The sequence below is a fragment of the Mchenga conophoros genome, linkage group LG8 (genome assembly GCF_057382185.1).
Source record: "Mchenga conophoros isolate Kocher_MC1m ecotype Shallow Benthic linkage group LG8, M_conophoros_male_GT1.1, whole genome shotgun sequence".
NCBI lineage: Eukaryota > Metazoa > Chordata > Actinopteri > Cichliformes > Cichlidae > Mchenga > Mchenga conophoros.
In genome coordinates, this window is record NC_140533.1 from 5,393,292 (window position 1) to 5,465,380 (window position 72,089).

The window sequence follows — 72,089 nt, forward strand, 5'->3', positions numbered from 1 at the left end:
TGCTACCATGTTCATTTGTTTGTTCATTCTTGTGTGAACATGTTAATATTTTTTTTTTTTTTTTTTTTTTTTTTTTTTTTTCAAAGTCAAAGTCAACTTTATTTGTCGATTCTTCCACATGTACAGGACATACGGAGAATAGAAATTGCGTTACTCTTCAATCCCTAGATAAATAGCAAATGAACATTTAAATATATTTAAATATAAAAGTGATTTAAAAAATGCAAGTAAAATAATTAAAAAGTAAAAATTTAAATAAATACAATTTTACATATAACAAGAAAGCTATACAATATACAATATAATGGGTAAGTGACGTTGAGTGTAAACCAGGCAGAGTAGTGCAAATAGGCAAATAGTGCAAATGGAGATTTAGTAGTGTACGGTAAGAGAAAGTGTAACAACAAAGTCTTATGAGGTAATGGCAGTCCAATGCTCCACAAAGTGACTGGTAACTGGTGCAGGCCAGTGAGTGAGTCAGAGAGTGTGTGTGTGTGACAGAGTTCAGTGAGACCGTGGAGGAGAGAGGGGAGAGGGGGCAGAATCGGGAGGGAGTTAAGCTTCCTGACAGCCTGATGGATGAAGCTGTCCTTCAGCCTGCTGGTCCTGGCCTGGAGACTCCGCAGTCTCCTCCCCGACGGCAGCAGCTTGAAGAAGCTTTGCATTGGGTGTGTGGGATCAGCCGCTATGCAAAGGGCTTTTTTAGTGAGACGGGTGCTGTAAATGTCCTGGAGGGAGGGGAGAGAGACACCAATGATCCTCTCTGCAGCTCTCACTATGCGTTGGAGGGTTCTATGACAGGACGCATTGCAGGCACCAAACCACACAGTGATGCAGCTCGACAGGATGCTCTCGATGGTGCCTCTGTAGAAAGTGTACATGATGGGGGCTGGTGCTCCTGCTCTTCTTAGTTTGCGGAGAAAGAAGAGACGCTGCTGTGATTTCTTGGCCAGTGCTGTGGTGTTGTACGTCCAGGAGAGATCCTCTGTGATGTGCACACCCAAGAACTTGGTGCTGCTCACTCTCTCCACAGACGCTCCGTCAATGGTCAGAGGAGCATGTTGGGTGTGCATTCTCCTGAAGTCCACAACAATCTCCTTCGTCTTCTCCACATTCAGAGAGAGATTGTTGTCAGCACACCACGTGGCCAGGCGTCTCACCTCACTTCTGTAGTCGGTCTCATCCCTGTTGCTAATGAGACCCACCACCGTTGTGTCGTCCGCAAACTTGATGAAGAGGTTGGAGCTGTATGATGGAGTGCAGTCATGGGTCAGCAGAGTGAAGAGGAGGGGGCTCAGCACACATCCCTGCGGGGCCCCCGTGTTTAAAATGATGGTGCTGGATGTATTACTGCCAACCCGTACTGCTTGAGGTCTTCCGGTGAGGAAATCCAACAGCCAGTTGCACAGTGAGGTGTTGAGCCCCAGCTGGACCAGTTTTTGAATGAGCTGTTGGGGGATTATGGTGTTGAATGCTGAACTGAAATCTATGAACAGCATTCGAACATATGAGTCATTTTTGTCCAGGTGTGTGAGTGCCGAGTGGAGTGCAGTGGAGATGGCATCATCGGTTGAGCGGTTGGGCCGATAGGCAAACTGGAAGGGATCCAGGGAGGGGGGCAGGACAGTCTTGATGTGTTGCATGACTAGTCATTCGAAGCACTTCATCAGGATGGGAGTAAGTGCAACAGGACGGTAGTCATTAAAGCAGGAGGGAGATGACTTTTTTGGAACCGGAATGATTGTGGTGGCTTTAAAACATGTGGGGACGACAGCCTGGATGAGTGATATGTTGAAGATGTCTGTGAAGACATCAGTGAGTTCCACTGCACAGTCTCTCAGTACACGACCAGGAATGTTGTCAGGACCCGGAGCTTTACGTGCATTGATCCTGCTGAGGGATCTCCTCACGCTGTCCGGTGACAGAGTCATCACCTGGTCACCAGGAGGGGGTGGGGTCTTCTGTGCAGTGGTGCTGTTTTGGACTTCAAAGCGAGCAAAGAAAGTGTTCAGCTCGTTCAGCAGGGGGATAGTGCTATCACAGGTCTGTGGTGGGGGCTTGTAATCTGTGATGGTCTGAATGCCCCGCCACAGGCTCCGTGAGTCTCTGCTGTCTTTGAAGTGATGAGATATTTTCCTGGAGTACTGTCTCTTAGCCTCTCTGATGCCGCGGGAAAGGTTGGCCCTAGCTGTCCTCAGGCTTGCCTCGTCTCCAACTCTGAAGGCAACATTCCGAGCTTTCAGCAGCCTGTAGACCTCTCCTGTCATCCATGGTTTTTGATTGGCCCGGACAGTTATGGTTTTCGTGACTGTTACATCCTCAATACACTTGTTGATGTAGGCAGTAACAGTCTCTGCGTACTCCTGGAGGTCAGTGGTGTTGTTATAGGTGGCAGCCTGCTTAAACATGTTCCAGTCTGTAGTATTAAAGCAGTCCTGTAGAGCCTCTGAAGACCCCTCTGGCCACACTTGTATCCGCTTACGAACCGGTTTGGTCACTTTAACGAGCGGTCTGTAAGCAGGCATTAGCATGACAGTGATATGGTCTGAGGCGCCGAGGTGGGGGAGGGGAAAAGCTTTGTAAGCTCCTCTCTGGGTGGTGTAAACAAAGTCCAGTGTGTTATTTCCCCTTGTTGGAAAGTCTATGTGTTGTTGTATTTTTGGAAACACGCACTTTAAGTCTGCATGATTGAAATCCCCAGCCAGGATGAGAAAAGCATCAGGATGGGCTGTCTGCTGCTCACTGATGTGCTGGTACAGTTCATTCAGTGCCTCATTCCTGTTGTTGACATTGGAGGAGGGAGGGATGTACACAGCGCACAGGAGTATGGCTGTATATTCCCTCGGTAGATAGAATGGCCGGCACTTAATAACCATTAACTCCAGCACTGGTGAGCAGTGTTTGCAGACCGCAACAGCATCGCGACACCAGGCATCATTGATGTAAACACAAAGTCCTCCCCCGCGGGTCTTACCTCCCGCGACGATGACTCTGTCAGCACGGTAGCATGTTAGCTGGTCGAGCTGAATGGCGCGGTCCGGGACACTGTCGCTGAGCCATGTTTCCGTGAACACAAAAGCACAGCAGTCCTTTACATTCCTTTGAGATGAACGTAGCAGTCGGATGTCGTCCAGTTTATTTTCTAGCGAGCGTACGTTGGCCAGAACGATAGAGGGGATGGCGGGTTTGTGTGGGCTAGCCGCTAGCCTAGCTCGGATGCCACCGCGCTTACCCCTCTTCTGCTTCCTCTCACACCGCTTGAGGCGCATCCATTGTGGGCGAAGTGCGGGAGTGGGGGTCGGTGATTGAGTAGGCCTTCGGAGCAGACCCAGATCTTTCAGCTTCTCGGTGTCCACAGAGTTTAACTTAAAAAGTTTGTTTCTGCCGATGTCGAGAAGAAGTGTTCGGGCATATCCTCGCTTGCACACAGATAGACGCGACAAAGACTTACAAAAACACTGCAACTTACAGGACGAAAAACACGAAAAAGTAGTTTGTTCGGGAGAGAGAGAAGCCGCTGCGTGTGCACGCGCTGCCATGTTGGTAACATGGCCACGTCCTTGACTTATCTGGACAAAAGTGAGCTTTGGGCTCAGGTTACTTCCTAATATAAAAGCATACACACAAATAGTTCATGTCTGACTCACCCCATCCTAGCAGCATGTATTTCTTCAGCAGACACCTCTTGGTCAGCACAGCAGTGAAGAGCAGCGTATGAAGGAAAATGGCCTCCACCAAAAGCCAGAAGTAGTTACAGGCCACAAAGTACTCCATGCACACCTTGGACAATCTGCACATTATCACTATCTGTTAAAGTGTAAGTTTCAGGTAGATTAGTCTCAGAACTGTATCCACTGAAAACCAGAAACAAATAAGAAGACATTATTAACAGTCTTTAGAAAAAACACCATGGTTAGTGTACCGGAGAGCTCGAGTAGGTGTTCCATCCAGGGTCGTCCTTTGGTAGGTTGGAATACATGATGTGCATTATGATCTCCTTAGAAAGGATAGCTGCAGCTCTCAGGATGAATGACACAAACAGATTCATATGGATGTAGTTCCTGGTACAGTGGAGCTTCCTGGTAAGAAGATACAGAAGCAATTTGAAAAAGCCATTGATCCTTCTTGTGCAACTGTAAAAGCATTACTGAGGGCACATGACATAACATAAGTGGAAATGAAAAATGCTCTTGGTTCTCACAGGTACATGGAAATGTTTGTGGCTTTTAATGTAATTAAAAATGATAACTTGTCTCCACAGGCTTGTAAATATCTCTTCCTAGTGGGTAACTGTCAAGTCCTGTAATCCTCTGCATAAAATCAATGCAGTTGAAGTTAATAAGTCCATCCTATATTTTGCTAGTGGTATAACAGAATTATAGAAGCTGTATCCTGCTGAGTGGAAGCAGAATGTTGTAGATGTTTTTAGGCCTAAAGGATATCTTCAGTTACCATCCAAATGTAGTGCCAAAATGTAGCATCCATATTGCAACTGAAGTCTGTGGAGATCTGTTAAAAAACTTCCAGCTTTTGTTTCCTTTACATAAAGCAAGCATGCCAGGTTTACTAAATATGGCAGCTCTATACATGTGAACTACGGTCTACAGTTGGCAGCTCGACTCTATAATGATCTAGTAAAAAATGTTATCATGTAATCATACACAAGATCTGATGACCAAAGGTTCAAAGTTAATACCAAAGTTGTCATAAATCTTTATAAACTTTATTTTTCTGAACATTAAAAAATTGTTTCAAACCTTAGCATGCCCATTAGCAGAGTGGCTAATATGAGAGACACCAAAGACAAGGAGTAGCCAATGACAGAGATGAGCCTGAGGGCTGTATGGCGCAGCATTTCATCCTCCTGGAAAAAGATATAATTACACAATAAAACTGACGGAGGCAATGCTACACTTCTTTAGCACAAAAATTCTGATTAAGGACAATCAAGAAAATAATCCCTTATAGTCTTTCTAGAACTTTTACGCCTAGAGAAAGAAACAAATTGCAAAATAGAGACCTCGCTTTCAGCGTTAAAACCTAAAGGGAAACTATGTAATACACACCCTTTCCCTCACCTTGTCTTTAAAGTAATGGTGCTCCTCACACTCTGAGACATCCCTCCAGGGCTCGGAGGAGTTCTCCATTTGTCGCCATCTCCCATTTTCCAAGCATTCTCTATGTGCGCTCCTAGAATTGTCTGGAGGTAAATGGAAGAAACATGGATGGGCATTATTTCCTCTGACAGCTCAGTGAGAAAAAAGGCTGACTTGGAGGGGAGATAATTACTTTACGTTTATTGTTTTGTATTTATTCTGGGTAGCCAGTTCTTCTCCTTGGAAGAAGAGGTCAAGAATTCAAACTTCATTGTGATATATTCTGTATCATTTTCTGGTGGTAGATTTAAGAAATGTGAAATGTTAAAGTACTTCAGGGCACATCTTTATATTCAGTCTTTCATAAAGTTTCTAAATATGAGGGACATACTGGAAAAATGTCATCTGATGTCCAAAATTAGAGGGGTAGCAGTCTATGCTAACATTTATTTTCCCCTAAGGGACTGTGTCACTTACAGTTCAACAATTTAGCATGAAATTATATCAAAATTGAATCGTGCTGAGTTATAACAATGGTTATTTGAAGCTGGGTGATTTTGAATTACTTCTGCATGTATAGTTCCTCCTGTCTTACTATCGAGAAAATAATTCCATGGAAAATTCAACTTGACTAAAACTGACTTGAGATTGCACAAAAAAAATACATGCACTTTAAACACACACATACACACAAACATAAAATAACGACAAATTTACTCCGATCATTGTGAAGTGAAATTGTGGCATTATGACAGCCCTAAATGCAACCTGTGCTTTTTTCCATGGTTAATAAAGAATACAAGAATTCTTTATTAACCTACAACTATTGGCAAAAACATGAAAAATGTTATTTCAGTGTATATTTAAGAGAAGAAGCATTTTAAATTGTGTAACAGTGGGTTACAGCTCAGGACAGAGTTCCAAGAGTTTATTATGACCATTAGGCAATAATACTGTGACTATGTTTCTTCTTTTTCACGTTTAAAGTGTGACTGTGTAATTAGCTGTTTTGATTTTGACATTTAAATGCACTGTAAAATTCGTATGCTTTTTGCTGCATTCTTGTGACTAATGAACAAAGTATGCATAATACAGTTTTTAAAAATTTGTGCACTCCTATGTGATTTGTTTCGGATAAAACAACATTACCGTCACTGATCCACGGTAAGAAAGACGGACAGGGGACGGACACATTTCCAGGAGAAGAGTGGGGCCAACACACAAACATGTCAAACGCTCCTTTGCAGTAGTTTCCTGCAATAAAAATAATGCTTGAGGATTTTGTAAAGGTAATAAAAAATGACAAATATGAAGGCTTGCAGAAGGCTTACCAGTTATTGAGAGTGCACTCGCTACCAGAGTTTTATTGCAGTTCTTCGAGTATTCATTCCGCTTAGCAATCAGACTTTCAAGCAGTGAACCTGTTACCTTCCATTCAGATGGAGAAAGAAGTGAGAGAAAAACTGTTATTTGATATGTTTTCGCTCAGGATGATATCTGGGAAAGAATTGTTTAAGATGCTTATATAAAAGACCACATAAACAGTACATCGTACAAAACGCTGATCATTTGACTTATTGGTTTTTATCAGGGGAACATCTTTATTGGTAATGAAATTCATGGACTCCAAACTCTCTCAAATTTGCCCACTACAACAAAAATTAAAAAATAACAGTTAAAATTTAATTAAAAGTCTAACAGACAGGTTGTGTGAATAACATTTTGGAATATAGTTAATCACGAGAAGAAAAGACAACCCATCATTTTAAAAGTAACTTTCAGTTAGGGGCGATTTGTGACTCAAGAGTTGGGAGTTCGCCTTGTAATCGGAAGGTTGCCGGTTCGAGCCCCGGCTTGGACAGTCTCGGTCATTGTGTCCTTGGGCAAGACACTGCCTACTGGTGGTGGTCAGAGGGCCCGGTGGCAGCCAGTGTCCGGCAGCCTCGCCTCTGTCAGTGCTCCCCAGGGCGGCTGTGGCTACAATGTAGCTGCCATCACCAGTGTGTGTGTGTGTGTGAATGGATGTGTAAAGCGCTATACAAATACAGGCCATTTACTAAAATTGTTTAATTATGGGTGTGCCCAGATGTGAGACGCTGTCTTTTTCTTTTACCAAGGCACGCTTACACATAAGGATGTTTTCCTAATGACTTCTCTAACTGACTAACTGCACCATCTTATGGCACACACTTGTGTTACATGAAAGTAAAGATGAGTTTTAAACTTAAGATATTAGTTCAACACAATACCAAATGTAGATGTCTAGAACATGAAGTTATGGTGTTGTTTCTTCAGATTGTTGTAGTTCAATTTCGGAGGTTTTAAATATTTTTAAGTGCAGCATTTTAAAAAAGAACCTCTAACCAAGCTCAGGAAGGCCAACAGGGATAACATGTATAAAAGTGCATCAATAAGATTCAGTTTAATCTTCATTTTAATGAGGTTTGAAACACCTTCTGTGACACAAACATTTTCTTTGTTTTCATGTCCTTTACAACAATCGTGTTTTGTTAGTGGCATTTTCTTATTATTAATAATGTGCCAGCAAACATGACTGTGTGTGCCTACAGGTCCAACAATCGTTTTGAGGTGTCTACATGGGTTTTCTATGAGTAAACTTAGTATAAATTGTCCACCAAAAAACCCCATTAGGAGACCAGAGGGGTGAAACTACTGTCTGGTCTGTATGGACCAGCCTGGAGGCTATTTCCAAGCAACCATGTGACGTACTATATATTGCATATGTTTTTCAGCTGACACTGGGATGAGCCAAGTTTGTTAATACAAATATCTAATCAGTCGATTACACTGCAGCACATCAATGCTTTTAAACATGTAGACATGGAAAACAGAACCTGCTGAAGGTCAAACCCAGCATCAGAACGTGGACAAAGGCAAATTAGGGACTCTGAATGTGCCATGGTTGTTGGTGAAAAGAACTTTTGATCTGCTGAGACGTTCCTGCATAATCATCTCAAGAAAATATTTAGTAAGCAGTAGTTCTCTGTGCAAAAACGCCTTATTGATGCCAGAGGAGAATGGCTAGCGTGCATTGAGCTGACAGGACTGTATGCCAAAGAGCATACACAATGCATTGATCCTTAAAACGGCTGCAACACCTGAAGACCACCCAGTGTACCACTCCAGTCAACGAGAAGGCAACGACAACCGATGATTGGAAAAATGTTTCCTGATCTGAGGCGTCATCATCATATGATTCATTTATGTATTTAAGTGAATGCTTAGTATCCTGTGTAATCATTGCATATTTACCATATTAAGTTATTCAGAAGGAGTTTATGAAAGGAGCACAGTTTAATTTTAAGTTTTTGCTAATTAATTTTGCTTCAAATTAAGTGAAAATTTAATCAGTTGTTCAATATTATGAAAGTTTATTTATTCATTCGTTCATTGCTGATTAAATTAAAGCGATTTACAGTTAGCTACAGTCATTTAATTGAATTGTCTATTTAATTTAATGATTGCAAGATTGAATCTTTCACAGTATCTGCAGCCTGCAGATGAAGGCACTGTTGCAGTATCCTTTTTTATCCACTTGGTGGGAGTATTTAATCAGGAGCAGCATCTGTGACTGAGGGAACATTTTCATCTTAGTTTAATCTTCAATTGATACATGCAATTTATCAACCTGGCTCACTGCATTAGTGCCATGCCTTCAGCAATGCAAACACACACCTGTGTATTTATTCCGGCCTCAGTGACATATACAGAGTGAATTATAATTCCCCCTTAATTTGCTTTCATTAGTGAGACGTCAGCATTTCCTGTATTTGAGACCCCGTCTTTTATAGATGATATCTAGCTCACCTATCTTATCTTGGTTGAACACTTCCAAGCTTCACATCAAAATGAGAGCAACAGCTGAACTAGGCAACCGCCTGTGCCGCTCAGAATGTCCCATGTGAGCCAGCTGATAGAGAGCGTTTTGACTCTCTGAGGGTTGTCTTGTCAAAAACCCATCCAGAGGAATATAAGGAATAGCTGTCTCACTGTCTTCTCTCTTGTCTCCTGTGGGCCTAAACCTCCTTTAAACTCAAACAAAGGCTCCAACCCCCCCCCCCCCAAAAAAAACCCAAAACCTTTCAAGGACTCAGATGTTAGCTTTGCTTTAAGTTCTTTCAACAACAGCAACAACAATAAATCTAGATTATCCTTTCAAGAATAGCAAGTTGGTTGAGCACGTTGCTAAAGGCAAGTAAACGCTGCAGAAAATACATAAAAGCCCGACGGATCACACAATGCATTATATATGTCTCCACAGACAACTGTTAGCTGTCATTGTTACTGTTATTTTGTGCTGCAAAATGATCGTTTGAATCAAATATAGAAGACGTTTCCATTAAGTGTGACGCAGCTCTCACACTCAGTGATAAATACTGCTTTTCTGTCTGGTTATAATTTCACAGAAAAGCCTCAAATGTGTGTGTGTGTATGTACAGTTTACCTGATGGCTGTAGATGATAAAGAGCAGTGTGAGCAGGAGTTTGGTCCTCTTGTTCCAGGCTGGCATTGGAGCCGGCATGGCTCTGTGTTCACATTGAAATCAATTGGTGTCTGGTCTCTTGGCTTTCCTGCCACCTCATGCCTTTCGCTTTGGCTTGTCGGGCCTCTCACTCATCCTTGCTTTAGCGCCGTACTTCCTTTTTTGCACTGCTGTTCCAGCTTCACTGCATCAAAAAGAGTGGATTTGAACCTGACCTCCTTCCAAGAAACTCCGAAAATTTTGTTACGACGGAAGGATGATTTGAAAGAATTGTGCTCAAAGCTGGTCTCCCACCTATACCAGTTATCCTTAGAGTTCCTTAGATCCAGCAAATGCTTCCACTCTAGTTCTTCAATTAGCTACTATATTACTTTTTAATAACAGATTTCATGGAGGGTAAAACCAAGTTCTCATCTGTTCACGAAGAGCTCTGGGACTGAGGTGGATCTGTCTGTGCTCCCTATAGATACAGAGCAGCTGAACACGCCTGTGGATCCTCACCGACAGATTGCCTCTCCCACCCAGTCCTCCCCTAACCAATGAAGATAAGGCCCCAGAAGAGTATAAATGAACTAACTTTGTTGTCCAGGAAAACTGATCACACAGGAGTAAACTGGTCACACACTGTTGTACCAGCATTCACTGGGATTTCATGCGCATATGCACTGAAAAAAATCACAATGCACATACAAGCACAAGCAAATACCACCTTAACTTGTGACAAAAAGAGAAGACACAACTGCTCCCTTCTGTCTAACTAGCTCAAACAGTAACTGGGCATCACCCAGCATTTCTGACACTAATGGGGATCTAGTGTAAACTAACATCCACAGAAGCCAAACACAGACGAGCAAATTAGAGAGCAAAGAGCCAGGGTTGGTGCATTAAAAACCCATCTCAGTATATCATTAAGAATAAATCGCCTTGCGTAATTTATTTTTAATTGACAAAAGCTAATTTCACAATCAGAAAGGAAGTAGTAACAGTATTAGTTGACTAACCAATTAGCTAATTAAGCCACAACTTTCTCATGACTTTTTACAGCAGATAGAAAAAACTTAAACAAAACGAGAGATAAAATGTTATTACATCACATGGATCACAAAAAACCTTGCATATGATGAATTCTTATTTCATAACCTAATAATTGCATTCTGAATTTTCTCACTGACAAATAAATTCCATTTCAGTTCAGTTCAATTTGATTTTATTTAATAGCACCAATTTACAACAACAGCTGCCTCAAGGCGCTTGATGATGTATTAAAGCTGTATGTACGCATGCACGTACAGTCCTGTGAAAAAGCAGTTGCTCTTTTGTGACCTCTTAGTTAATTGTATTTTAGAAGCAGTTACATGTTTCAGAACATTTTGATTTTAAACGAAGAAATGCAGTTTTAAAAATCTGATTTCATTTATTAAGGGAAAAAAAGCTATCCAAACCTGCCAGACTGAAGTAAAAAAAGTTGTGACCAATCATAGATTAACTGTGATTAACCACATTTGTTGGAAAGCTCAATTTCACTAGCCACACCTAGGAGAGATTACTGTCTGACAAGGGAACCAGGCTAAAAGCCACAATCTAAAGAAACAGCTACGCAACAAAGACTTCAGTTTACTCCACAGTAAGAGTGATTATTCACAAACTTGGAGAAAACTTGGAACAGTGGTGAACCTTCCCAGGAGCAGCCGGCCTACTAAAATTACTACAAGAGCGCATGAATGACTCATCCACGAGGTCACAAAAGAACTATGGAGAACATCTAAAGAGCTGCAGATGCCACTTGTCTCAGTTGAGGCCAGTAATCATGACACAACCACAAGAAAGAGGCTATGATTTTCCCTAAGATTTTAGGAAAAATATTTTGTGAACTGATAAGACAAAAGTTACCTTTTGGAAGGTTTGAGTCTTGTTACATCTGGCATAAAACTTTTACAGCCTTTCAGAAAAAGAGACCAAGAGCACCAAACACGGTGGAGGTAGCAAGCAAGCAATTTATTTATAAAGCACTTTCAGATCAGCCCCCAGCTGAACACAAAGTGCTGTACACTTGACATGCCAGAAATGATACATTGAACATGTTAAAAAATAAATAAATAAATAAATAAAATAAAATAAAATAAATAAAAAATATTTAAAAAATAAAAAATAAGATGATTATTGACATTTAAAATAATAGGTAGTGTGATGTCTGCAGCACTTTGCTGAACAACTTGCTGCAACTGATGGGATCATGAATTCTGTTTATTACCACAAAATCCTGAAGCAGAATTTTCCAGTCATCACTTTCTGTCCTGAAGAGCAAGTGCACTTGGGTTATGCAGCAGGACGATGATAGAAAACAGACCAGCAGGTCCACCTCTGAATAGCTAAAACAAACAAACAAACAAACAAACAAACAAACAAACAAACAAACAAACAAACAAACAAAAAGGTTTTGGAGCGGCTTAGTTGAAGTCTGGACTTAAATCCTATTGAGATGCTTTAGGACGATCTTCAACGGCCGTTTACAGGCCGTTTGAGTGTGTATGTAATCTCACACCACACATATACAAATATAATCACCAAAATTATCTAACAAAAGGAAGGTGAAATCAAGAGATATCCCAGGCAGCAAAGTGACTCAGAATGGGATATTTACCTATTTTCAACTTCAAGGAAAAACCTCAGATTTGTGTATTTGTTACATGTTACTTTAGAATTTTACTGTAATATGAACGTGACAGAATCCATTTCAGAGAAAATACTTATACATCTATCGGGATATATCTATATATATCGAGTTATCTATCTATCTATCTATCTATCTATATATATGTGTGTATTCTTTCAGGATGACATAGTGCACCAAGCTTTGCATTATTTATGATCATGACATGCAAACTAACAGTAAGATCCTTTTATTCCAGCTTTATAAGCTTGGCAATACAGAGCTGTGGCTGAATGTGCACACTATGTGCCTGCAGACAGTAGAGATTAGGTTTAGACTAGAGGAAAAATACATCAGAATTTTCAGTGCAATTTGAAAGATTTAAATAGCAGTGTGCGGTCTCAAGCAGCAGACGTATGGCCTTAGGGTACTGGTGTGGAGGGATTCTCATTTATAGCTGGACAGCAGGAAGAGAAGAGGCTGTTGAAGAGGTAATGTGAGAGTTCAAATGTGGCCATTTCAAACCCACTTAATGGTCGAAACCTCTCCCATGGTTTGTGCTCTGGTTCCATTTATGAGAGCTTCACTAAACCTGAGAGCCACTTTGAGTCTTTTACCAAGAAAGTGATTGTGAGATAGCGATCTACTAGTAAAGGCAGTGGAGTAAAATGGATAAAATAACTGTATAAATCCCATTCTAGTAAGTCCAATTTTCTATTTTAGTTTTAGGAAATACACTGCTGGTTACATATCCAGAATTGAAATCAGTAAAATACAAACCATGTATACATTTACCCATAAAACACAAACATATTGATAGTGTAAATGCATGCTAAATGATCTGTTAAGGATTTATGACTGATTGCAACAGGACACTCTTTTCTAGACATTTGAAAACAGAGGTTAGGTGTGTATGTGAAGGTGTTAGATGTGGTTGTGGTGGTCAGCAGTGACTGCTGTTGTCATGATAGTCACAGGACAGTTCAAAGGTTTAATTCACAAACTCTGGTTTGAATAAGAAAGTCAATATACCTGCAGTTTCAGTGAGTCAACTGAGGAGCACAGTCTCTGGCTCCCTTGAGACAATGAAGCTGGAAGGGTGAATTACATAGTTCAAAGTCCAAACTGAAGTAAATCCATGAGATGAGGTTCTGACAAAGGCAGCAAACTGAAGGGACGCACAATCAGGGATTCCTGGGAGATGAGAGTGTGAATCACCCGGAAAACAACAATTCTGAATATTTAGACTTACAAGCCCTAAATTACCACAAAGCCAAGCTGAACAGCCTGACAACGAGTAGCTCAAAAGCCAGTTAGGCAGAGGCAATGACACACAGGTGTGATGATGCAGTTGCTGCAGCCCCCGATCACACCTGCTCTCAAAGCCCAATCACACAAAGACCTGGGAGCAGAAGAGAGAGAGAAAGCGAGAGCAAAATTAGAGGGGCGGTGTACAGGGCTCCAGGTAACCATGGCACCTGTCAATTACTGCACAGTAAAGAACAACAGGACATGAGAAAGTGACTGGAGGAGATTTTTAAATAAACAAATGTGTTTCTTGTTTGGCCGACATTTTCAACTTTCTCTCATCGCCTCCACCACCAAAACACCAAGATGCTAACAATGGGAAATATATAGGTTAATACTATTTATATTACACTGTCATATTATTTATGTTTTGTGAAAAAAACAACATGAAATTCTGAATATTTTTGGATGCAAACTTGTCATGGAATATGTATAAACACTGCATCCATAGCATTTCTGCAAAAACATCCTGCACAATGAAAAAAAATAGGGAGACATCAAGCGATGATGAGCTTGGTTGGTTGTTTCCAAACAACAGCTCAGCAGCAAGGAGATTTTCATCGTGTCAGTGGGGGGGGGGCTTGAGCTCCTGTTGGCAGAGTTGGGACCACATCTATGGAGGCAGAGGAAAAATTTTAAAGAGCCGATTGACCCAGAGCAGCGTCTAGCTGTGTGTCTGAGGTAAAACAGTATTATTCACTGTATATTCAGTATCTGTGTTCATTTTGAGCTACCAAAAGACCCATGCAAAATTCTCCTGTGAAATGACACAGTAATTTTCAACTAACAAAATATTTGCGAGAATTTTACATTCTCAACATTTAGAGGCCTAAACTGATGCTTCTAAACGGGGCTTCAAAAACTAGTGGGTGATGTCACAGTCTATGTTATCTATGAGTATCATCGCATTCTTATGCTGGTACAAGCCAATAATAAATGAAACAAATTATGAACTCATAAAAAAGTAAAAAGTATTCATAAAAATATAAAAGCTGAATTAAAAGTACAAAGAAAGTTTCATTTATTAATTCAATTGTCCAGTTTGTGGTAACAGACTAAGTTAAAGCATGTTATCTATCTATACTATATCTATAGGCATTACGGCTAAAGTGCTAGCAAATTCCGTTTTCTTCATTCAGCAGACAAAGAGCAACAGAAATATTCATTTGAAAGATATGTTTCATCTGATTATATCATTCGAAGTCCAATTCTTGTCTTACTAATTATCAAAAAAATATAAATGCCAGAGTCATAAAACCAAAGTAATTTAACTGAAAAATGATAAAATGCTCAACAAAACTGTGAGGAACGGATTTAGGTGCTAATTCTCAGAGTTTCAGTATATTTTAACACTGGCCAGACTAGCTTTAAATTTCTTTGTGTCATAAGGTGTGAAAAACATTCATGTGAAATTTCTGTCAGTTATAGTGAGTGTGCTGCATAAATGAATGCATGTGTGGCACCATGCTGACATAAACTTTCAGGAAGTTGGTCCTCTTTACTACAGTGGCCCTGAGAGGCCAAACGGACTGCAACTTAAGGAAACACCAGCAATAAGAAAAACCCTGCAAAAGCACACAAAACAAAATAGGAAACATGACAACGGAAATAGGAAAAAACACAAGGGAAGTGTTTCTGGGGAGACAATAACCGGACAGACCAGTTGCAGGAACCCAAAACATGGTAGGCGTGTTTTATCATATAACGCTGATGATGGATTTTTAGTCTAACACACTTACCTCTCATCTTTTCTTTCCTCACAAAACTGATAGATCCTCAGCTTCTTTTAAGTGTCTCCCAGTGCAATTCTTAGCATATTTTGGTTCCTGCAGCTGGTCCGTCGGGTTATTGTCTCCCCAGAAACACTTCCCTTGTGCTTTTGGAAATCTCTTTTTTCCTATTTCTGTTTTCTTTTTTCCTATTTCCGTTGTGTTTTGTGTGCTTTTGCAGCATTTTTCTTATTGCTGGTGTTTTCTTAAGTTGCAGTCTGTTTGGCCTCTCAGGGCCACCGTACTTTACAGTATCCTCAGGATCATTGTCAGTTAGTTTAGAATTTGATTAATTACTTCCCAAAAGTGTTTTAACAACTCTTACAGCAGTGTTGGAAACACGCTGTTTTCAATCACAGACTTTGACTTTGGGGATATATAAATGATCTGACTATTTTCTCAGCTCCTAAGAAATGCCATTTATCTTCTGACTGTGTTGCACTTTCCAAGGATTCCAAGTTATACTGTCATAACGTAAATAGTCATTTATATTATTCCTTAAAACCTCATTTAAACATTTAAAATAAGCTAAAAAGGTTGAGAAAGAAATATAATTACACAACATATCCTGTTTTCCCATGAATCAAACTGACCTTATGTTAACAACATTTTTGATAAATTTGACTTTCAGTCCCAAACAAGCAGCCATAAATTCACGGAGTGAATTTCAAGAGAAGGTTGAAGGAGGTCAGGCACGGTGATTAATGTATCTCTCCACACCAGCACCTCAGCTGAAGCTCGCCTTTTAGAAACATAGTAGCGGGGTGAGGTAGAGATGGAGATGGGTGTCATTCTTACACGTATTAGGCAAACACAGCCCTGCAAATGTTTACGCTCTCCTGCAAATGGTTTACCAGACAGGACAGGTGCTATGTGGAAGCTTAAACAGGTTGCAGTGCTGCCGCATAAACTGTTTGGATCTCTAAAGCCTGAGTGCCTGCAGTACTGTGCTCGGGAGTTGGAGATCTGGTCTTTTTTCAGGTAAAGAGTACAAACATTTCTTAGTAAGGAGGCAGCATAGTGTTAGGATGCTTTAAAGACACTTATTTAAAAGCCCTGAGGCAGAAAATTATAGATATATGTGAATACAGCACATAACCTGTTAAGTCATGTGCTCATTAACTGAATATAATTATTTTTATATTACTTTTCATATACTGTATCGGTTGTGATACTTTAATGCAGGGAATATTTGAAATATTACCTATGTTAAATATTATGTATTTGAAGTACTCCGCTTGTAAATGTCCAAACCCATGTACAGAACATGTGCACACATCCTCCTTGCATTTACATTCTTGCTAATCCAGAGTGATGGCTGGGCAGAGAGGGATAGATGGTGGGAGCAAATGGTAGCTCTCAACTGGAAAAACAAATAGGGTGAGGCTGCAGCAAAAGAGCCCGCTGTAGCCCGGGGATGCTCTAGAACATCCTGTCTATGGGTTTGCCTGGGTCAACACTCCACACAGCTACAGGCACTGCATCATTTGGTAGCCGGAAAACAGCATTAGAACCGCATCAAGGTAATAGCCAACCCCGACGGTCAAGTTCGCAGAAAAAGGAAGTTTTTGATCTGATTCTAGTCTCAGAAACCCATTTGTTCATTATTTCTTTTACTTATATGAGCCAGAAGCAAAGTAAATCACTTTTATTTTAAAGAAAACTGTTTGGTGTAGATAGAGCTATATTGGTATATATTTATAATTAGTGGAAAATCTGGTGTGTTTCACTGTTATTATTTTGAAAAGAAAAAATGCAAACATGCAGGAAGACCCTTAAAATAAAATTATGAACCTTTTTTTCTTTCTTTCAATTATATTTAACCAACCAGTTCACCAAAATGATTAAGTCTTGCTATACAGTTTCACCCCAAAATTAATACATTATATTCTATCCATCATTGTTACATCCATCTTATCCAGGGGCAGCAGCTTAAGCAGAGAAGCCCAGCCCAGACCACCCTCTCCCCAGCCACCATCTCCAGCCTGTCCAGAGGAACACCAAGGCATTCTGAGAGATATAATCTCTCTAGCGTGTCCTGGCTCTTCCCCTGGGGCCTCACCCAGGAGGCATCCTTGTAGGATGCCCGAACTACCTCAGCTGGCTCCTTTGGATGTGGAGAAGTAGCGGCTCTACTCTGAGCCCCTCAAGGATGGCTAAACTCCTCACCTTATCGCTAAGGGAGAGGCCAGCTACCCTTCGGAGAAAGCTCATGTCCGCAGCTTACATCCACACTCTTGTTCTTTTGGTCACCACCCAAAGCTCCCTTCACTTAAACTCCTCCACTTGGGGCAGGTAACTCGGCCCTGACCTGGAGTGGACATCACCCTTTTACGGCTGTGGATGATGGCATCAGACTTGGAGGTGCCGATTCTAATTTCTTTCACACTTGGTTGTGAACCACTACAGTGTGAGCTGGAGGCCACCACCTGATGAAGCCAACAGAAACATATCATACATGAAAAGCAGAGATGAGATTCTGTGACCAACCAATTAGAAGGCACCTGGCTACGCCTATAAATTCTTTCCATAATAAGCATGAATAGAATCAGTGTGTGTTTTGGGAAAGGGCATCTTTGAGCAGTGACCTAACCTAAACGAATTCTCCTGATTTTACCCTAAGTTCCCATGTGAAAATGGCTTACCACTTAGCAGAGTACTGGCCCTTTAAGTGCTTGTGTTTTGGTCCTAGTATAGAAACATGCAGCGCATAATTTCAGTTGTTGAGTTTCATTGGAATGAGCTAATGAAGATGAATGACTAAGCTAACAGAGAAATCCTTGACTTAGGTAGTCATGACACCACACTTCCTGTTCTGACTCATTACCTGTTACACACGGAGTAAGTAAATATAAGGCCGAGGATACTGTAGGAGGAACAAGGGGGATCTAAATATACATCTCAGATCAGCTGGTACTTTTCCTACACTGATGGAAACTGATGGTTTCTGTTTTCTCTAACAGTGCTAGCTTACTTAATAGCTCATGGACAGATTTGTTTTTTCTAATAGCTGAAGGCGCTTTTCAATAGTAGCCAGGATCCTGCGGTGGGACATAATATTGGCCATTGACGCTGTTAACAGGTCTGTGACACAGGACTCAACCCTCTAATTCCTTTTCAGCAGCTCTATATGTCCTTGAGCTGGCAAAATGAAAAATACCTGTTATTTCTTCATATCATCTTCTCCCTCCCCAATCCCCCATAGATTCATACATTTACTGTTCACACATGCTCTGTTAGTAATATATGTTTTTGTCAGCGCCCCCATGCTCGAGATGAAAGGAGAGATTAGCTCTGGTTTAGGAAAACAGAGAGGAGGAGGGTTTTGGGAAGGTTGTCAGCTCTGTACTTCAAAGATTTATCATCCATTTACATTCTCCCAAAACACAGTCTCAGCACCAGACAAAGAGTCCTTAAATAAAACCTCACACTGTGGCATTCACAATAGAACTTTACCACTATTAATTACTCGTGCTCATGCATGAATTAATGCATACACTTGGATATGTTTTTATGAGCAAGTTATTTAGAAAGAAAGTTGTAGATTAAAAATCATTAAGGATTATTTATTAGCAGAGTAAATATTGTAATCAGACATGTTTATTCATGAGTGTAGTTTATATTTAGAAGAGGGTTCATAAAAAGTTGTTGACATGGAGACATGGAGTGATAACTAGGACATATTCAGGCCGGTGAAAGCTTTAGTTTGGGTAAGAAGAGGCCTCCATGTGGAATATTAAATAAAAAATTACATAACCTCTGATACTAGTAGTTAGTTCTCTACATTTCTGAGACTGGTTATCTGTTTTGTGTATTTGCCAGAAAATATCTTTCACATACTTTTGCACTCTTAGACTGCATTCTGTTTTGCTCCAGCCGGGAGATAACGATCAAATAATTAATATTTTAAACGTTTATCTGCTTCTCATGGCAGCTTTATGTACACACACTCAACATTGCCGGACACTTCTTGGCCCGCTGTTTCAGTGCAGAAATGTTCCTCTGTTTTGTTTGTTCTGTAAGCTGAGGCCAGACCTAACAACACTCATAGCAAAGCTTGGAGATGCAACTCAATGCTGCTTCTGGAGGAGAATGTCAAACACATGAAGCAAACAAGTCATTAAGGTATAATTGATTCAATGCAGCTGCAAGGTCACTGTGGTCAGATCTGAGCTATAATGATAATTATTTGTTGTATTTCAAGTTCTATGAATGCAAGTATCAATCTATTCAATGCTGGCTTTAAGTGCTAAGGAGCTAAAATGTGCTGTGGGTTTTTCCATTTCTTTGCGCATTGCGTCTCGTACCACTTACACACTTATTGGCAAATCCCAGGGTGTGAGTCAGAGTCCAAGAAATATTTAGTGATAACCAGTCAACTTTGTTAGTACCCCTGAAAAAGACAGTACCTCCCCCCTTTTTGTCAGGGGCACTGACAAAAGAAAGGGGTTGACTGGTGATAACCAGTTGAATGGTAGTAGACACAAGACAGTACCCCTTTTCAACCCACAATCAATCTCACAATCCCTCAATCACTCATGTTTTGAAGTATGGCAAGAGTTCCCAGTGAAATTTAAGAGTTCAGGCTTTTTCACACTTATAGTTCATTTACTCTTGTAATTGATGAGTTTATAAACTTAGCTTTCCCCATCATTTGGTTTGTTTTCACAAAGAGAAAAATCCAATTCAACTTCAAGCGAACCATAAATGAGTCGCTCTGGAGTTTGTTTGGAACTGTACCACGACCTCCTCCTCCAACGGGAACTGCTGTTCTTATAGGTTCCAAAATAATTCATTTTTTTTAAATAATCCATCCACCGAGGTCGTGCTAAAAAAGTAGTTGGTTTAAAGATGTTTGGCTGAAATGGATAAAAGTGACTGAAATTAATTCCCTCCATAATGTGGCTGGGCATTAGAGCTGGGATGAGGAGCTTGGACATTCAGAGGGAGTTTGGAATTGAGCCGCTGCCCTTCGCCTCAAATGGAGCCAGGTGAGATGGTTTGGACTGAGAGACTCACTCAACCAGCTTTGGTTAAGCAAACAAGAAAAGGGATCGATGAATGGAAATCTGTAAGTAACTCTGAAACATAGACTCATAGCGTCACAAAACAACCAACGTCTATTTTGATTAGAGCCACTAAAAGTCCCTGACTTCATAAGTGAACATATTCTGATCAACATATAGCATTTTAGTAACATTCATGCTACTGTATCAATCCAACAAATAGTATATACACAGGGCCTTTAAATATTAAAGCTAATAATTACCACCATCCTTGCTTGTGTGGCTGATAAACTCCAGAACTTGTCAACCTCGGTGGGTTTAGCGTGGAGAGTGATGGTGAAGTGTCAGCCTGGAGTCCAGTTTAACAGTGAGAGAGACCAGAAACTCTGTCAAACATGGGAATCAGAGAGGGGTAACTAAAATGTCGAAGGAACGCATCCAAGCCTTGGATGCTGGTGCAAGGAGAAAGTGACACCTAATATTTGATGTGCAGAGTTTACAGAATTAGTTTTTAAAAACTCTGGCAGTGCTAGAATTAATTATCTACCTACCTACCTACGTAAAATGTCACCTCAACATGCTTTTATTGTAAGGTAAAGACCCTGCAAGAATTTTAAGAAAATCCCAACAACGACCCCTTAAGAGCAAGCATCTGGCAACAGGAAAGGAAAAACACTCTTTTTTTACAGGAAGAAATCTCAGTCAGATCCAGGCTCAGGGACAGGCGAGCCAAAGATTATTAATAACTAATGATTAAATGCAACATGGTGTAAAAGATGGAGTGAAAACAGGTGACTGAAAAATGGCAAAGCCCCAGCAACCTATGCTTATTGCAGGATAACTAGGGGAGGGTTCAGGGTCACCTGATCCAGCTTTTATCATAAGCTTTATCAAAAGGAATGTTTTAAGCCTAATCTTAAAAGGGGAGGGAATCCAAACTGGGAGCAGAAGAGGGGCCTGGAAGCTGGAGGCTCTACCTCCCATTCTACTTGTAAACACTCTAGGAACCACAAATAAGTCTGCAGTCCGAATCAAAGTGCTCTGTTGTTTTGTGAGTTCTTTAAGATAAGATGGGACCTGATTATTCAAGACCCTGTTGGTGGTATTAATTCTCCAGTTGGATGCCAATAAACGACTGGGGGGAAAAATGCTACAAGAGAATAATGGCTTTTGAAAGAGATATCAAAACTGTTTCAATACCAAATTGTCACAACAAACATGACACTGAATGCTCAAAACCTTTATTGTGGTTCTTTTCTATATTTGTTCGCATACTGTAACTTCACATAAAACAGACTGATGAAAAAGCACAACCCAAATTACTATTTTAATGAAATGTTGTTGTGAGTACAATAAATGTGAGTGGAATTTTGTTTGTGATGAAATGTGACTGTGCCACGATTCCTTTACAAAAAAAGCTTCTGGTTACTTAGCTGTCAGCAGTGTTGATAGGACTATATTTCTAATAGAAAGTACTTCCAACAAAACCCTTTTACAGTGAGGTCTGCGGATCATCCAGGAGAACAAAGATATTTCTCCGGAAAGGCAAATGGAAACTGAATTTGAGAAATGCAATTTTTCAGTGCTGTTAGTCTCACTAACAATATTCCACACTCCTCTTTGTTCTGGCATGGAGGCAGTCGTACACAAATTACAGCTTTGTAAAAGAGGGGATTAGTGAAGTTTTGACCTCAGTGTCAGAATATTTGTCATGTCAGTTGTGTTTTGGCTAGATCCTTGTAGAAAACATGAAACCCTCGATCCAAAGACTTGAGGTTTGCATCCAGACTTTTGTCTGTGTAAAGAAACACTTTTGTTGTGTTTAAGGCAAGCTGATGGTTTAGATATAAATACAATTAAAATAGATGAACTGCATTAACCCTTTGAGGTCTAAGTCATTATTGGTGACAGCCTCAACTCTAACCATGATCTTAACTGACCTTGATTAGAATATGTCTTTTTCTGTTTTCATTACACTGTTCTCCTGAGTCTTGTCAATAGTAACACATCGAAAACTTCACATTTTCAAAATCTTCAAAACTTCATTTTTTCTCCACTTTTTCTCCTCTTTTTTTCTTTCTTATAAATATGGGGCCTAGTATTCAAAGAACCTTTGCATGAGATAAAAGATTTTAAATCAAATTCTAGATTTAACAGTGAGCCAATTAAGAGACGTAAATGTGATCTTTTTTATAGTCCCTGTCAATACACTTTTGGATTAACTGAAGCCTTTTCATGGAAACTTTTAGGACAACCTGATAATAATGAATTACAATAGTCCAACCAAGAAGTAACAAATGCTGGAACTACTTTTTTACCATCACTTTGAGACAGGATGTTTCTAATCAAAAGCACTTTGAATCACCTTGTTGTTGAATTGTGCTATACAAATAAACTTGCCTTGCCTTGCCTTGCCTAATCTACGACTCTGGATACTGTAGCTCCTCTGAAAACTAAGGTCTCTAATCAGAAGTACCTGACTCCGTGGTATAATTCTCAAACACGTAGCCTAAAGCAGATGACTCGTAATCTGGAGAGGAAATGGCGTGTCACAAATTTAGAGGATCATCATTTAGCCTGGAGAAATAGTTTGCTGCTTTATAAGAAAGCCCTCCGCAAAGCCAGAACATCTTACTATTCGTCACTGATTGAAGTAAATAAAAACAACCCCAGGTTTCTCTTCAGCACTGTAGCCAGGCTGACAAAAAGTCAGAGCTCTTTTGAGCCAACAATCCCTTTAACGTTAACTAGTAATGACTTCATGAACTTCTTCACAAATAAAATTTTTATCATTAGAGAAAAAATTACCAGTAATCATCCCACAGATGTAATATTATCTACAGCTACTCTTAGTACCATTGATGTTAAGTTAGACTCTTTTTCTCTAATTGATCTTTCTGAGTTAACTTCAATAATTACTTCCTCCAAACCATCAACGTGTCTTTTAGACCCCATTCCTACAAAACTGCTCAAAGAAGTCCTGCCATTAATTAATTCTTCGATCTTAAATATGATCAACCTATCTCTAATAATCGGCTATGTACCACAGGCCTTCAAGCTGGCTGTAGTTAAACCTTTACTCAAAAAGCATCTCTAGACCCAGCAGTCTTAGCTAATTATAGGCCAATCTCCAACCTTCCTTTCATATCAAACATCCTTGAAAGAGTGGTTGTCAAACAGCTAACAGATCATCTGCAGAGGAATGGTTTATTTGAAGAGTTTCAGTCAGGTTTCAGAGCTCATCACAGCACAGAAACAGCTTTAGTGAAGGTTACAAATGATCTTCTTATGGCCTCTGACAGTGGACTCATCTCTGTGCTTGTCCTGCTACACTGAAAAAAATATGTTGTTGGATTTACTTAATTCAATGGTGGACATTTGTTGCACACAGATGTTTTGCTTTGGCAGCAACTTAAACAATTGAGTTAAATTAACACAATTTATTCATGTTCAATAAACCTGTGCAATTTGTGTTGATAAAATGTGACTTAAACATGTTTTGATGAAGTAATTTGAGCTCTTGAAATATTTTAATCCTTCACAATTTTCTCACTTTATCCCAACACCATTCAATAACTTTTACCCAATACTACTTGGTCACTTAAATACTACATGTTATCTTCAAATTACATTTTGCTATTATATTCTAGTATCAAATACACAATTTTCAAATGGAGGCCTTATAACAGATTATATTGTTCTCTTCCAAGATGGTTGCTGGCATCCACCAGTAACCTTTCAAAACAAAATGTCTAATTTCACTGCATTGACAGTAGGTAAAGAATTAAACTGACATTACTCCACTACTGAATCTATATAAACCAACAGTTAAATAATGTCAGTTCTTCCGTGTTCTCTGGAATCAATCACAGCAAAGAAATTAGACTCTTTCTTTTGAAAAATGTTGGGAAAGAACAATACAAAACATTCTATTTAAGGCCTCTAACGTCAAGATTCAGTTAAACAACAATTATAACTAAACAATTTGAGGTAATGTTAGTTTCCATTAACATTAAATTAGGTTACTGAATTGGCAAACACCTTCCTATTAACATTACCCATTTTACCCCAATAACTAAAGAAATTAGCACTTGCAGGTCAAAACCTTTATTCAAGAGATGCAAAAATAACATTGATACAGTGACTGTCAAAAATTACGGCACTGATCATACTGTGACATCTTGGTTCAAAACAGCACACTTAGAAATATTCAATGTTCCTTACTTCAACTGAATGAAACTGAAAATACCATTTCACACGACCCATATGGGATATTTAGACTGTATAACTGTTCACGCTACATCTCTTCACTAGTAAAAGAAAGAAAAAATACAAAGAGAAATTTAAAAATGCTGCCAAACAGACAGAGAACTTGTACAGAGCAAAAGGAAAAACAAACAACAACAACAACAAAAAAACGGCTCGTCCTCATGGCAGTTGCAGTGTATATAAAAATGAACCCTGCGATCTGTTCCTGGAATTGAGCTTCAAAAATGCAGCAGAACAAGTGTGAGATTTAAATGTCTTCTCACCTAGAGCTGGTCACCTCACATGCATAACAGTGAGCTTCGTTGCAGGAGCAGTTTTGTCTTAGTTGTGAGCTTTTCTTGAGAGCTGAGTTGCTTCCAACTCCATTACCACCCTTTGAATCACCTCAAAAGTGTAGCAGAGTTGTGATGGGTAACTCATATTGAAGGAATAAAAAAGGTCCAAACAGCATGGCTACTGCAAAGGTCACGTTATCCAGATCTTGAAGAACTACTATACCCTCGATGATGATGCCAACGTCAGAAAAGTCATTGCCTGGTGCATCCTCTGGAGACAGATGTTCATTGTGGTTTTCTCAATCTGTGCAGTGGCCTCAGTCAAGTCCTGGTTAAACACAAAACATTTCTTTAAGATTCCTTTTTAAACTCATCTCTTTTGAATCTACCAGTTCTAATGTTAGAGTAATTTAAACCAATGCAAGCAACATAGTAAATAGCTATAGCCAAAGAGTGGCCTGCCATGCTGCCATTCATGGTCTAACAGAGTTTCTAAGAGAGGGTGAAAAACATAATTTCAAATGCTTTACATTAGTTTTTCTTAGAAAGACACCGGCCCATCAGAAATCCAGGTTTTGTCACTCAGAAGATGTTAGAATTTAGACTTTCAGCCCCACAATTTGGTTAGCTGTTGGTCTTTTTTTTTTTTCAAACAAAAGCTAATGTAAATATTGGTGGGATTTTCCTTTGTTCACTAGAATGACAAATTTAAAGTTTTTTCACACTGATGTGACCCCTAATACAGGGGTGGGGCCTCAAGGGCCGGCGGCTGAGTTCACTACCAGGCCTCATGTGAACTTCAAATTATTAAAGAGGACTACTGGTCCTAACTGGTCCAATGAGGATCAAGTGGATAACTAAATGCATTTTTAAATGTTGCAAAGCCACAATCTACTCATAAAACACTCACCATGAACTCCTGCACCAAGATGTTGCAATTGTCTTTCACACAGATGCGGAGCACTTTGATGAGACTCCCTTTGAGCATTAATGTCATCCTAAAGTATTATAACAAAGAAAACAGAGATTTGTGAACTTTTCAGTAGCACAGAAGAAAATGATCCCAGACCAAAACTTAAACCAGTCAACATGCAACACCAGCATCTACAAAGCAATATCAAAAGTTCCTGTTTGACATCAACTTTATGGATATATAGTTTCCAGAACATTTATTTTTTTAAAAAGATCAATTTTTCTCAGTGGGCCAGTAAATGCATGACGAAAATTATGGCATCCTTTCGGTGGAATCAGTACTCACAGGTAATAGTTGACTGTTTCAATGGATGCAGCATAAAAATCTTTTACTGACCTAATGCAATACATATACACTTTGTAGTTAAAGAATTTTAAAGTTCTTACTGTCATCATGGCAGCTACATCCTTTAGCTTTGTGCCCTGTTCCCCCGATCACTTTGCAAACACTTTCAGCAGACTGTCAGAGAGAAACTCAGCTCCGTCAGAAACCTTGACTGTAAAGGCATGGTTGGGATGCACTGGAATGCTGCATTTCATCTGAAATGACATAAAATTATTTTGAAATAACAGCAGGCACTGTGCTTGGTTAATCAGCAATGTTTTGTTGAATAAAAACTGTGTTTCCAGATCTTATGGGATTAAAAAAATCCAAAGATGTTTATTTCTGATTTGCAACCCAAGAACCCACAAGTTACAACCTCATTTTAGTTCAAGTGTGCATTAATGTGAGTCCAGTAATCACCTTTCTGACAATACATACAGGTATAAGTTAAACCTATGGCAGATTTTGGATTTCTCAGTTGTATTAATAGGGTGGTCTATTTGAGTATGCATGCACCTAATAATTATAAAAAACCTATTATAATTAAGTTACAGAAACCTTAAGCGAAAATAGAATATACTTTCTTACCATAACACCTTGAACCCACAATCCATCAGCTGACTCCTGGTGAAATGCAGAATAGATGTGGTCTCTCAATGTGCATCAACAAAAACAAAAACAAAAGGACAGCAGGTGAGGGCAGGAGGGGTAGGGATGTAAGCTAGCATAATACCGCTGATGATATTAGCTAAAGCTGTTCAATGTCCAAAATCTCGCTAACACCACGGTGCAGTAAATACACAATGTAACTGAAGAGTCAGTTGACAAATCTATTCACACAGAAAACCAAATTATGTTATGAGTGCCTCGTAATTAGGTTTAATGTGATATTACGGCTCTTGTGCCAAAGACAAATTCAAATGAAAAAGCGCCAATTCTTTGATAACAGATAAAACAGCAAATAAGCTAACGGCTCTTTTTTAGCATGTTACATGGCGGCACTTTAGACGTTTAACTACATTTGGCTGAAATATGGTAAATATTAATTCAAAAAATCAAGACATACCAAAAAACGTAGAGTTGGCTGCTCGACTTGACTGAGATGGATGCATTTTTTAAACCACGATCCAAAGCCCGCGAGATGAAATCACGCGTGGTTTCACGAGATTTAACGTTGCTATCTTATTGACTTACTTCACCTGAACATGATATGAACAATTTAATACACCCTTTCTGCATATCATGTAGTTTTTACACTATATAGTTACATTTATCTTTAAAACATGAGGCAATTGTGTTAAATACATGCAAGATGCTTACATAAATCCAAGAGATGGCCAGTCCCTTTTTTTCCAGTGTAGACCTTAGTGCAGCATTCGATACTGTTGACCATAATATCCTATTAGAGCGATTAGAACATGCTGTAGGTATTACAGGTACTGCACTGCAGTGGTTTGTATCATATCTATCTAATAGACTCCAGTTTGTTCATGTAAATGGAGAGTCCTCTTCACACACTGAGGTTAATTATGGAGTTCCACAGGGTTCAGTGCTAGGACCAATTCTGTTTACATTATACATGCTTCCCTTAGGCAGTATCATTAGAAGACATAGCATACATTTTCACTGCTATGCAGATGACACCCAGCTCTATCTGTCCACGCGCTTGTTTTTTTTTAAAAAAAGGTTCCTTCATGTAATGATCTGCTAGAGGGTGTGGGGGGGCCACAGCCCCGTCCTCCAGGGCATGAAGCAGGTATGGAGGAGATCAAAACTCCAGACATCCAGAGGCCCCCAGAACACAACAGACCAAAGAAGACCAACAGAGGGGCAGCCGCGCCACTGTCCCAGAAAGAGCTGAGGAGAGTCCCAGATGAGGGCTCACTCAGCAGCCGCGGAGCAGAAGCCAGGGGGAGTTGCAGTGACGCGCCCGTGTGCTCCGCCGGCAGCCAGCCGTGCCTGAGTGACCGAGCCCCAGGCCGAGAGGCCGGGGGCACCCCACCTCTGAAGTGGCCCGAGCGAGCCCCAGGCTCCAGGCCCCGATAAGCGGCCGCCAAGGAGTGAGCCGGTGTGTACCCGGACGCCCATCCCCAGACACAAAGAACCACCAACGCACCGATGTCTGAGGGAGTCCGCCACTGGCAGGGAAGTGGTGGTAGGGGGAGATAGGCCTCCAAACCTTGGAGGGCCTAAGATGTCCCCAGAGAGGTGGCGCCTGACACCCAACCTGACATATAGACACAGAAACACAGGCACACACATATACAAACATCCATTCCCACCCTCATGCTCTCATATGCACTTATATACTTATATACATTTGCGCAACATCTCTAAAATTAGAAATATCCTGTCTCAGAGTGACGCTGAAAAACTAGTTCATGCATTTATTACTTCCAGGCTGGACGACTGTAATTCATTATTATCAGGATGTCCTAAAAACTCACTGAAAAGCCTTCAGCTAATCCAAAATGCTGCAGCAAGAGTCCTGACAGGGACTAGAAAGAGAGAGCATGTTTCTTCTGTTTTGGCTTCCCTTCATTGGCTTCCTGTTAAATCCAGAATTGAATTCAAAATCCTGCTCCTCACATACAAGGTCTTAAATAATCAGGCCCCATCTTATCTCAATGACCTTGTAGTACCATATCACCCTATTAGAGCACTTCGCTCTCGCTCTGCAGGCCTACGGTACTTGTTGTTCCTAGAGTATTTAAAAGTAGAATGGGAGGCAGAGCCTTCAGTTTTCAGGCCCCTCTTCTGTGGAACCAGCTTCCAGTTTGGATTCGGGAGACAGACACGATCTCTACTTTTAAGATTAGGCTTAAAACTTTCCTTTTTGCTAAAGCATATAGTTAGGGCTGGACCAGGTGACCCTGAATCCTCCCTTAGTTATGCTGCAATAGACGTAGGCTGCCGGGGGATTCCCATGATGCATTGAGTTTTTCCTTTCCAGTCACCTTTCTCACTCACTATGTATTAATAGACCTCTCTGCATCGAATCATATCTGTTATTAATCTCTGTCTCTCTTCCACAGCATGTCTTTATCCTGTTTTCCTTCTCTCACCCCAACCAGTCGCAGCAGATGGCCCCGCCCCTCCCTGAGCCTGGTTCTGCCGGAGGTTTCTTCCTGTTAAAAGGGAGTTTTTCCTTCCCACTGTCGCCAAAGTGCTTGCTCATAGGGGGTCATATGATTGTTGGGTTTTTTTCTCTGTATCTATGAAGCGCCTTGAGGCGACTTATGTTGTGATTTGGCGCTATATAAATAAAATTGAATTGAATTGAATTAATTTTAGAAATATTGTTCAAATGGAAGAAACCAGTCTTACATATTTGTTTAATGTGACCATAAAACCTCTCTCCAGAAGGTATTTGCCTTGTCTAGCTGCAATTTTTTGTCAGTTTTGAAGCAAGGACTCCTTTTGTGTGTGACATCCTCTCGGCAATATAAATCTGGCTTCGCTGTGGACAGTCACACTAGTGTTCCAGCAGTTTTCAAATTGTTTTAACCAATTTCCTTTTATCTGGGGGTGATTGTTTGGAGCCTTTTTTAGACCTTGGTAGTAACTTGTGCTAAAACAGTTTGAAATGATGATCTTGGAATCAGCAGTTGTTTACAAATGTTAGAAATTAGAACAGGGTTTTCTGAACAGTGATTACATCCTGGAAAAAGACCAGTTCAAGCCCAAAATTGCCATGGCATTCATACCCATGACCCGTCCAACCACAACTGTGACAACATCCGAAGGCACCATTAATGCTAAACCTTATATTGGACGTATTGGAGCAAAATATGCTCTGATCCAGATGCTGTATTTTTGAAGCAAGGCCTTGCTTGTGGATCAAACCAGTGTATTCTGGTTTACTTCTTTTTGTCACAGGCACTTGCCCATAATCGTCCTGTTAAAGTCCAACTTTCATACAAATAGTTGAGAGCAACTTTTTTACAAATGAAAAAACAAAAACAAAAATGAATATTGTTTTGTTTTTGACATCAGAAAATTGCTTTAAAAGAGCAGGAATTGGAACAACAAGACTGAAAATGTTATGGCGTGATTAAAAACCAAGCTGCACAATTACACTTTATACATTTAAAATTTTTCACATCTCATTTTATGACATTTAAAATCATGCACAAAAACTGAGAAAATGAAAAAAGATCATCTCTTTTCCATTTACACTGCAACTTGCTCTGCACATGTTCTAAAAGGAAAGCAGGTTTTTAACATTGGACAAAATAGATTTTAGCCAACTGTCTGATTCCAACACAGACTTGCAACATCTTATATGTTCTCCATTAAACTTCACTGAGATGCCTGCAAAAAATGTGCAATGAACAGCGTTGACAGAAATCAACACACATTCTACATCCCTTCAGAATTCCCAAACATAAACACTATCAATTTTCTCCCTGTTCTCGGCCTGAGTCCAAACTCCATGCTCAAGATATGTTTGTATCGTTTCTCCGATCCTGCCCACATTTGGCCACAAGTGTCTTCCACTTAGAAACAGGAAAGCTGCTTCTTTTTCTTTCTCTCATCCTTCTTACTAGACTCAGTTTGTCCCAGAACATGACCCCGACTATAGATGTGACTAAGGACGTGTCTACTCGCAGGAATCCCTCCATTTAGACTGGTCGGTGGAGCTGAGCTCTGCTTTCTTGTAGAAGGATTACAGATCCTGTGAAGAGCTCCTTCCCATTACATAATGACAGAAGATAAGATCCCACATCAGCAGCCACGTTAAAGGAGATGATGTGCAGACCTGTAGTGGTTTCATATATCAGTGTTTAACCCTCTCAAACGCTCCTTTGCTGCTGCACTGAATTAGCCATGTCAATTTAGTTAAGAGCAGCGTTTCTTCGTGCTCTCGTCTTTCACACCTTACTGCTCGAGTGGAAAATTCCTGTTTCCAAACAAAAACTTCACAGGAAGCCGTGAGGGCTTAACATCAACTGACAGATTTCTCCCATGGCATCACTTAAAGGTCAGCTGCACTCAGTTTGTTTATTTCACGCAGCTCTGAAACTCTCCATGATGACATCTGTTTTGGTTATATCAGGGGCCACAGTGCCCCCTAATGTACTTCAGACAAAACAGAATGCATTGTCTGATAAAAAAGATTTCAGATTGGGTTAATATAGCGACTGAATGCAGAATATAGTTTCCTTCCAGAGCATAATTTTATTCTCAAATCATAAAATTGGTGACCTAAAATAGATTAGCTGGTAAGAAAAGAATTACATTTCAGAATTAATTATCAATGTAGTCACTGGTATTATACGGTGTATATGTATATGGTAGCTTGTATTAGAATTTTGAATTTTAAAGCACTGGGAATATTTTTGCTCTAGCACTGCGTGCCGAGCACATAACTGAAGAAAAACAACAATAATTAGTCATAAATTACTCTCCCTTTTATTCTTACTTTGAACAGTCTGTAAATGCCAAAACGATTTTATTTTTTGCCTTTAAAACAAAAAAAGAAAAGAAAAAGATTACCTTCTTCTGAATACAAAACAGGAGGGCATGATATTTTGGGTAAACCTTTAATTTGAAATGTAGATTCACTGTCTGAGTATGAGCTTCACCATATGCTGGTTTCCAATCCTCTGCTAAAAACTCAGCAGAATCAGCTTTTTCTAAATATTTGCTGCAGCCATTTAGCTAATATCATGAACTCTCTGAACATTTCATGCACTTCTGTCAATTGCCACTATTTATAAGAGATAATGGTGATATTTTATTATGTTTTTATGTGCTTTTAAATAAAAATAAAAAAAACCCATTCAGAATAAATTTATGGCTCAGATATTGTGACATGATTCCATGGAACATATATTTTGAAATAATTTAAAGGTTTTGAGTCTGTAGAATTTGTTTTTTCCAGTAAGAAACACACACATGCTCACGCCATATACTGATGAGATGTGCGGGGCTGTATTGAAACTGATTGGATAAAATATTTTTTTGCGTTCCACCATAATTTCTCTCATATTCATGACAATTGCATCTTTTTTCTTTATTTTTTTTTAACTCATTCGTTCAGTTGCTCATAGTTGTTTGTAGAGACTTCCTCCAGCTATGCTTTGTATATTCCACCAGTCTTTCATGCCTGATGAGTAAAAGTACTTTCACATTGGAAACACTTGTACATTCTTGAATATAGCTTTTCTTCCTCCTCCAGATGCATTTAAGGAGTTGAAGTGATTCTGACATGGATTTTGTAGCCACAGGAGGAAAAATAAGATGAAAAACAAAACAGAGAAATTAGCAAAGTCCCATCTTCATTCTCTACAAGGGATCCAGATCAACATTTGGCTGAACGAATAAGCAATTTTAGCAAATAGATGGATAAAGGAACCTTCTGCTGGGAAACTGAAATGCATTTTTTCTGTGTATCTCTGTTTTTACTGTTTTCCTTCTTTTTTTATTGCCCATTTAGTATCTAAGACCAACAAGTCAATGTGGGGGGAAAAAAACATAAGTGATGCAACTTAAACAGTCCACCGAAAAACCCTATTTCTGTTTGGATGGTGATGTCACCTGAAGGGGGCAGTGTTACCCCACTCACTGGCTCTGGGCTGTAGAGCTGCAGTGTGTCGCTGTAACATCCTCAAATCTCGGCATGTGTGTCACCACCGCATGTAACGTCACTTCATCAGTCCTATAAAAATAGAATGATCTATAACCCGGCCCTTATTTTTTTGACATTTAAATTGCCCACACTCGATTATGTCCTAATTATCCAGTTTAATGAGTAATTATACGCAGCTTCTGAAAGTTATCAAAGGTAATATCTTCAGCACCACACACAGTCTGTGAGTTTATGTGTCTGTGAATTTAATTGTAGTCATTACAATTAGCAGCAAAGAACACATCTTGAGGACTTCTAAAATAGACTTGATGACTAAATAAACATACATACAGTAAAGTGAATAGCAGATTAGAACGAAAGGTATTAAGTAGTGTGTGTGTGTGTGTGTGTGTGTGTGTGTGTGTGTGTGTGTGTGTGTGTAAAGTAAATTAATAGTCACATGCAAGATCTATGAATCTAAGAAGGTCAGACCCCTAATATAGAGTTGAGGGTTAACACTTGATGAATAAACTGAGCTTGAGGTATGATGTGCATGGAGAGGTGTTAACATATTGGCCTGGAGGCACAGTTACTTGATCTCTGGAGGAAGTGTGACAAAAAGTATTCTTCTGGTTTATTAGCGTAGAAGAGTTCACAGTTATTTTTACTTATTCGGGATTTTGGAAGAGAGTCCAGCGCACACTTGATTAGTGTACAGAAATCAGTGCTGCTTTTGCTTCAAGATGAAAATTAAAACTCAGCACTTGAGAGCTAAACAACCGAAAGACCTTCTAACTGAAGGTCAGGTGCAAAAGTTTAGGAGAAAAGGCTGGAATCTTATTCAACCTGAGAAAGAGCTGCAAAAAGATGAAAGTCAGATTAAGACCAATAAGGTGTAAAGAAAAACAAATTATGGTGAATTATGGGTAGAATGGATCAATGTATTTGATCTCACCAAAAAAAATATGTGCATATAATCCTGTCTTACTTTCAGCCTTCTTAGTCAGATGTGATTTAATGGGGCTTGTCATAGAAAACATTTCTCACACATAAATATTAACAATTGCTGAATTTCATTTTGTATTGTGTTTCAGACTGTATATAAAAGATGGACACACGGAAGCTAACAAGTGAAGTCAGTGCAGACTTTACTGCTGCATCCTTTGTCATCACGGAGGCCATCGCCTCTGACCGAAAAACAACAACACTTTTGTTGACAGTTGTTTACATGTCTCGGATGAAAAAGTAAGGTTATATCATTAATTGCGATCATTAGTGTTTACAGAAATGAGAAAAAACCAGGGGTTATTCATTGGCTAGTATCTTCTTATTCACAGGGTGACTTCACAAGCCATCAACATTGGCTACATCCATCATTTACTTGTATATGAATATAGTCATATAGTCTTTTTTCATAGTTTAAAACCTGAAGCTGGATTTAATCGGTTTTGAGTGATACAACAGTTAATAGCAAGTGTGGTTTATATTGTATTATAAAAGCTTGCAGTTTAGATAGTGATTTCCAAAGTAGATTCTCTGTGAGACGGCAATTGGAGGTGGGGGAGTTCACTAGTTTCCATCTGAAGATAAGATAAGATAAGATAAGATAACCTTTATTAGTCCCACACGTGGGAAATTTGTTTTGTCACAGCAGGAGTGGACAGTGCAAAAGTTATGAGGCAAAAATTAGAATACAATAAGAATAAATACAGTACACAACTGTACAGAATAGAATAAAATAAAATGCTATATACAGTAGAATAAAATAAAATAAATATACAATAAGATAAAAATAGAATACAAATACAAATACTATATACAACTGAGTAAAAATACAACGATGACAGAAAGGATTATATTATACATCATGTTCTGACTGAGAAATTTCTAAAAAATTAAAAAGTGCAGCTCTGCTATCACTCTGTACATAAATGAAGACAGAAAACTAAACAGTAGTGACATTTATAGGGTTACTGAAGTTGGGCTAATTGGTATATAATAATGTGGTGGCTAGCTACACAGCTATGGTTAGCATAATATAAACACATTAGCACAGTGAAGCTGGAGGATGAACGCTAACTTTTTTCCACTCGATAAAAGATCATATCTTTTTAACTCTTTTTGAACGGCTTTATGTTTGGACATTGCTTCAATTCCATATTCAAACTGTTCCACAGTTTCACTCCATGCACAGAAACACAAAAGCTTTTGCTGGTAGTACATACCTTCACTATTTCGAAGTTACAAAAACCCCTTAAATTATAACTTACTTCTTTTTTTTAAAGGGCCGGTGTCCAGAAACTTTTAAATATGTCAAAATATTAGTTGTTTCCCTGTTGGTTTTGTTTTTCTATATGCCTTTTTGCGCCTCGTATTTTTGATTTTTTTTTAAGCTTGACTTTTTGTTCCTTTGTGAGCTTTGGGTTCTGCATGTTTTTGGGTTCTCACATTTACATTGTCTTGTTTTGCAGTGGCCATAATCACTGCTAGCCAAAACACATACTTAGAGGCAGTGATTTAGTTATTACTGTTTGTGTTTCTCCCAACACAGCACAACAAGTGCCACTTAAAGCAATTAATATGTAAAATACAAGATACAAATTATATAAAATATAACAATTTAAAAAAAAATGTGAAAGCAGGTCATTAAAAGAAAAAAGGCTTCAATACTGACTTTGCTTTGCAAAAAAGTCGTTTATATAGAGTCTGGTCTTGCCGAGTCTACAAAATAATGTGATGCAAAAAGCTGCCCTATTTTCCAAGCAGGAATTTTTTATGAATGAATTAGATGACTTACTCAGGCTAGACTGGAAAATGGGTCAGTCATATATCATCTAGCTTTTTCATATATTAAACCACAACGTGTTTGCAATCAAAGTGTGGGGTTTATGAATAAGGCAAGATGAGTCAGAGCTGTGTATGTTCATGACTGTGTCTGCTCTTGACATTCTACACAGAAAATTGTGGCATGTTTTGACATATTTGACATGAGGAAATTATTCATGTCAGCTGTAGTCTTTGAATAGGAGATTATAAAATGTTATGTAGATTGGAAATGGCGTTCCTCAAGCTGTTGCTACTTCTGAAACTCCTCTTAATATTGCATCATTAATTGATGTTTTTGCTTCATACAATTTAATGCAGTGAATGTGAATTATAAATCCTGAGCTGTGCTCCAACTTTTGTCAGTTCTGATCAGATCCACATTCCAGTCTCTGTATTTAATGTTATTACTTTTGTATGGAGGCAATGTTTAAGTCTTAGTGGGTTTGGATGTAGGTGTGACCACTTAGGGGTGCAGCAATAAAAGAACCTTTTCACAATTAATTCAAAAATTACAAAAGAAAATCTCAACTTATAATTTTTGTAGTTTTTCTGTAGTTTTCAATTAATTTAGTTCATAAATACGTGACACAAAGATGATGCAAAGAATACATAGCCATTGCAATAGAAAACATGATGTAAGTGCAAAATATGAAAACATGTTTCTCACTTCTTCAGATTTCTGAATGTAGAATTTAGTTCATCGCTTATGTTTCTGTATGGGAAAAAGGGCAAAAAAGAGCAATCTGTTCGTTCCTACCACACTCAGTGGGAGCTGGATTGGGTTGGATCAGCTGATCATCAATGAAATTCTGAAGGTATTGTCTTTCTGTCATCTGTCTGAACAAACCAACGGTTAAATAAAAAAGCAACAAAAGGACAAAAATCATCAGCTCATCGTTAAACGTCATGGTTACTGTACTGTTCAACGCTATCCTGCTTAATCATCAAATCTCACAGGAGAAGCTTACGTTTTTGTTTAAATCAATTATACCTTTTATTAAGGCTGGAATACCAAAACAATCAGATGTAACAAAAATAATAAAGCGTTGAATAAAAATTTCTCTTATCAGAGACGCTTCTTCAGTTCTAAGCCCAATGGTCCCAGCTATCTAGCCTTAGTGGGAATTGTCCCCTAAAAGGTTTGTTGACCCACTATTGATCATGTGCCTCATCAAATGAGCAAAGGTATGAAAAAGGGTGGGGGTCATTATCAGCCTCACCCTATCATGTGACCTGTTGAGATGTGACAGATGATGTGAGTGGGCGCCTGGGAACGGATCTCAAAATGGTCCTTCACAGTGGACATTGATGGCTTCTTTTACTCCTCTGTCAAACCATCTGTCTTCTCTGTCCAAAATGTGGACAATGGCATCTTCGAAAGTGACCTTTGCCCTTTAGATGCAAATGTACAGCTGGGTCTTGTCCATCCATCCATTTTTTTCTGCTTATCCAAGTAAGGGTTGTGGATTGAGGGGTTTTTGGGCTTTGTTTGTTTTGTTTTTGTTAAAACAGCTTGAAAAAATAGTGAAAAGTTAAAAATAATTTAAGAGCAAGTCAATGTAATGAATGCATTGTAAAACCTATGAAAAGAGGAGTTGCATAAAAACAGTGTATATAGAACGGGGCAAAAAGAGGGATGCATGTTTGTGGTTGAATCTGAAGGAGACGCAGCTCAACAGGTTATTTTCCCCAGACGAAGAACCCTAATTGAGTTAATAAATAACTGTTCCAGGTATGCTGATGTTCTGTAAGACTCGAATATTTTAAAATAATTAATGTAAAAATCTTGTCTCCTACCTTTGAAAGAGTTTATTTCATAACTTGATCACTTGTCCTAAATGTGTTTTTGCCTCTGTTTGCTTAATTATATAACTTTACACAAGAGAACTGGTTTGTAGGCAGTTACAGTGCAAGTCCAAGACATTGCTTGACTAAACTCTGTTTATTCATTGTTTCATTTGAGCTGCTCCAACTGACCTCAACTGTTGAGACTGTATTTCTAGCTGTGATAATCATAATCCAGATATTATAAACTAGCTTTTAATGTGAAAATGTGTGGATCAACTGAGTCACTTTATACTCAGTGCAACTAACAGGAAAAAACATTAAGCTGTTTTAATCTTTAAACTTGAATATTTATGTGAATATTTTGTATATTTTCCATCATAATTTCATGTCGTAAAAAAGAACAGAAAAGGTTAATAATGGAGAAATAAATACAAGAATTATCATACCAAGTCATCAGTGTGGACTGACTTGGTATGATATGTAATGAAATTCACATACAAACAATCATATTTCAGTCATAAAAGGAATTTGTTCATTTATCATTCAGTAGATTCTCAGTAGATTGCAGTTTCTCCATTCAGAGGCAGTGACCCGTGTTCTGCTGGCTTGATATGAAAGTAACTGCATCCTTGCTGATAAGTCTTAGAGAAACATGTGGGAATGGCTTTAACATCCTGCAGCTTTGAACATTCATCTGAACGGCTAAGAATTACTGAGGTGAAAAGTTTATCATACAAACAACTTTCTGCAAACAGGGTCTGTATGATCCAGAACACACACATGCATTTATTTTGCAGTCGATAACTTACATTATCTTTCATTTCTGGCATAACTGTTTTAAAAGTATTACAACATTTTTCCTACAACTGAAAAATAGTAAAATAGTATGAAAGCATCTGTGTGTATTGTATTATCTGCATCGTTACCTTTGCATATCTGCAATAGGATGCAAGATGGAATTGTAAACCACAGTGCAACCAGCTGTGAAAACTGAAAAACGTGAGCCCTTGACATACTGTTGCCAGAGCAAGTTTCTGTGATCGGACTTTGGTAGTCACAACACGGTCTTTCTGTGGTCAGCAGCAAAATGAGACTGATTTTAGTCAAGTTTCTTTCTGTGATTTTATCTGGACCTACGCGTTGAGTGGCTAAAGTCTGAGCCTTGCTGGTGTCTTTGGCCTTGGGCCTTAATGTTGTCAAGTAATCTCAGACTGCCTTGCTTGTGTTTGAAAACTCTCTTTTAAAAGAATTTTGAAAATTCCTTTGGTGTTTCTTAGTGGTGGGCGGATCGATATTGAAATATTGATTCTTTCGATACAAGTAATTTATGTTCTAGAATCGATTCTCAAATTAAAATATTGATATTTTAGTAATTTGAGGTAATCATTGGGATCATGTAACTTGGAAGGAACTACTTCCTCTTCCGCCTTTCATAGTCATGTGCGAAATACGGCTGTATAAATGTGTCGCAGGCCCTTGGTGTGCGCACTCACAACAATGGCTGAGCATAAGCTGAGTCATGTGTGGACATATTTTACCTCCACAAACAGCCAAGATGCGGTTTGCGATACATGTGGCAAGACAGTGAGGTGTTGTGGCAACACCACTAACCTTGTCAAACACCTCACAGTAAATCATATCACAGAATATGACGAGCTTATGTTGAAGCAAACTGAAGAGGAGGAGAGGGACAGGTGCTGCTAGGGCGAGACAGACGTCTCTCACGGAGTCCTTTAGTGCTGCAGGCAGGCAGCGTGTTGAAATAGTGCACAACTTCAGGTTTTTTATTTCTATATGATAATTCTGTATTATTAAGCAACAAGAACAAGTAGTCTAATGTCCTGTAATTATTATGAAGCTATAATCTGAAATACAATAAAACATTAAGTGTGGGTGGGTGTGGGTCCCAATCAGCCAAGGATTGGGACCCACACCCAGTTTCACACCTTGGTTCAGGCGATTAGAGGATCATCGGGGGTCCTTTTGTCCCTCTGTGGGGGGTTACTCCCACTAGGTTTAAATCTGGGACTCCCCACCATTTGACCTTAGAACTGAAGAAGCTTCTTGGATGAGAGGTGAAACGTCTTCAAGCAACTTAAAGAAGTCCAGACTCTTTTCTTTGCAAGCTCCTTTGACTGCAGGTGTTGTAGTATGACGTGTTTAAATGTAAAAATAATCCACCCACCACTTTAATCACACTCTAGATCTTGTTTTAACATATGGCATAGAAACTGAGCATTTAACAGTGTTTCCTGAAAACCCTCCCCTGTCTGATCATTTCCTGATAACATTTACATTTACAATAATTGATTACACAGCGGTGGAGAGTAGACTTTATCAAAGTAGATGTCTTTCTGAAAGCGCTGTAACTAAGTTTAAGAATAATATAATCCACCCACTGTTATCATCTTCAATGCCCTGTACCAACACAGAGCAGAGCAGCTATCTGAACGCTACTCCAACAGAGGTCGATTATCTTGTTAATAATTTTACCTCCTCACTACGTACGACTCTGGATACTGTAGCTCCTGTGAAAACTAAGGTTTCTAATCAGAAGTACCTGACTCCGTGGTATAATTCTCAAACACGTAGCCTAAAGCAGATGACTCGTAACATGGAGAGGAAATGGCGTGTCACAAATTTAGAGGATCATCATTTAGCCTGGTGAAATAGTTTGCTGCTTTATAAGAAAGCCCTCCGCAAAGCCAGAACATCTTACTATTCGTCACTGATTGAAGTAAATAAAAACAACCCCAGGTTTCTCTTCAGCTCTGTAGCCAGGCTGACAAAAAGTCAGAGCTCTTTTGAGCCAACCATCCCTTTAACGTTAACTAGTAAAGACTTCATGAACTTCTTCACAAATAAAATTTTTATCATTAGAAGACATAGCATACATTTTCACTGCTATGCAGATGACACCCAGCTCTATCTATCTATGAAGCCAGATAACACACACCAATTAGTTAAACTGCAGGAATGTCTTAAAGACATAAAGACCTGCATGGCCGCTAACTTTCTGCTTCTTAATTCAGATAAAACTGAGGTTATTGTACTCGGCCCTGAAAATCTTAGAAATATGGTATCTAACCAGATTCCTACTCTGGATGGCATTACCTTGGCCTCCAGTAACGCTGTGAGGAACCTTGGAGTCATTTTTGACCAGGATATGTCCTTCAACGCACATATTAAACAAATATGTAAGACTGTGTTCCTCCATTTGTTCAACATCTCTAAAATTAGAAATATCCTGTCTCAGAGTGATGCTGAAAATCTAGCTCATGCATTTATTACTTCCAGGCTGGACGACTGTAATTCATTATTATCAGGATGTCCTAAAAACTCACTGAAAAGTCTTCAGCTGATCCAAAATGCTGCAGCAAGAGTCCTGACAGGGACTAGAAAGAGAGAGCATATTTCTCCTGTTTTGGCTTCCCTTCATTGGCTTCCTGTTAAATCCAGAATTGAATTCAAAATCCTGCTCCTCACATACAAGGTCTTAAATAATCAGGCCCCATCTTATCTTAATGACCTTGTAGTACCAGATCACCCTGTTAGAGCACTTCCCTCTCGCTCTGCAGGCCTACGGTACTTGTTGTTCCTAGAGTATTTAAAAGTAGAATGGGAAGGAGAGCCTTCAGTTTTCAGGCCCCTCTTCTGTGGAACCAGCTTCCAGTTTGGATTCGGGAGACAGACACTATCTCTACTTTCAAGATTAGGCTTAAAACTTTCCTTTTTGCTAAAGCATATAGTTAGGGCTGGACCAGGTGACCCTGAATCCTCCCTTAGTTATGCTGCAATAGACATAGGCTGCCGGGGGATTCCCATGATGCATTGAGTTTTTCCTTTCCAGTCTCCTTTCTCACTCACTATGTATTAACAGACCTCTCTGCATCGAATCATATCTGTTATTAACCTCTGTCTCTCTTCCACAGCATGTCTTTTATCCTGTCTTCCTTCTCTCACCCCAACCAGTCGCCGCAGATGGCCCCGCCCCTCCCTGAGCCTGGTTCTGCCGGAGGTTTCTTCCTGTTAAAAGGGAGTTTTTCCTTCCCACTGACGCCAAAGTGCTTGCTCATAAGGGGTCATATGATTGTTGGGTTTTTCTCTGTATCTATGAAGCGCCTTGAGGCGACTTTTGTTGTGATTTGGCGCTATATAAATACAATTGAATTGAATTGAATTAAATTTGTGTGTGTTTCTATCTTCCAGTGTATTGTTTCTGGGAGCACGTTATCCTCTCTGGGGGATCTTGTGAACGTCTGGCCAAAGGATTAGCATAAAAATAGGAGTATGTTACAGGGGCAGAGAGAGAAAATGAGCTGTACACCCACACAATGTCAAGGTGCATTACAGGAGGTGGTTTACATATTAAACCTACTGGCTGAAGTCAGAGAGGTGAAGGGAGGCTGTGAGGAGACACCTGAAAGATACTGAAATTACAGCACAGGCCAACAATTATTTAACCTCATCATCTCATAAGAGCATTATTCCTGATGTGTTGAAAGCCATGTGCATCCCATTCACCTTATTATATGCCTGCTTTTTTAATGTTTTGAAAATTAATAGCTTGGCCTTCTCTCTGATCTTTAGCTGTGAATCTATAGATGCTAACTCACAACATACTCACAACAAAACAAATAAACAAACAAACATAAAAGATGGACATATCCACAGAAATTGGTTTTGGAAGTTACTGCTTTTGGAGGAAGTGGAATACTTAGTTATCAGCTAATGCACTTGAGACTGGCTCTACATCTACATGTAACAGTATACATGTCAGTCAAAGAAGCCAAGTATCCAAATGGGTAAGTTATGTATATACAGTACATCTAGCACTGTATTATTTCTTTTAAATGCTGTTTACTTTGACATTTTAACAAGGGAGCCCATAATAAGTTGTAAGAACTACAATTCTTACTGGTTTCATTTTTCAGTCCCATGCTTGATGTTTGGTTCACCAATCAGCACCTCTAATGTTGCAACAGTTCTCAGCTCTGTTGTGCGCTATTTTCTGACAGACTTGGAGAAACCAAACCTATTCTCTCCTCAAATGAAATGAGTTATTGATTTCTGATTATTCACAAACACAAACTAATGCATTCTGACCACATCACTGTAAGTCACTGCTCTTTGACAGTGAATACTCATATGGACCTTGATAAATTCAGATGCATTCTTTATGTTGTCTGGTGTTCCCTAAGGAGCGGCTGTAGGCCTTTAATTAAATATCAGCCAACACAAAGTATGTTCTGTACTCTGTTTATACCTTTGGCAAGAAAAAGATTAATAGATTTTAGTCTGTTTTCCCCTGAAAGCACTCTGGGCACATTGCTATTCTGAAAACGTCTGATACCAAGGACAGAAACATATAACAATGTCTTGGGGAAACTACACTGTAAATGCAAGTGATATTAAGTGTCAGAAACCTAAAGGCGAGAAAATTGCGCTTACGAAAAGAGGGATTACAGTTCACCACTTGGATGGGTTGATAAAATGTGGGTGACAGTATGTATCCCATTCTTGAACAAAAACTCTGACGTTAACACATAGAAAGGTGTAACAGTATGACATTGTTAAAGGGGAAACTTTAAAGAGCACTGACTAATTCAGAGCCTTCTGAACTAATAAGCCAACCAAGCATGAACACCGCCTCCAATTCCTTCGGGCCATGTGCACATTTAACCAAAACTTGGCAAAACACAATAATTCCAACTGTGTTTTGTATCATAAAGTAATACTGTTGACATGAAGAAAATAAAATGCTCTCAAATGATGGAAACGGCCAATGGGATGTGTTCTTTTTGATGTTCACTTGATACATAATGTATGTATGTATTAGGTGGCTGTAAATAAAGTTGCGCTCTCTCGGGGGCGTGTTCATTCATTCATCAAGGCAGATGTGTGTTTATTCATCCCTAATTATCGCTGGTACAGTTTGCTGTCCACGTCGGATTTCTTTGCACATTTCATACTTCTGCTAACAAATACAAACTAAATCACATTGGAATACCAGCAAATTCAATGACCTGATGGAATTTGATGGGTTTCTCCCACCTCACCTTGGAACACACGAGCAGTGAGAGGCAGAATTATGAGCATTTTCAGCCGGACACCTATCGGTTATCAATTTTTGATGTGGGGAGTGGAAAAAAATTCTGACTGGTTTGTAAAGGTGGGAGGTAGTGTAGGTGTGGGAGGTGTGGAGAAATGGTGGAATAAGTGAACAAGTGTATTTTCACAGCTTTTAATTTGCAGCTTCAAATTCATAAACAGTGCAATTTCACCATATTGGATAATTGAGAACCTTACAGCTGTTTGTCATTTCTGTTGCTGTAAAAATGATGCTGCTGACAAAGTCACCATCAGATAAAATAACCAGTTTTAGCAAATAGGCAGAAATCTGATACAACATGGATTGGATATGTTAAAGATAATGATGTTTCTCTTGGTGTTATTTACAAGTAAATAAGTTAGATGTTAGAAGCACCAGAGGCTACTTTGAGTCTGTGAGGGCAAAACAGAATCAGTAGCACCTCACAAAGGCCTAATGTTCTCTTTTACTTAGTGACTGATGTCTTTGCAATGTGATGCTTTGACTTCTGTCTGTTGGCTGCATGCAGATCTGACTTTCTCGCCACTTACTTTTGATTTTTGAGAACTGACATTTAACGTACCAGAAAGTGGTCATCTGCCTTGTAGATTCGACCTTTGGTTGCTTCCTGCACAGTAAACACAGACAGATTCCACTTCACAAACGCAGCACTATTAGATCTCACCAGTGCCACCACTCAGCTCTCTTTCTGGCTGCTCCGGCTTTCTTTGACTCAGAAAGAAACTGGAAGCCCAACTGAAAGGTTGAATTTTCAACCTCTACCAAATCTGTGAGAATGAACATTAATGTGACGGCTTGAGCTTGTTCAGCAGCAGCGAGAGTCTTTACATGTACACAGAAATATGACTGAACTCACTTCATTGGCTCCCAGTTTAATATAGAATTACCTCCAAAATCCTTCTATTCATAAAGCTCTAAATGGCTTGGCCTCCCACTACATCTTGGGTAGCTCAGTAGGTAGAGTGGTTGCCCCGTGATCGGAAGGTCGGGGGTTCGATTCCCCTTAACAGCTACCCTGAGGTACCCCTGAGCAAGGTACCGTCCCTACACACTGCTCCCTGGGCGCCCAATGGCTGCCCACTGCTTCACTGAGTGAATGGGTTAAATGCAGAGAGCAATTTCCCCACGGGGCTCAATAAAGTACACACTTTCTTCTTCTTCTTCTCTGACTTGCTCAACGTCTGTAACCCAGTCAGACCTTTCAGGTACGGACTTTTTAACGGTTCCCAGAATTTAAGCCAAGTTGGGGGGGGGGGGCTTTCAGTGACTGTGGTCCTGCTCTCTGGAACAAGCTGCCTGCTGTCCTGAAGTCAATCAAATCTGTACATGCATTCAAAAACAGACTCAAAACCTTTTCATTATCACAAGCCTACACTCAGCAGCTGAGTGTGTGTGTCTTTGTGTTTGCGTGTAGGTTAACTTTTTATATGAGCACATTTTATATGAGTATAATGAAATGTGCTATTCAAATAAACTTGCCATTTTGTTAGGTGTTGAAGCTACGAAAGAGGTGTTACTGACAAAATCACTAAGTTTGCAAGCGTGACATGAAGTGATGGTCAATTCTGTAAAATGCTCGAGCTGTGACCACATTATTTTAGAAATAAGAACTTTTACCTGGGCCCTATTTCAGGAAGCCGATTTAGAAAACTCAGAGTGAAAAACGATACTCAGGGTCAAGTAACCCCGAACTGTCCAACTCGGAATATTCAGTTTCAGAAAGGCTGATAACAATTAGTTCAGTCAACGCGGAGTTGCTTTAACCCCAAGTTAAGCGCGCACACGAGGATACATAAAGCCCTGATTAGTGGAGCACAGATTAAGCGAGTCACCATGGAGACGGAGGGAAAGAAGGCGCGGTCAATGTATTTTACAGCGCTTGAGGCCGAAATTCTGATGGCAGTATATGCCGATAACATGCAAATTTTGCGGAAAAAAAGTAACACAGCTTCAGCTGCAAAAGAAAGGGAGCATGCATGGCAAAACATAGCCGACAGAGTCAATGCGTGAGTGTTAATTTAAACATTGATCTAGGGATTTCCACCCATTTAACACGTTATTTTATTATATTTTATTTTATTTTTTATTTCATACATTTTATTTTGTGATGTGATGTGAGCGCAGGTGCAACCCAACAGGCCCCAAACGTTCCTGGCAGCAAGTAAAAATGAAATATAAAAATATAGTCCAAACAGGTAAGGTGTAATTGTATTATGAGCCATAGTGCTTGGTCTGTTTGTCCTATGTAAATCAATTGCAGTTAGAGGCTACATTAATTTTCTTTCTGTAAGCACTTATTGAAATTATCTGAGCACATTACAAGTACATATTTGCTTACTCTGTATGCTCAAATGTGACCCGTTATAGCCAACAGAAAAAAAGCAGAGGCCCGAAAAACAGGTGGGGGTCCTCCACCACCACCACTCACAGAGGCTGAGCAGTTGGCCCTCAGCCAAACCAGTGGGCGCCCTGTGGCTGAAGGCATCTCTGCGGGGACATCCTCTGAGTCAATAACCCCACAAGACACAAGTGCCTACATAAGAGGTAAATTCAAAATAATACATGATGTGCATACATCCTTTCTTCACAGTCACCTTTGCAGTGCTACTCATTCATTTGATAAACTCTTTACCATAATGGATTATTTTGTAGTGAAGTTATTTTCCTACTGATTTTGCCTTCCCTCAGTCTTGGCTGTGTTTGAGAGCATAATGACAATGAAGTGTAAGGTGATTGGTATGTTTGTTAATTGCCATTTGGTCCCTTGTAAGTTATAAGTGACCAGTATAAACCTCATATTCTATCAGTTGATGGTGATGGTGTACTGCAACTGGTGCAGCCTCCTGTTGAGCCAGACCAACATGCAGTTGTGAGTACTCTTAATAATCCACAGATTATATGAGTTTGCAGTAGAACAGCAATGTTGTTAATTTCTTTACTACAGGAAAATAATGAAGAAACATTGACAGCTGTTACAGAGGAGGAAGCAACAGAGACACTTTATGAGGTTTACATCTTACAATGGAAAATATAACAATTGAATAAAATGTGGTACTATAATAAAACCATGGACTTTCTATGTCTCTAACAGAGTGATGATGGAAATGAAGAGGAAGAGGGTCCAGCCACTTCTCCAACAAACCTTTCCTCAGTAGGATGTTCAGCACTGATTTACAACCAACCTAAGTAGGCATGTACTATGAATGTCAATGCTATTTTCTGTGTTTCAATAGCTCCCTGTAAAGCAGCTGTACAAGACCTATTTGATCAAGAAAATAAAAAAATCTGACTTGGAAATGGAACACTTCAAGCAGCAGATCCAAAAGACCAAGATTGAGATTTTACTGCTGGAACATCAGTTAAGGGTGGGTGAAGTGGTCAGAGATGGACGAATTATTTCAGTGTTTGAACAACATAATAATATACTTATTAATACTTTGTGTACAGGAAATACAGGCGACCAATAAAGCCAGTTGAACAAAAAAATCTGTTTATTCTTCTTTCAACATGTTGAGGTGATGGGTCAAAGGAAATGATTGTGACATATGGTGTCTCTGACTGCTCTTCCATCTTGTATGTCCGTGGGAGGGTCAGGATGTTCATGATTTGGATCACTGCTGATGTTTGGTTCAGAAGGACAGTGTTCTCCTCTAATTGTGGCAATGTTGTGAAGAATCACACATGCCACAATAATGTCACATGCCCTTTCTGGGGTGACCCTGAGTCTTTGAAGGCACTGGAACCGGGCCTTAAGCATTCCGATAGTCATTTCAACTCTGGCTCTTGTCCTGCAATGAGCCAGATTATATCGCTGCTGTGGGCCCGGTTCAGGGTAAGGGGTAAGCAAATAGGGTAAACATGGATACCCCCTATCACCAAGCAAGTAGCCAGTGAACTCTCCTAAGACAGAAGGATACACTTCAGTTCAAATGTCCCTGTAGCAATTGGTCTTTATATATTTTAAAGTATTTTCAACTCACCATGTCCAAATTTTGTGCTCAGTGTACATTCACAAAAAATTTGTGAGTCATGAACAGAGCCTGGCCACTTGGCTTCCACATTTGTGATAATGTTGGCAGCATCACATATGATCTTCACAGTGCAGAGAACACAAATTAGCATCCATTACTATGATGAAATAATTTGTTAGTTTGAAATGCTACAGGGAGCTATGTACCTGTACATCAATGCTGTGGAAAGACTTCCTGTTCACATAGTCTCCTTCATTTACTGAAGGAGCAATGATTGGAATGTGAGTGCCATCTATACAGCCAATCACGCCTGGGAACCCTGACAATAAATGTAAAATTTAAGTAGTAGTTCAAGTATCACCACATCATGAATTAAGTTTTGTTCATCCTGCTACCTGCAATTTTGTGGAATCCCTCTTTGATAAATCTTGTGGGTCTATGACCGGGGAACACCACAGACGAGTGCAGGAGACGTTTCAGTGCAACTGTAACATTCCTGACTGCCCGACAGACGGTAGCCTTGGAAACGTGCTCAGCGTCACCAATATTATACAGAAAGCTCCCGTTTGCAAAAAACCGAAGTGCAATACAAATAATATGTACAGAACTGAGAGAATGTCCGCGATGTGTCACATGAGCAATATTAGACCTGAAGTTGTTATTCAAATAAATTATAGATTGTGCTGAAAAACGGTAACGTTCACACAGAAAATCATCAGGAAATGATAAAATGTCCAAACGCGCTCCAATCACTCTCTCCCGGCGGAGAGCTCTGTGGAGAATTTGGGCTTCAACATCTACTGGCTCTTCAAGGAAGGGGCACGCCATGTCTGACACTTCCTACAGTCAGGTTTCCGACAAAGAGGCGGAGAAGGTCAGGGTTAGTTGAAGTAAACCTGCTAGGGGGCAGGTTAGCTTCACGGAGTGTGTCGTCATAGTAACTCGCTCAGAATTAATCTAAACTCGCTTTGTGAAACCGAAAACCCAGAGTTTTCGTTAACTCAGGGTATACTTACTCAGAGTTTGCACTAAACCGGCTTTCTGAAACAGGGCCCTGTAAACCAAAAATCCACAAAAAAGATACATGTAGTCGTATATATGTGTAAGATGAGCATGTTTGAACAACTTCACTAAACATAGTTCAATTAAAGAGAAGGAAACTATCAAAGAGATGACGGTCTTTGTCTCCCCAAAACAGCCCTGAAAGAAGTTCGATTATTCCAGTGGGAGGAAACAACAATAACAGTGACTTTCTCTAGATTTTGACCATTAATTTATACCTCTATGTGTAAATTGTGTTTCTTAAAGGAGTTTTTGTTATAGTTTGTTGCATCCGTGTGAGCCAAAACTATTTCCTACATGTCAGAGTGTCGCAGTGTTGCTGCAATTAGCCACAAGGTTCGAGGTTTAAACCTGGTGGCCGTTTGAGGTTGCGATGAAAGAAAGTGTCCTTTTCACATTTGAACTAAATGCAGATGCAAACGAGTTTGTTTTTGTGTTTTTTCCAACAACCTAAGAACATCAGTTTATATATTTTACCCTTTAACTAAATTTCAATGTTCTCTAGACATCAACCTAAGTCATTGTCAATATCTTTTCAGCTTTTAACTTGTGAAAGTATTTTTGCTTCGTGGGATTTTGCCTCAGTTATAAGAAGCCGTGGGACGACCAAAGATTTTCTTATGCTAAGTAGTGAGTAAGCTACAAATTGATGGTGCAGAAGCACTGTAAAAGATTACCAAGTGATCCCTGACTGGCAACTATGCTCCCCCTAGACGTTCTCATATGTGGGCGCATTTTGGTCCTTCCTGACTTTTTTGGGTCAAGCTCTGAGTACAAAGTTAGGCCTAACAAGCCCCAAGAACCTAGGTCACATGTGAGAAAAACAGCAAACAACAACCATAACTTTTTTCTCTCTTTTCAGGCTTTTGTTCTACCCTTTTGATAACCTCAAGCACAGGCAGTTACAAGCCAGTGAGCCTTCCCTTTGTTTGGGCCCCATGGGTGTTTTGTTTGTTGCCTTCTGACTATGCATGAGATTTTTTCATTCTTTCATTTTTGTTTACGCTTACTTTCATGTGTGGCTGTGTTAAAATGTGGGAAAGAGAAAATAGCCTAATTCAAGTTTGTCTCTCTGAGTTGCTGTAAGTGTAGACTGGAGAGTTTATGTGTCTATGAACACATGAGTTTACACCCAGATAAACTGATGAATGGTTTGTTGGTTTAACCCCACTGTCTCTTTTTGTTTCTCTGTCAAAGTTTGGTGTCTGAGGACACATTCAGTTCTTAGTGAACTCCAGCTGAACTGACTGTACTGAATCATAAATGTCATTGAATGAACCAGAAGCTCCTTTTCTAAGTCTCTCCGTCTGATGATTCAAACTATTGTGAGCTAAATATGGAGAACAGAGTGTGCTACTCAGGGTGAGATTTACTAAAAAGAGCAAATTAGCATGATGACACTATTGCAAAAATGCTGAAAACTTTAGCAGGTAAACCACAAACAGTGTACCAATTTATAATCAGGGACAGGCAGTTTATTGCAGTAATACCTAATTAATGGGGCATAAATAAGAAGACTCGATGAGTACAGTGTAAGTGTAGGATTTATGAATGCGCGTCTCTCCGGAAACAAGAGGGCAGCTCGGGAGCAGCAGCTGAAGAAGAATCGATATAGTCGATATAGATGAAGCATGTCTTGGGACACTGATGTCGACTATGTGTGCGTGTGAGTGATGAAACAAACAGTCCTGAGAAATCTGTAATAAAAAAAGCTACTTTTCTTTACAATATGCTGCAAAAATGATAAAATGATAAATAAATAAATAAATAAAAGCGATACGAATCAAAAGAATGACAATGCTTTAAAGTTTAGTTGGGGACTGATAAAAGACACTGATATTGCAGCTATATAAATTTTATATCTTTATGATACATTTATTATTTAGCATGTTTATTTATATCAATATACTGCATTAAACGAAGATTTTATTTGACTTTATTTTAGCAATTTTTGTTTATTGTTGTTGTTTTTCCCAACAATACAATCACAATTATTTTCTTTCTTCACTGATCATATCAAGACTTAGAACAGTTTAATCAAAGCAAAAATTCGCATGTCATATCACGATTGCCTGAGGTTACAGTTGAGATTAGGTTTGGGGTTCCCACTGGTGACAACTTAGACCTCCAGTGATAACTTTCTATTTTTAGTCTATTTCATCTGCATTTTTGACACTTCCTAACCTAAAAACACAAACCTCAACACTACACTGTAAAAAAATTGCGTAGAAAAACAGAAAAACGGTAAGTTTGATAATTTTAGTTTGTGGACCTTTCCGTCAAGCTTCAAGGTTCTTTATTTGTCACGTGCATAGTTATACAAGTATAACACACAGTGAAATGTAGCCTGACACGCTCCTCGACATGGGGGGGGGGGGGGGGGGTAGAGGAAGAACATTATATATATATATACATTATATATATACATTGGGCGAATGTGCAGTAGTAGCAGCAAGCAGGTGAATTCTGTACATTAATATGAATAGACGTCTGACTATTTTACAGGATAGACAATGTAAACATATTTAAAATTAAAGGAATTTGAAATGTACATTGTGCCTTGGTTTAGTGTCTGGAAGAGTCCTGACTCAGTCAATTATAGATGATGTGAGAGGGCGGGTGTGTGTGTTTAGGGCACGGATGGCTTGGGGATAGAAGCTCCTCTTGAGTGTCTCTGTCCTTGCCCGGATGATGCGGAACCTTCTACCAGATTGCAGAAGTTGGAACAGTTTGTTGCCAGGATGGGACGGGTCCTTCAGTATCTGCGCTGCTCTAGTCCGGCATCTCCTGGTGTAGGTGTCCTGAAGCGGGGGGAGAGCAATTCTGCAGCAGCGTTCTGCTGTACGGATCACTCTCTGGAGAGCTTTTTGGTCCTTCACACAGCTGTTCCCGAACCACGATGTCATGTTCTGTGTGAGGATGCTCTCCACAGCGCCTGTATAGAAAATCCTGAGCATCTTTGGAGAGACCCCGAACTTCCTCAGTTGTCGTAGGTGATACAGGCGCTGCCTAGCCTTTCTGGTCTGGACCTGAATGTGGGCAGCCCATGTCAGGTCTGAGGAGATGTGGACACCAAGATACTTGAAGGACTGCACCCTCTCCACTGGAGCTCCATTGATGATAATGGGCTTGTAGTCTCTGTGCTGACCCCTTCTGAAGTCCACCACCAGCTCCTTGGTCTTGCCGACGTTCAGCTGGAGGTGGTTGTCCTGGCACCACGATGCCAGATTCTTCACTTCATCCATGTTATTCAAAGATGGCGCTGGAGTGACGGCAGCCTTTCCAAGTAGCTCTGCAACACCGCACCTTTTTTGTTAACTTTAACTTTTTTAGACTAGGCTTTTCAAACTTTTTTTCACCTTCCTCTACTTATACCTCTTAGATATAGCGATACAAGATGGATAATGCACTTTTTAAAACTTCTGGAACCAGTTCCTTCATCTATTCGAGAGCGGAGCTGCTGGCACTAAAAACAAAGGGACAGACCGGCATGCGACACAACATCCCGGCCGAGCTAAAGAGGAGCTACAGAGGCTGCAAAGCTGGAGCGAGGAGAGCGGATCACCGGAGGCGATTCAAACCATCAATCCCGACAGTGATCATGGGCAACGTGAACTCGTTACAGAATAAGATTGATGAACTGTGCGCTCTGAACAACCACAGACTATACCGTGAGTGCAGCTTGTTTATCTTCACGGAGACGTGGCTAACCGAGCTAACGCCGCAGGCTAACGTAGACCTATGCGGTTTCACATCCGTGAGAGCCGATAGGGACACGCAGGCCAGCGGAAAAAGCAGAGGTGGGGGACTCATTGTCTACGTTAACAACAGATACTGTAACCCTGGACACGTCTCCGTTAAAGTTTCGGTATGCCGTCCGGACCTGGAGCTGCTAGCTGTTAGCTTGCGGCCATATTATCTACCTCGGGAGTTGTCATGTGATCTGTGTGTGTGTTTACATCCCTCCGAGGGCCGACGCAACAGCTGCCTGTGAGAAAATACACACAGTCACAGGAAGACTTCAGACACAAAACCCCGAGGCTTTCATTATTATATCTGGAGACTTTAACCATGCCACACTGGACTCTACTCTGGCTGCTTTTCACCAGTTTGTGAATTGTCCCACAAGAAACAACAGGACAATTGACCTACTGTATGCTAATGTGAGAGATGCATACAGAGCCACCCCCCTCCCCCCACTAGGGAAGTCAGACCACAACCTGGTTTACCTACAGCCACAATACACACCCCTCGTCCAAAGGCAGCCGGTCACAACGCGCTCCATCCGGAGATGGACCCCAGAAAAGGAGGATGCTCTGAGGGACTGTTATGACACCACAGACTGGGATGTGCTCCTGAGCCCACATGGTGAGGACATAGAGGGGGCGACACACTGTCTTACAGACTACCTCAACTTTTATGTGGACACGGTCGCCCCTGCTAAGACAGTACGGTGTTATCCTAATAACAAACCGTGGGTAACACAGGAAGTCAAAGCTGTCCTCAACATGAAGAAGAAGGCTTTCAGGAGCAAAGTGAAGGAGGAGATGAAAGCAGCACAGCGGGAGGTGAAACGCTGCCTGAGGGAAGCAAAGGACACCTACAGGAGGAAGGTGGAGCAGAAGTTGGAGAGGAACAATATGAGGGAGGTCTGGAATGGTGTGAAAACCATCACAGGCCACAACACCAAGAAAAGCACAGTGGGGGGGACTGTGGAGAAGGCAAACGAACTCAACAACTTCTTCAACAGGTTTGACCAGCCCACAACCCCCCCACCCTCACCCTCACCTTCACTACAGAGTCCAATCCCCACTCTCCTACCTCCCTCGCTTCCCCCCCTTCCTGACACCATGACACCCCCCTCCTCCAATCCCTCTCTCAGCAGCAAGACATCTCCCCCCCTCCCCTCCTCCCAAACATCTCCCAGTGTCACAGTGGATCAGGTCAGGAGACAACTGAGGAAGCTTCGCCCCAGAAAGGCAGCAGGCCCAGACAAGGTGTGTCCTAGGATGCTAAAGGCGTGTGCTGCTGAACTTGGGGAGCCGCTACAACGAGTCTTCAACCTCAGTCTGCGACTGGGGAGAGTGCCCGCCCTATGGAAGACATCCTGCATCGTCCCGGTCCCCAAAAAGAACCGGCCCAATGAGCTGAATGACTTCCGACCGGTGGCACTGACGTCACATCTTATGAAGACTCTAGAGCGGCTCTTCCTCAACCTCCTCCGACCACAGGTACAACATGCCCAGGACCCACTACAGTTTGAATACAAGGCGGGTGTCGGAGTGGAGGATGCCATCCTGTACCTCCTACACAGAGCCCACTCACACCTGGATGGGGGAAAAGGCACGGTCAGGATCCTGTTTCTTGACTTTTCCAGTGCCTTTAATACCATCCGGCCCTGTATGCTTCAGGAAAAATTGAACAGGATGGAGGTGGACCCCTGCCTGGTGGCTTGGATCTCCGACTACCTCACCGACAGACCACAGTACGTCAGGCTGAAGGACATCACGTCTGACACAGTGGTCAGCAGCACAGGAGCACCACAGGGAACTGTGCTGTCCCCTCTTCTCTTCACCCTGTACACCTCTGACTTCTGCTACAACTCTGAATTATGCCACATTCAGAAGTTTGCAGACGACACAGCCATCATGGGGTGTATCTGGGATGATCAGGAAGAGGAGTACAGAAGTCTGGTGAGGAACTTTGTCGCATGGAGTCACACAAACCACCTGCAACTCAACACCTCAAAGACTAAGGAACTGGTTGTGGACTTCGGGAGGTCTAGAGCAGGTCCACTGCCGGTTCAGATAGAGGGGGAGGAGGTGGAGGTGGTCAACAAGTACAAGTACCTCGGGCTGTGGGTGGACAATAAACTGGACTGGTCATGCAACACAGAGCACCTGTATAAAAAAGCCCAAAGCCGACTGTACTTCCTCAGGAGGCTGAGGTCTTTTAACATCTGCAGGAAGCTCCTGAGGATGTTTTACCAGTCGGTGGTTGCTGGAGTACTTTTCTATGCTGTGGTGTGCTGGGGGAGCAGCACAGCAAAGAAGGACTCATCCAGGCTGGAGAAACTGATCAGGAGGGCTAGCTCTGTGGTCGGCATGAAGCTGGACACTCTGGTGACAGTGGCAGAGAAAAGGACATTAAAGAAACTGATGGACATTATGGACAATGCCAGGCATCCTCTGCACACGGCCATTAACAACCAGAAGAGTCTGTTCAGTGACAGGTTGCTTCTCCCAAAGACAAGAACTAACAGACTTAAAAACTCCTTTGTCCCACACGCCATCAGACTGTTTAACTCCTCTCTGGAGGGGAGAGGGAGGGGAAACAGGAGGACAAAGGAGGGGGGAACAACTAAGCTGTAGTGCCTCTTCACCTCACTGTACAATACCTTGTGCAATACTTTTTGTAAATAGTCAACAGTGCAATAGACCTCAATACTTGAAATGTGCAATTCACTTGTATTTTTATTTTTATTCCTATTTATTCTATTTATCCCCTTCATATATTTTATTTATATTGTCTCTGTATTTATATATGTGTGTGTGTGTGTGTGTGTATATATATATATATATATATATATATATATATATATATATATATATATATATAATATTCTGTAACTCTGTAACTTCTGTCGGTGCTGTGCTTTTTTGGAAATCGAATTTCCCAGAGGAACCCACCCGAGGGATTAATAAAGTTCTATCTAATCTAATCTAATCTAATGTAGGCCGCCTCATCGTTGTTGGAGATGGCACCCAACACCACTGTGTCGTCAGCAAACTTCACAATGGTGTAGGAGCCATGGGTGGCCACACAGTCTGAAGTGTAGAGGGAGTAGAGCAGTGGCGAGAGGACACATCCCTGAGGTGCTCCTGTGTTGATGGTGATGCTGTTAGAGACGCATCTACCCACCCTCACCACCTGAGTTCTTTTTTTTTTTTTTTTTTTTTTTCCGCCTGTCCCATTTGGTTCTTTAGCCATCAGAATTGTTGTCTGAAGACCAACAAGGATACCCAATGGATTTACTTTGCCAAATGGATCATCGTGGCATTGCCGTATTGGTCCATTTGGTCGATCTTTGTTTTTATTATTTATTATATTTTATTTTCAGATGTTACAGACGGGACAGACATGAGTGAGAGATAGGAAAGGGAGAAAGAAAGAGGAAGGAAAGGAAAAACAGAAGGGGAGAGGGACAGTGAGAAAGGGGGGGAGAAAAAAAAATCTCCTGGATCACCTGTTGAGAGAAGAATAGAAAACAAGCAAAAAAAGACAAAAAAACAAAAAACAAAGCAACATACTAAACACAACACCATCGCATTAATCTAGCTAAGTGTAAACAGCAGTAAATACTAAATATTCAATGTTGTTGTGCAGCACGCAGGACAGATGTGCTTCGAAGTAGCAGCCAAGAAAGGTGTAATTTGGGTCTACGAGCAGTGAACACCCGTGTGCATACCTGTGTGGATCAGCGCGCTTGTATTCCAAAGGTTTCTCCATGTAACGATCTGCTAGGGAGTGTGGGGGGGCCACAGCCCCGTCCTCCAGGGTGTGAAGCAGGTATGGAGGAGATCAAAACTCCAGACATCCAGAGGCCCCCAGAACACAAGAAACCATGGAAGACCAACAGAGGGGCAGCCGCGCCACTGTTCCAGTAAGAGCTGAGGAGAGTTCCAGATGAGGGTTCACTCAGCAGCCGCGGAGCAGAAGCCAGGGGGAGTTGCAGTGACGCGCCCGTGAGCTCCGCCGGCCGCCAGCTGTGCCTGAGTGACCCCACCCCCGAAGGGGCCCGAGCGAGCCCCAGGCTCCAGGCCCCGATAAGCGGCCGCCAAGGAGTGAGCCGGTGTGTACCTGGACGCCCACCCCCAGACACAAGGAACCACCAACGCACCGACACCTGAGGGAGTCCGCCACCGGCAGGGGAAGTGGTGGTAGGTGGAGATAGGCCTCCAAACCTTGGAGGGCCTGAGGTGTCCCCAGAGAGGTGGCGTCTGATACCCAACCTGACATATAGACACAGACATACAGGCACACACAGACACAAACATCCATCCCCCCCCTCATGTTCTCATATGCACTCACTCCACACTCAACCAACGTGGAGACAGACATAAAGAGACGCTGTACACACGATCACACTCCCCAAGCGTACTCTACAAACCGGGTCTAGGTACCCTTGCCCCTGGAGGGGGGAACTGCACCCAGACCCAGGTGGTGTTTCCCTTTTCCATGCGGTGGGGAGAGGCAGACCGCCCCGACTCCGTAGCAGCAGGGAGGCCCCACACTCCAGACCGCAGTCGGACGGCCAACTCACCACCTGAGTTCTGCCAGTGAGGAAGTCCAACACCCATGCACACAGACGGCTGTTGAGATCCCTGAGCTTTGTGAACAGTCTGCAGGGCACTGTCGTGTTAAACGCTGAGCTGTAATCAACAAACAGCATTCGCACATAGTTACCCTGTTTCTTGTCCACGTGGCTGAGAGTGGTGTGTAGGACGTGGGCGATGGCATCCTCTGTGGATCTGTTGGATCTGTTGGCGAACTGCAGCGGATCTGTGGTGTCTGGGATGGAGGAGGAGATGATGTTCTTCAGCAGCCTCTCAAACACCTTCATTACTACAGAGGTCAGTGCAACTGGCTGGTAATCGTTCAGGGATGAGGGTTTGCTGTTCTTGGGCACAGGGATGATGGTGGATCTTTTGAAGCATGTGGGGACCACAGACTTCGCCAGGGACTCGTTGAAGATGTAAGTGAACACACCTGCTAACTGGTCAGCACAGCAGGGCAGCAGACGGCCGGTGATGCCGTCTGGCCCCGCCGCTTTCCTTGTGTTCACTCTCCTCAATGCCGCTCGGACGTCATGCTCCACGATGCTGGTCACCGGTCTCTCGCTGATGACGTCACTGTCCTTGGTAGTCAGGCGGTAGATAGCATTAGCCGCCTGGCTAACCTCAAAACGGGCGTAGAACTGATTCAGCTCGTTGGTGAATGCAGAGTCGGCGTTGATCGGCGCAGTGTCCCTGGCTTTGTAGTCCGTAATGGTGCGTAGTCCGTGCCACATACTCCGTGTGTCGCCCTGGTGGAAGCGGGACTCCACACGTTCCCGGTACTGGCGTTTGGCATCTCTCACTGCGCGCTGCACGCCGTATGAGGCCGCTTTGTAGGCGCTCATATCGCCAGTGGCGAGACCCGCGTTGTAGGAGGCGGTCCTGGCGTTTACTGCAGCGCGGATCGATCTGTCCATCCACAGTTTCTGGTTTGGGAATGTGGTGACTCTCGCAGTGGGGATAATCTCCTCCGCTAGCATATTGACGAAGCATACTGCTACTTCCGTAAACTCGTTGATGTCGACTGCGCATGCTCTGAACATGTCCCAATCGACGTCGTTGAGTGCGTCCTGTAGCGTAGCTTCTGTTTCGGCAGTCCACCGTTTTACCTCCCTCGTGGTCACGTCTTCCCTCCGTATGTTTTGTTTATACTGGGGAATGAGGAAGATGGCGTTGTGGTCTGACTTCCCAAAAGCCGGGTGTGAGACAGCTTTGTAGCCCTGCTTGTATGCCGTGTAGCAGTGATCCAAAATTCGATCCCCTCTCGTTGGACACGAGACATGCTGGTAAAAGTTTGGCATGACTTGTCTGAGGTTCGCTTTGTTAAAGTCTCCTGCTACAATGAGGGCTGCGCCCGGGTCCTTGTTTTGAAGCGAGCTCAGCACATCATGTAATTCGGACAAAGCCATACCTGTGTCCGCTTGGGGTGGGATGTAGACCGCCGTGGCGATGACTGAGGTGAACTCACGGGGCAGATAGAAAGCACTTAATGCTCAGGAACTCCAGATGTGGCGAGCAGCCGCTGGAGAGAGTAGAAATGCTCCTGGCATCACACCACTTTCTGTTTATCATGAAACACACTCCCCCACATTTGGTTTTGTTCGACTCTGCCGTTCTGTCCGCGCGGAGCACAAAGAATGAATCCGACGGAGTTACGGCCTGGTCCGACACAGTGGGGGTCAGCCATGTCTCCGTGAAGCACAGAATGTTGCAGTCCCTCATGTCACGTTGGAAGGTGACCCTTGCTCTTAGGTCATCGAGCTTGTTCTCCATGGATTGTACATTGGCCAGTAGGATACTGGGCAGTGGTGCGCGATGCGCCTGCTGTCTCAGTCTGTTCCTAATACCAGCGCGTTTCCCCCGGCGCTTCTTTGTTCTGCGCCTCGGATGAGCGGCCCGTCCTTTGTTGTTCTCCGCGCCGCGTAGAATCTCTGGCAGCCAGGAAGGGTCGGGTTTAAAAGTGTCCAAGATTAGATGTGCAACCTTGGCACCGATGTTTACAAGTGATCCGCTGTCGTATACTATAAGACTAGAGGATTTTGGGATGTAAACCAGAGCAAAAAATAAGTAAAAAACAAGAAAAGTGGATAGTTGGAGCAGAGCGGTCAGGAAAGCGTCTGGACTTGGCCGTGCCATCTTGTCAGTGGTGAAATGGAAAATTCTGTTGATTTAGAGCATATTCTCTGTAGTATTTTTTGGACATTTCCTTCAACTCTTAAATGGAAAATTCAGTTTATTGACAGTATATTTTCTCTACCATTAGCAAACATTTTCTGTTAATAGAAAAATGGAAAATACTCTTTAAATCACATTTCAGGCACTTTTTTTTTTTACCGTGACTCATCAAATGTACTTCTTTATATCGTTAACCATACATTTTTTATACAAATGAAACTTTGAACACCATTAACTCAAACATTTTTTAATTTACAGTTCTTAAATTCATCTGTGTTAGTAGAACAAACATGCTGGTATGTTAAATAGCCTTTTATTCTCCTTAACTCAAAAATTATAATAAAATATAATGAAAGCATCCATTTCCACATAAGATGAATAAACAGCAAAATAACACAATCGTTACAATTTTGGCATTTTTATTTTACTTGAAATCATTTTGTTCTCATGTAAATGTGTTCATATGCATTCAAGTGGCTCCAAAGTGTTTTCTTCCAACAGGATACCGGACAAACAAACATTTAAAAATATCCAGAATGCCTTTAAGCTAGAATCACTGCCTTGTGGTTGTTAACAGTTAAGTTGTGGTTTAAATCCATGTCTGTGCACAGTATACACACGTAGTCAGTTATGACCAAAAACTCACCTTTGATTACTGACTTGCATTTACTTCATCAGTGAATCTGAGTGAACATTTGTCCTGCATTAACACTGTGGCGTCTTTACCTTACAATATAAAGTGACTTGAGACAAGATTTGTTGACTGTTAACTGGTGCTATATGAATAAAACTGAACAGATCTAAAGGTGTTCCTGAAATTTGGGTTTATTAGAACAGGACAGATGGATGACCACAGCCCTCTGAGCACAAGGCTAACAGCACGTTCCCTCCATATATTAAAAACTAAAATACACAGAATAAAACACGGAGACTTTTAAACTATAAACAGCAGCTAAGTGAATAACGATCTGTGTCCACACTCCTCCTGTGTCCACAAATCCTCAGCAGTGACAATGCTTAAACACCACAGTTCAAAATCCTCAGTGCACACCTTTTTTCTCCGCTGTGCTTAAGATGCTCTCAGCTGTTTAACTTTAGGTAGGGGAGAAAGGTTTGACATATTTCACAAGCAGTAAATGTTAAAGAAGCCTCTGAAAATGAGGTCACGGTTACTTCCTAAGAAAACACCTCTGCTTGTGCTCACAGACTAAATTGCAACAAATAGGACAATAATAAGACAAGACGACTAGGTGACACCAGAGGCTAGGACAGGAGCAAGCATGAAGTGAGACGCTGTGTGTGTGTGTACATGTGTGCACACATGTTCTTGGTACCTCTTTTCATATACCAGTGTGACAAAGTCCTGTATGCAGCCTTCAGTCTGCATGTTCAGTCAGTCATTTTTACAGTCATTATGACCCTTTGCATTTTAAAAATGATCTGTGTTAAAATAAAATGCACACATTTTCTATTTTTTTTCTTAAATGGGTAAGTTCATTCTGTTATTAACTTTGCATTATGGGAGGCAAAAAGAATTTAAAAAAAGGACAATTTCTACTTAGAACTGCCAATGAAATCATTTTAAACTCACAGAAAGGAATGTAATATAACACAAAATTGTGATGTTAAAACTATTAAAATGTGTTGTTGACCTACAATCTGTCTCTCATAAATGATATGAAATCATTTTGAGACAGAAAGAACACACACATCAGTTTTTGGCAAAAGTCGCTTTGAACACAGCAGGTAACATAATACAGCAATTTCGTTAATTTTATAAATGACTTTATTATAATTTTATTATTTAACTTTATTTATTTAACTTTATACCTTTATTCATATAATATGTAAATCATGTAAAATACAGCTTGCTCTGTAGTATAAACAAGAATATTAGACATTAAAAAAACAAACAAACATTGGCAACATACATTTTGATATGGGTGGTCCCATAGCATTAGCTGAGATAACTAGATGTGATTGATAAATAAATAAATGTAGATGGTCCCTCTGAGAATAATTACTGTAGTGCCAAATGAGTTGTGGATGTGATATTGAGCCTGGTCACAGCCGGGAAGGGTGTGATAATATGCATGAGGAGGTTGCTGGATGTACAGAGCAGTGAGGGAACTATAGCTGAACTGACCTGAGAGTGGAATACTAATCCAAGTAAAATCAGGTTCACAGCTGTATTTGATTGTTTGTTTTTAATCTTTATCAATTATTATTAACCTTTCTTATTCTGACACCCATCCATCCATTCTCTTCTGCTTATCTGCTCCAGGGTCACGGGGAGAACAAGGAAACTTCTTATTATATATATAACACCCAGCACGCCCCTGCGGGCGGTTTATCCTTCAAGCTCGGGTCCTCTACCAGAGGCCTGGGAGCTTGAGGGTCCTGCGCAGTATCTTAGCTGTTCCCAGGACTGCGCTCTTCTGGACAGAGATCTTCGATGTTATTCCCGGGATCTGCTGGAGCCACTCGCCTAGCTTGGGAGTCACCGCACCTAGTGCTCCGATTACCACGGGGACCACCGTTACCTTCACCCTCCACATCCTCTCGAGCTCTTCTCTGAGCCCTTGGTATTTCTCCAGCTTCTCGTGTTCCTTCTTCCTGATATTGCTGTCATTCGGAACCGCTACATCGATCACTACGGCCGTCTTCTTCTGTTTGTCTACCACCACTATGTCCGGTTGGTTAGCCACCACCATTTTGTCCGTCTGTATCTGGAAGTCCCACAGGATCTTAGCTCGGTCATTCTCCACCACCCTTGGGGGCATCTCCCATTTTGACCTCGGGACTTCCAGGTTATACTCGGCACAGATGTTCCTGTACACTATGCCGGCCACTTGGTTGTGGCGTTCCATGTATGCCTTGCCTGCTAGCATCTTGCACCCTGCTGTTATGTGCTGGATTGTCTCTGGGGCATCTTTACACAGCCTGCACCTGGGGTCTTGCCTGGTGTGATAGACCCCAGCCTCTATGGATCTTGTACTCAGAGCTTTTTCTTGTGCTGCCATGATTAGTGCCTCTGTGCTGTCTTTCAGTCCAGCTTTGTCCAGCCACTGGTAGGATTTCTGGATATCAGCCACCTCCTCTATCTGCCGGTGGTACATACCGTGCAGGGGCCTGTCCTTCCATGATGGTTCCTCGTCTCCCTCCTCTTTCTTGGGTTTCTGCTGCCTGAGGTATTCACTGAGCACTCGGTCAGTTGGGGCCATCTTCCCAATGTATTCTTGGATGTTCCTTGTCTCATCCTGGGCTGTGGTGCTGACACTCACCAGTCCCCGGCCCCCTTCCTTCCGCTTAGCGTACAGCCTCAGGGTGCTGGACTTGGGGTGAAACCCTCCATGCATGGTAAGGAGCTTTCTTGTCTTTATGTCAGTGGCTTCTATCTCCTCCTTTGGCCAGCTTATTACCCCAGCAGGGTACCTGATCACGGGCAGGGCGTACGTGTTGATGGCCCGGATCTTGTTCTTACCATTCAGCTGACTCCTCAGGACTTGCCTGACCCTCTGCAGGTACTTGGTGGTTGCAGCCTTTCTAGCGGCCTCTTCATGGTTCCCATTTGCCTGCGGGATCCCCAGGTACTTGTAACTGTCCTCTATGTCTGCAATGTTGCCTTCTGGTAGTTCAATCCCCTCAGTTCTGACTACCTTCCCTCTCTTTGATACCATCCGACTACACTTCTCCAGTCCGAACGACATTCCAATGTCATTGCTGTATAGCCTGGTAGTGTGGATCAGTGAATCGATGTCTCGTTCACTCTTGGCATACAGCTTGATGTCATCCATGTACAGGAGGTGGCTGACAACTGCTCCGTTCCGTAGTCGGTATCCGTAGCCAGTCTTGTTAATGATCTCACTGAGGGGGTTCAGGCCTATGCAGAACAGCAGTGGGGACAGAGCATCTCCTTGGTAGATCCCGCACTTGATGGTGACTTGTGCTATGGGCTTGGAGTTGGCCTCTAGTGTTGTGCGCCACATCCCCATTGAGTTCCTGATGAAGGCTCTTAGGGTCCCATTGATCTTGTACAATTCTAGGCATTCCAGTATCCAGCTGTGGGGCATTGAGTCATAGGCCTTCTTGTAATCAATCCAGGCAGTGCACAGGTTGGTCAGTCTGGTCTTGCAGTCTCGGCTGACTGTTCTGTCTACCAGTAGCTGGTGTTTTGCGCCTCTGGTATTCTTGCCAATTCCTTTCTGTGTCCCGCTCATGTATTGACCCATGTGCCTGTTCATCTTAGCCGATATGATGCCTGACAGGAGCTTCCATGTAGTACTGAGGCAGGTTATTGGTCGGTAGTTGTATATATATATATATATATATATATATATATATATATATATATATAATGAAAGAACCCCAGAACCTTAATCGTTTGTAAATCTAATAAAACCTCAAAGCATCTTAAATTCTTATTTTGTCGAGTCATCTGGCAGTTCCAGTGTTAAGCTAATTAGAAACTAAATTGTCTCCAGAGAAATAAAAAGCCAGTAATACAAAATCAGCACGGCCAGTTTATTGTTGGACAGGTTTCATATTGTTTAAACACAATAAAACTGCTGACATTGTTGCACCGAATAAGAAAATTGGCAGTTCTGTGGAGCTGAAATTCCCACAAAAACAACAATAATTGAAATGGTTTACTCATTTACTTACAAATTTCTGAAACTTTGTTTGTGACAGAACTTATCTAGCATCGCATTTGTTGCACCCTCAGAGAGACATGACTCCACTCTCCTTTTGTCTTTATTTTCCTCAGTTTAGGTTTGGAGTTTACATGCAGCCCAGCATATCATCAATAACCGATAGTCTCTCGTCTCGCACTGTTGTTTGTTTGTTTTGTCCTCTGCGCGTATTGATGACATCAGCAGCCAGTCTGAACTCTAACGTCCTAGAAATAGAAAATCAGAGAATCAGTATACTCATTCACGAAATGTCAGTTTTCTACACACTCCTAGATCGCAACACATTAAATGTGCTTTCACTGTCGTTAAGCAACTTGTTGTCTGCCATGCCACAAAAACAATAATAATAATGATCTCTAACTGTAATTACCGTGAAATAAAAATGTCTCACCGGCTGTAACGGAGCTGTGATAGCGTGCCTTGACAAGAAGGTCTGTACATGAAGAACTTTACCTAGAACCTACCTAGTAGATTTTCATTATCATATAAAATATCACATCTGTCAATAGTGTTAAGTCAGTGCCTTCACTAATAACCAAAACTTGTGACATGAAGGTGTGCACATAAATGTGTACAAGACGTTAACGCCTGCACCGCTGCCCTCTCTGAAAAGAACGTGCCTTTGTGGAGCAGCTATTACGATCCAGTATCTCAATGAGAGAAAACAGAAGGAGAGGATTCTGTCTTGTGGTTTGATTTTTAAACATTGTTCCCAAAGTTAATGTTTGTTAATGTTGATGTTGATTTGGGGTTAAAGTTATAATTTGCTGGATATCACACAAGGGGCACAACAGAATGGGAAGATCCATCAAACCTAACACAAATTATAGTATTTTCAAAGTCAAAGGTGTCTAAAATAAGTAATTTCTTGTTTTGCTATACCATAATACTACACTATTAATAACAGTATAAGAGGCTTTGGAAAGTAATGATGGAGCTTCTGTAAACCTGGAGTTGCTCTGCACTACATAACTACCATGTTCTTCAGCATGGAAAGCAGGATCTTCTAAAATCATGCAAAGTTCAAGAAAGCCAGCAGGAGCAGCAGCTGGAGATGAAATAACCCAACCAGAAAGGGCCAGCACAGTCAGTTCCCCCCTGCTACGATACAACACAAGATGAGGAATAAAACCCAGCAGTGGCCGTGTGCCTACTTCAGAGGTAAGCTTCATCCATACTGGAGCATCTCCATCAAAGCAATCTGTACAGGGAGTGCAGAATTATTAGGCAAATGAGTATTTTGTCCACATCATCCTCTTCATGCATGTTGTCTTACTCCAAGCTGTATAGGCTCGAAAGCCTACTACCAATTAAGCATATTAGGTGATGTGCATCTCTGTAATGAGAAGGGGTGTGGTCTAATGACATCAACACCCTATATCAGGTGTGCATAATTATTAGGCAACTTCCTTTCCTTTGGCAAAATGGGTCAAAAGAAGGACTTGACAGGCTCAGAAAAGTCAAAAATAGTGAGATATCTTGCAGAGGGATGCAGCAGTCTCAAAATTGCAAAGCTTCTGAAGCGTGATCATCGAACAATCAAGCGTTTCATTCAGGGTCGCAAGAAGCGTGTGGAAAAACCAATCTGAACCCCATTGAGAACCTGTGGTCCATCATCAAATGTGAGATTTACAAGGAGGGAAAACAGTACACCTCTCTGAACAGTGTCTGGGAGGCTGTGGTTGCTGCTGCACGCAATGTTGATGGTGAACAGATCAAAACACTGACAGAATCCATGGATGGCAGGCTTTTGAGTGTCCTTGCAAAGAAAGGTGGCTATATTGGTCGCTGATTTGTTTTTGTTTTGTTTTTGAATGTCAGAAATGTATATTTGTGAATGTGGAGATGCTATATTGGTTTCACTGGTAAAAATAAATAATTGAAATGGGTATATATTTGTTTTTTGTTAAGTTGCCTAATAATTATGCACAGTAATAGTCACCTGCACACACAGATATCCCCCTAAAATAGCTAAAACTAAAAACAAACTAAAAACTACTTCCAAAAACATTCAGCTTTGATATTAATGAGTTTTTTGGGTTCATTGAGAACATGGTTGTTGTTCAATAATAAAATTATTCCTCAAAAATACAACTTGCCTAATAATTCTGCACTCCCTGTACACCTGTGCAGGTGGATTACTCTCAGGGTGCTTCTTTCGGAGCTGTGCAAAGTGAAAGTGCATTCACATGCATTCTTTCAGGCATAAATAAACAACAATACACTCATCTTCCTGACTTCTGTGCATCACAATTGACAATTCAAACTATGATGCATGTGTTACTGTTACGTTCACTATAAACTAAGAAAGTTGGGGATGGAATTAAATCAAGAACTCACTTATGAAGGATCTACAATCTATTACCAGCAGGAAAAGCTGCAGCCCCCCTGTGACCCTGAATTTGAAGTGGTAGAAAAGGGAAAAATGTAAGTGGTTTTTGGTGTTTATTCATCAGAATGCCAAGATATGGGAGAATAAATACATACTGTGACTGGGCGTACTCACATGTTCAGGGCCTGACCTCAAAAGTCCAGTTCATTTGACTAGTGTGACTGCTTGAAAAGGTTGGCATAGGGTTTGATTTACCTGGACTCTGGCACAGTAGGCACCCAATGTGATTGGTGACACTGGCACAATGGTGGATGTTCATGTTAAGATAAATAAACAAGAAGATAAATGGACTGGAACTACAATCCAGTGCTTCATTCATTATTCATTATTCTTCATTTATATGGTTTCTACCCATCATGCACAAACTCACTTTTCCAATAGATGTATCAGAGAAATTTAACAAGGACATTTTGGAGGAGCCAGGAACAGAACCACAGTTAGCAGATGTCATGCTTAACCTTCGGAGTTTTATTACTTGTCATTGTGTGGACCGCCTTATCCTTAGTTGAGGTGTATTTCCTTTGTTTGGTGTTTCAAGCTTTCCAAAATATCTCTTATAACAGATTCCTTAGTTAAATTCTCCGTTTAATCTTTAGGGTTTGGTTATAGTTTCCACTTTCCTTGTGTCGTTTCTATCCTAGTTTCACTAAGCTCAGTTCCCCAACTGTCTGGACCTGTTTTGTTCTCCCCAGCTGTGATCATTTCCTTGTGTATCCCTGTGTGTTTAAGTAACTTACAATTTAGCTCTCTGTCGGTGAACTAGTTTTCCCAGCCCGTGATGTTAGTCTATTTTCTGCTCTCATGATTTCATTAACTTCCTGGATTTTGTCACCTGTTGGACTTTTGTTTCTATTGGACTTCAGATTATCATTAAAGGTACATTTTAAACACATAAAAACACATGTCATGTGACAGTTTCAGTCATGGATGAACTAAAGAGCTACATAATTACCAATAATAAGAATCATTGTGAACTATTAATCATGCAAAGCTACTCTACAACGACTACGACTGCATTACTAAGATTTAAATAATAAAATGTGGAGCTGGAAATTTGCATAATAGGTCCACTTTACTAAAAAAAAAAAATTGTTTGCTGGACACTTTGATCTATAACAATCTATTAAACATGGAAACTTTTATTTTAGGATGAACTTATATATCATACCAGGTCCATTCACATTTAGCAATACAATGATAGTTAATTGTTAATTTATGAAAAAAAGTCAATATTTTGTTAAGCTTAATATTGCAGGATATTAATATTGTGCCGGAGAAGCGCCCGAGAAGACATCATGAACGCTTCCTGTCCATCCCGTGTAGATGTTAGTGAAACTGTTGGGAAGACAACGTTGGAGAAACGTGAACATTTTATTTGTACTGTATAATCTGCAGATTCTGACAGAAATCTGCAACTGTCCTTTGAAGCCCCGCTCTCTAAAACAGCAATAAGGATAATTATTAGGCCATATGTAAATAACAAAATAACTTTATAACTTAAAGCAAAATTGGGAAACGTAAAGTCCGAAACAGTCAAACAACACTGTTTGGTCTGGGTCTAAACAAAGCGCGTTGTGTGTGACGTCTTCTTTTGCGCATGCGGGCCGCTTTGAGGGTTCCCACCAGAGCGCTTTTGCTGTCACATTTTATTTGTAGTGTGCAGTGTTGGGTAAGTTACTTTAAATTAGTAACTTAGTTACATTACTAGTTACTTCTATCTACTTGTTACTTTCAAAGTAACTAGTTACTAGGGAAAGTAACTTTGGTTTTACTCAGAATTCTCTTGTTAATGTGTTGCTTCCATAAATGGATACCCAGCAAGATTGCCAGTCTTCTAGCTTGCTTACTTGCCACAAGAGCAGTGTGCCACCTACCAATAGAAAGGAAAAGATAATCTGCATATTTCCCGCGCCTGGACCGTCGTTGACCATGATTCTAGCCTACGTCACAGCGTCACATGCACTTTTTACATCCAACACGAAAACTGCAGTCATGGTGCTTTCGATTGTACTCAGAACTCGGAAATTCTGCCTTCCGAGTAGGAAGATGTAGGCAACACCAAATGACAAATGGACTGATTCTTATATAGTGCTTTTCTACTCTCCCAGAGTACTCAAAGCGCTCTATACAACATGCCTCATTCACACAAGCACTTCTACACTCAAGTGCAAACTAAATTACAGTCACACTCCAATGAACGCATCGGAGGGCAACTTGGGGTTAGTATCTTGCCCAAGGATATTTGGCATGCAGACTGAGGAAGCCAAGGATCAAACTACCAACCTTCAGATCAGTAGCTGATCTGCTCTACCACCTGAGCCACAGCCACCCCATTCAGCTAGAATGAAAAAGACACAAAGCTTGAGTTATTATGTCTTTGCTGCACAGCTGCCTATTGGAGTATGACTGTGTGTGAATGTAGTTTAGTTTGCACTTGTGTTTAGAAGTGCTTGTATGAAGACATGTTGTATACAGTGCTTTGAGTACTCCGGGAGAGTAGAAAAGCACTATATAAGAATCAGTCCATTTACTAAGTACGGGACAAACTGCGTTCCTTTTCACCTCAATACGAAATGCGTAATATTATCTCTGAATACGAGACGATTCCGTTTTTACGGGACTGTTGGCAACTCTAATAATTAACCTTATGAACAAAATAAAGCTCAACATTAGTAACATCATAGCACCTGCCCAGCTGTATAACCCCGTCATGCTAGCTAGTACCCAGTACGAAAAAGTCAGCATAACGAAAATAAACTCCACCTCAACTTGGTTTATATCTGACCCAGATAGACTGCAGGTCATAACTTCTTACCTGAAGTTCAGTTCACCTGACACTCGGACCGGGGCCGCCTCGGGTCTCTGCTCCTCCTGCCTCCCCTTTCTCTCGTCCACTTGGTGGCTGGCCTCCACCACTTGCTAATCTTACTGAAACTGTGGAAGCTGCGCGATAGCCACGACTAACGCGTTCCTGATTTTGGCATAATAACTAGTTACCGTGCTCGTTACCACAATAATAACGTAGTTACTGTAAGGCGTTTCTTAATAACGCGTTAGTCCCTACACTGGTAGTGTGAACAAGCAGACAAAAAAATTGGATTTGATCAAAAAATCGGAACTGATCATTAAGACCTGCAGTGTGAACGTAGCCTTAGTAAGTTGATGCTCAGACCTCTCTGTGTTTTAAAGTGCATCACTAGTAATGATTGTTTTCATGACTCCACATGTAAGTGCCGCATTAACGTGTTGTGAAGTGGCAAAGAACAAGCAGAGTCCAGGGACAGCTAAAGCAGGTGAGGTATTCAGAGCCACTGTTATGCTCAGCTGATAAATCTCCCATAACTTGCATCTCACACGCACATTTCAGTTCAGTGGCTTTCTGTTACTCCTAATCAGGATACCTGCCTGCTGCTCTTCACTTTAGAATCTTCTTTTAAACAGTGGCTAATTTGTTTCTATTTATTTTTACTTAAAATAAAAATGCAGAATTTGCCCCACATCTCTATGACTTTTCATGGGATATTAAGATTTTTGGTATTCAGGATAATAATGGTACAGTCAGTTTTGACTTGTTATTTCTATGGTTTGATAGCTCGATGATGGAAAGTTAATACAGAAAACATGGCACAGCAGACACTGAACATTCCAGTATAGGATCAATAATTTCAGTAATGCAATATATATCCTTACACCTCTTTTCAATGCTGTAGGAATAACACAGTCTCACACCATTTTGTGAAATAGTTCCTCTAAACTACCCATTTGTGTTTCTGATCATAAACTATCGATTTTTGTATTACACTTCATATTACTTGTGTGCCCCTTGTTATGTTCTTTTTCCCTTATTGATTGTGTCATATGTGCTGATTAATTTGATGTTCACAGACTTAGGATTATTCATTTTTAAGACGCAACAAGGTCCATATTCATAGGTTGTAAAGGGTTGATGGTGTGATTCTTTTTACTGCTCACATTCACTTTTGAGTCTTACACGTCACAGATTTTTACACATTTTCTTATATTATTAACATTTCCATAATTATGAGCCATTAAGCATGTGTGCCTGCTTTGACCGGACAAACTACATGTTGGAGATACAAATAGAAATATACCTAGCGCTTAAATGCATTTGTTAGAAAAAGAAACTTCACATTTGACTATTTTAGGTTGTGCTCTGAAACTAGACTGGTAGGTAGCAAAAAAGCACTGTGGATGTCACTTGTCCCAATACTTTTTCGAATAATCTGCCATTGATTCTGTTCATCTGGACGTAGCGTTTCCAGTGGGAGAAACATTTTGTCACTCATCCAAGTGACTTCTTCAGTCTCAGCTGACTGCAGGTTTCCCCAACCTTATAAACAGTACATTTGCATAATGACTGAAACTAGCACCACTAGTAAAGATTGGGCAGTATCTTAATCTTAAATATGTAAATTTCATGGCCATTGATCAGCAACCACTGATGAATGCCCATCGATCAATGAGAATTGATCAATGGCCATTTTCACCTAACAAATTTGCATATTAATGATCAAGAAACTGACCTCCTATCCTCTGTTTGTCAGTGGTGCTAGTTTCATTTATTATGCAAATGTACTGTTTATAAGGTTGGGGAAACCTGCAGTCAGCTGAGACTGAAGAAGTCACTTGGCTGGGTGATGAACCGTTTCCCCACTATGAATGCTTCGTCCAGATGAACAGAATCAACCTTTTGGGTTTTCCTTACCTGGAAGATTGAACATGCATCAAGAATAGGGATGGGTATCGTTTAGGTTTTATCCAATACCAGTACCAAACCAGTACTTTTGAAACGGTGCTCGAACCGGTGCTTAAAGAATGGAGAACACAAAATTGGTCCAAAGACTCATGTTCAGCTGTTTTTTTGTAAAAAGATAACAATGTTAGCCTTTTCTGCAGCTATAGGGCATATATGGTATCACTCTTGGCTGGAAGCAGTGCTTAAACACTGGAAAAAAAACACAAACTTTGTCCAAAAACCTCTCATGTTTAGCTGTTTTCCACTTTTTCTTTGGTCATTTTAGCCTTTTTGGCCAGGGTGAAGGAAGTATCTGCCATCAAACAAGAAGACAGCCGCATGTAGCTATGATAATGTTTGCTAGTTCACCTTACGTGCATTAATGTAATAACGTGGTTAGCCTACTCAACGTAAATTACACACGAACAACATTAAGCTACTCACGCAGAGAAGAACGGCTGCTGCTGCATCATCATCCTCATCATTTCTGCTACACTGGCAGGGCTAGGGGCCAGGACTCTGCTCTTCGGGTGTTTGGGGGATGTTGCAAACTCCGGGTCTGATAACAGGCACCACACCCGCAGTAGATGTGCAGGGTGAGAGGTCTCGCAGCAAGCTATCAAGTACAGCGCATTTCTCGGCTTTTAACAAAATGCTATACGTCACCAGGTGTTTCATCGGATTCGAGGACTTACCTCCTTTGCACAGTGTCACCTTAAAGCACTTGTTGCAGGCTGCTGAGTTTGCATCTTTTGCTGTGAAGTAAAGCCAGACTTTGACCGCTTCACCTTAGGCATTTTTAATCTGTAGCTCTGCTCTAAAAGAACGTACGTACCTGGGCCGCCTACTTCGCTTGCAAAGGTAAAATGATTGGCTAGAATCCATAGTGTGTGACATCTCAGGAAAAAAGAGCACCGAAATAGAGCACGGAAATGTGCGCTGCTTTTCGGTTACTACCGTTACTACCGTTTATGTCAGATGGCACCGGATACTGGTACCCATCCCTAATCAAGACTGTCATTGATTCCTTCTCTTGCTAGTTCTTGAACCAGAATACAGAAGGTAACCTGGCTTTCATTATTTGACCTTTGTCAAAAGTGCACAGTGATTAAGAACTGCTGATTTTCAGTGCCTCTAACATGTTAAGCTTTAGTCACACAGGCCAGAGACTGGGTGGCGCCCAGTGGGGACCTCTAATAAACATATATTTCACAAATGGTTTGAGAGTG

General features: G+C 40.9%; 2 protein-coding genes and 1 long non-coding RNA gene across 7 annotated transcripts in view; 1 reads left to right on the forward strand and 2 right to left on the reverse strand.

Moving 5' to 3' along the window:
- glp2r (glucagon-like peptide 2 receptor) overlaps positions 1–13,535 on the reverse strand; it is an 18,240-nt gene extending 4,705 nt beyond the window's left edge. Inside the window, exons 1-9 of one of the 3 annotated variants that reach the window (XM_085283705.1) lie at positions 13,283–13,535; positions 11,852–11,969; positions 9,562–9,784; positions 6,428–6,524; positions 6,246–6,350; positions 5,079–5,200; positions 4,758–4,864; positions 3,923–4,079; positions 3,648–3,807 (exon numbers count right to left, since the gene is read on the reverse strand). In XM_085283705.1, coding sequence (XP_085139831.1) covers positions 3,648–3,807; positions 3,923–4,079; positions 4,758–4,864; positions 5,079–5,200; positions 6,246–6,350; positions 6,428–6,524; positions 9,562–9,639 — 826 coding nt within the window. In that variant the 5' untranslated portion in view covers positions 9,640–9,784; positions 11,852–11,969; positions 13,283–13,535. Of the gene's footprint in view, positions 1–3,647; positions 3,808–3,922; positions 4,080–4,757; positions 4,865–5,078; positions 5,201–6,245; positions 6,351–6,427; positions 6,525–9,561; positions 10,026–11,851; positions 11,970–13,282 lie in introns of those variants that run through there. The other 2 variants (XM_085283707.1, XM_085283706.1) reach the window with 2 other exon arrangements.
- A 10,152-nt stretch (positions 13,536–23,687) lies between these two features.
- On the reverse strand, positions 23,688–27,521 carry LOC146567971 (uncharacterized). Of its 3 annotated transcripts, none has more exons than XR_014893560.1 (5): positions 27,241–27,521; positions 26,763–26,798; positions 26,237–26,389; positions 25,788–25,875; positions 23,688–25,205 (listed from the first exon to the last, which is right to left on the reverse strand). It is a non-coding gene; the product is annotated as an uncharacterized LOC146567971 (long non-coding RNA). The 3 variants fall into 3 exon arrangements; XR_014893559.1 differs by having other exon boundaries at positions 26,763–26,826; XR_014893558.1 differs by lacking the exon at positions 27,241–27,521 and having other exon boundaries at positions 26,763–26,906.
- Positions 27,522–45,277: 17,756 nt separating this feature from the next.
- On the forward strand, positions 45,278–52,137 carry LOC146567972 (uncharacterized). The gene is made up of 8 exons (XM_085283488.1): positions 45,278–45,480; positions 45,599–45,669; positions 45,842–46,018; positions 46,282–46,343; positions 46,419–46,481; positions 46,566–46,625; positions 46,708–46,839; positions 51,940–52,137. The coding sequence occupies exons 1-8, from the start codon at positions 45,308–45,310 to the stop codon at positions 52,135–52,137; spliced, it is 936 nt and encodes a 311-aa protein (XP_085139614.1). The 5' UTR covers positions 45,278–45,307.
- Positions 52,138–72,089: the final 19,952 nt, after the last annotated feature.

Bases quoted from the DNA above. Each gene is read 5' to 3' on its own strand.
- LOC146567972 (XM_085283488.1), top strand. From the start codon at position 45,308: ATGGAGACGGAGGGAAAGAAGGCGCGGTCAATGTATTTTACAGCGCTT. The intron at 46,019-46,281 runs GTAAATTCAAAA...ATATTCTATCAG, and splicing joins CACAAGTGCCTACATAAGAG to TTGATGGTGATGGTGTACTG. The intron at 46,344-46,418 runs GTGAGTACTCTT...TCTTTACTACAG, and splicing joins AGCCAGACCAACATGCAGTT to GAAAATAATGAAGAAACATT.